General features: G+C 32.2%; 6 protein-coding genes across 8 annotated transcripts; 3 read left to right on the top strand and 3 right to left on the bottom strand.

Moving 5' to 3' along the window:
* The first annotated feature begins 17668 nt into the window (after positions 1-17668).
* LOC124848143 (uncharacterized) lies at positions 17669-19694 on the top strand. Its single transcript, XM_047325787.2, has 3 exons — positions 17669-17875; positions 17994-18123; positions 18512-19694. The coding sequence occupies exons 1-3, from the start codon at positions 17743-17745 to the stop codon at positions 19440-19442; spliced, it is 1194 nt and encodes a 397-aa protein (XP_047181743.1). The 5' UTR covers positions 17669-17742; the 3' UTR covers positions 19443-19694.
* Positions 19695-33119: 13425 nt separating this feature from the next.
* LOC148206138 (uncharacterized) lies at positions 33120-33710 on the top strand. Its single transcript, XM_088103468.1, has 2 exons — positions 33120-33479; positions 33663-33710. Exons 1-2 carry the CDS (start codon positions 33120-33122, stop codon positions 33708-33710), a joined length of 408 nt encoding a protein of 135 aa, XP_087959594.1.
* Positions 33711-35543: 1833 nt separating this feature from the next.
* On the bottom strand, positions 35544-36322 carry LOC148206137 (uncharacterized). Its single transcript, XM_088102920.1, has 3 exons — positions 36053-36322; positions 35784-35975; positions 35544-35708 (listed from the first exon to the last, which is right to left on the bottom strand). Exons 1-3 carry the CDS (start codon positions 36320-36322, stop codon positions 35544-35546), a joined length of 627 nt encoding a protein of 208 aa, XP_087959046.1.
* Positions 36323-47781: 11459 nt separating this feature from the next.
* Positions 47782-50429, top strand: LOC124828746 (uncharacterized). Of its 3 annotated transcripts, XM_047302115.2 has the most exons (3): positions 47785-48260; positions 49773-49880; positions 50192-50429. In XM_047302115.2, exons 1-3 carry the CDS (start codon positions 47887-47889, stop codon positions 50286-50288), a joined length of 579 nt encoding a protein of 192 aa, XP_047158071.1. In that variant the 5' UTR covers positions 47785-47886; the 3' UTR covers positions 50289-50429. The 3 variants fall into 3 exon arrangements, with proteins under 3 accessions (XP_047158073.1, XP_087960233.1, XP_047158071.1); XM_047302117.2 differs by lacking the exon at positions 49773-49880 and having other exon boundaries at positions 47782-48260; XM_088104107.1 differs by lacking the exon at positions 50192-50429 and having other exon boundaries at positions 47784-48260; positions 49773-49884.
* A 932-nt stretch (positions 50430-51361) lies between these two features.
* On the bottom strand, positions 51362-57311 carry LOC124828745 (phosphate transporter PHO1 homolog 3-like). Its single transcript, XM_047302114.2, has 13 exons — positions 56205-57311; positions 54810-55161; positions 54679-54727; positions 54507-54578; positions 54152-54281; positions 53925-54045; positions 53488-53746; positions 53281-53385; positions 53157-53201; positions 52920-53069; positions 52359-52637; positions 52111-52247; positions 51362-51939 (listed from the first exon to the last, which is right to left on the bottom strand). Exons 1-13 carry the CDS (start codon positions 56782-56784, stop codon positions 51840-51842), a joined length of 2379 nt encoding a protein of 792 aa, XP_047158070.1. The 5' UTR covers positions 56785-57311; the 3' UTR covers positions 51362-51839.
* Positions 57312-60423: 3112 nt separating this feature from the next.
* LOC124828744 (phosphate transporter PHO1 homolog 3-like) lies at positions 60424-68607 on the bottom strand. The gene is made up of 13 exons (XM_047302113.2): positions 67688-68607; positions 63840-64197; positions 63714-63762; positions 63560-63631; positions 63333-63462; positions 63020-63140; positions 62643-62901; positions 62452-62556; positions 62317-62361; positions 62045-62194; positions 61403-61681; positions 60937-61073; positions 60424-60816 (listed from the first exon to the last, which is right to left on the bottom strand). Exons 1-13 carry the CDS (start codon positions 68268-68270, stop codon positions 60705-60707), a joined length of 2400 nt encoding a protein of 799 aa, XP_047158069.1. The 5' UTR covers positions 68271-68607; the 3' UTR covers positions 60424-60704.
* Between the last annotated feature and the right edge of the window lie 3482 nt (positions 68608-72089).

Raw genomic sequence — 72089 nt, 5'->3', positions numbered from 1 at the left:
ACGTTGGTATGTTTGCATGATACATTGTTTGATTAATTGATGAGTATGAAATATGCATGTACGGCTTGTTTGGATGCGTGGATGGATGGCTGATACATGTTGTGAACTGAGTTGAGATAGGGCTTGATCTTCAAACTGTAGTATTCTGAGTAAAGGTGATAGTATGGTCGAGCGTCATTAGCGAGCGTTCGGTTCTTCTTGGAAGTGCATGGTCTTAACTGATTTCTCATGCTTTAGGGATATTGTCTAAGAGTCTTTTTGTAATACTCTATAGGATTAGGTAAACTGTGACCGAGAGTTAGTATTAACCGTTCAGTTTTTCTTTGAGCGTCCGTCTATACTAAGTTCTTCTTCTAGAAAGGATTTCGTTAATGAAGATAGTTTTATAATATTAGATATATGTAAATGAGTGTTCGGCCTAAGTGTAGTCCTTCTTTAGGTTTACTAAATAGTTTAGTTAACGTATTTTATAATACTTAAAGTCGTAGACGTTACCGTTATTTTTCATTAAAAATAAGTGTGGCGCAATTGTGTGTGTGCGTGTGTGTGTGTGTGTGTGTATATATATATATATATATATATATATATATATATATATATATATATATTCATTCGTTCTACGTGAGTTTATTAGTGCTCGGTCTTGGACCAAGCGGTCGATCTCAGTAGCGCTCGTTCCTGATAAGTACTTAGTCTTGGACCAGCGCTCGTTCAATAGTGTTCGGTTTCTACAGGGCTCGGTCTTAAACCAAGCGTTGGGTCTCGCTTCAGTAATCTATTATTACCGTTTTTAGAATAAGAGTCTTCAGCAAAATTCAATAGCGTTCGTTACTCATAGTTTCTCTTCAGTGTTAGTATTGGATGTCAAACCGTGTTGGTTTTTAAAAGGTGTTCAGCCTAGAGTCTTAGTACTCGGCCTAGGCTTCGTGGTGTCCGGTTTGAACTCTTAGGGGTCTGTTTATTGAAGTGGATAAGTAACGCTCAGTCATGTTAATTTCTAAGAAGTGTTATTCCAGTAGGACTTGTGTTATGATGAATAAGTGTGATCTTATTTCAGTTTAATATATGGATGATAAAGTATGAGAGAATTTGAAATGTGATGTGAAATAAATAGTTTGATTATGAACGAGTATTCCAGGGAGGAATATCTCAGAAAGTGGTTATTGAATTGTAAAGTATGAATGTGGGCAAAGCTTAGCGGGTGTTTATCCTGATATTCCATGATTACTCATTCTCAAGTAGAGAGGAGTAAGTCATGTGTGGGAATAGCAGGAGGTCCTAGTCCATAAGGTTAACTTGGACAGAACAGATTAACCTCGGGTGGCAGTTGTTGAGGATATCCTAGTTACTACATCACCCGGGTGCACGAACGTCGTAGCTACACAGAATTCATACAGTCCAGACAGTCAGAGTTAAGTGGTCGTTCTTTGCATGTTTTGATGTCTGAATGATGATTTGGGTGTTGTTGATTTAATTATGAACGTTGTATGTTGTTATTGAATTAATTAAATTACATAAGCTTACCCTGTTTATCATTGTTGTCTGTGTTGTGTGTTCGGTTGGTTGTCCTGTTGCAATGATCATCCGTGTGGATGTGAGTAGAAGGAGAAGAGCTGTTGGAAGAAGCATTGGAAGAGGCGAAAGTGAAGGCCGAACCTTAGGAACATTCGGGTTGTTGTTGTTTTCATCTTTTGTAAGGTCGTTCGGTCATAATAGTATCTCGTTATGTGTAGAACTGATCTGTAATATTATTAATATGTGATTATTCTCGTATATGGTTTTATACTGTATTTTTGGGATGTTACAGTATTTAAACTTGAACTTAATGTAATTCTTTTTATCTAAGTTTATCATATTAAACAGATAGGTACAAAAAAAAATATTTTTTATTTAAAATATGTTATTTCCAAAATTACTGCTTAATTTTAAAACTGCTGTCTCTGTAATTTAGTTTTGTCAAATAAAATAGAATCCTAATTGCTTTAAAAGTTTATGTTTACTTTATAATTATTAAGTCTGACATTAATAATTCACACATCGTAAAAGGGTTTCGCATATTTTTATTTTTTATAAAAGTACACACATCATACATAAAAAAATTGCTAATTGGGCTTTAATTTAAGTCTAAATTATTTTGTTGATAAGATTACAAAGTAACGAGAGTTTGCTATCTTTCTAAAACTAAAATTGACAAAAATCTATTATGAATAGTTGATATATAAAAATATTTATTATTCGCGAATATAGATAAAAGATATTTTAATACTCGTTTTTAAACCAATCGGATATCAATATATTATATTATTCAATTGAGAGTTCTAAAAATATAAAAATATTATTTAATTTATATTAAATTTAATTAAAATTAAATTTTAGTTTATATTTTATTTTATTTATATTAAATTTTATATGTTTTGTAATTTTATTTAAATTTTGTTTTAAAAATGTATAAATATATATTTTTTAGTATTTATAGATATCCACATTTTTTTTAAACGGGGGGATTGCGGATTAATTGAGTGAAATTTTTGTTTTACAAGTCGGTTTACGATAGGCAGTGCATCACTAATTAAAAGAAATCACATGTTCACTTTTATCTTCTTCGTAAGTGTTCACGGTGATTAGTTTTCTTCATTCAATCATTCGAAAGATAACTTTTCACAACTTTAATCAATAAATTTCTTTTTATTTACAAAGGTTAGAGTCAAATTAGTTTTGGGATACTTTTGGTTGCATTAAATCAGTTTTTGGTAGTTTCAAATTTTGAATCGTACTTAATTTGATACTTCTAAATTTATTTTAATATTTTTCATATTTAATATTTGATAATATATTAATTTAGTCTTAATTATTTAATATTTGATTAATAGTACTAGTATAGTTATTTGATATACAATATAAAATATATAATTATTTTTGTCAAACATACTCGTGTGTGATATTGTCAAATATATATTTATTCTTTATTTTACTTAGATTTTTTTTTCTAAAACTTGTTCTTTTGACTTATTTATAAGTTTAGAGAATAATTAGAACTCTCTAGAATGGTCAAATTGCAATGAGACAGAGCAATATAGGTGATCAAAGTTGTGTTCTTGATTAGTGGTTCAATTTTTTTTAAATAGATTTTATTTCTTTTTCTTCTCTTTTTAGTGATTTGTAAAAGGAGAATCACTAACACAAAAATGGGGAGTTTTATTGGATTTTGGGGAGTATCAAATGAATCTTTATCTAATACGCAGGTCACCTAGTTAATGTTTGCATCTAATAAAGGATTTGGTTAACTTTCATTTTGAATTTGAAATGAGATGGAGTATACATGATACTAGTCATTCACAATAAATTATTTTTTTAATAATAGTTTGGATAATTTTAAAATATTGGCATTTCTTCATGATTATGATTCGACATTTTTTACAATATAACTCAATGAAGTCAATCTACTCGATTGTCAATTTGTTTATAATGGACTAGTAAACTTATATGTTTTTCAATCTGATTTAAAGTGTGTGAACGTTTGTGTCCATTGGTAAGATGAATTCAACGAACAACTAACTTATAAGAATCAAATTCACAAATATCTTTTAAATTACCAAATCCTCTCTTAATATGATTTCAATCAATAGTTTTGTGCATTTCTTTACCGAATAATATTATTGGAATTTTTTATTTTTTAGCAAGTGAGATGACAAATGAACCAAAAAGATAAAATGAAAAATGATAAAAAAAAACAAATTATCAATGGTAAAACAAGAACTAGTAAAGTAAATCAATAAAAGTAGTGACCTAAACTACTACTTGATTAACCATTTTTTCTATTTGTGGCGTTATCAATTTGTTTGAAATTGTATTCACAATGTGTCACCCCATGTTTACATTTGAACTATCTATTTTCACCTTTTTTTTCTCTTATTTTGATAGTTACTTGATAACTATAATAAAAGAAACATATATAAATTGAAGTAACGGCCCACATAGTATCAAATGTTATTATTGATTCCATGTTCTGCAAGAGTTATTACATATAACTTTTCTCTTTATTGCCCTTCTCTCGATGTCTCCCAGTCTCAATCAGGTTTATCTCTTTCATCTCGATCTAACTTCTTTTGACATCTTAACATTACCTTCTATAAGATTGTCCTTCTCAGTTCTATTTGTCTTGACACATCTCTTTTCCACCCTTTGCATGTCAATATGCTTATTTATTTCTTTGATTCGATTTACTCTTTGATGCCTTTAATAGTTGGTTTTGTTTTCCATTGTTGATCTTACCACAAGTTTCAAAATGGTGCTCTTAGGTTGAAGAATGGTCAAAGAATATTTAAGTCATGTGTAGTGATTAATTTCACTGCATCCTATTATTTTAGTGTCAAAACATTTAGCTTAAATGAGAGAATGTAGATTGAGTGTGAGAAAGGTTGATCCAACTTTCTCTCCTATGAAAATGATGATGTTTAAGTGGTGTGTTGGTCACTTAAGCAAAAAGTATGAAAATGTTCCATAAGTTATGAAATCCTGAAGATCATGCAACTCTATTAGGGTGTTGAAATAAGGGTAGATAATCAAGTGTTAGTGAAGTGATGAAATTCATGTTTCTAGAACGTGTTGAGAGTTCTCTAATAAACATATCACTTAAGCATGAAAATAAATATTTGAGAGAGAAAGAGACGAAACATAATTATGATGTATCTTACTCAAATTGTGTGAGAAAACTTAATAAATGAAATGTTTCCTAAGAATGTAAGGTGAGGTTGGTCAAATTAAAAAAGCTCGCTCAAGCAATAATTGGCTATATTGATAGAGATGAAATCATGTAATGTATTAATAGAGTTTTTTTGAACTAATTTTTTATATACATTGTTGTACAACCATGTACATGAGTTGAAGCTTCATTATATTTATAAAATAATTTTTGTATGATGTATGTATAATTATTTTGTTAAATGTATGAAATATGCATGAAATGTATAAGGATAAGAATGATTATAAATCATGTATGTGATTGCTAGTTATGTGTGTTGTGTGTGTGAGATAGAGGGAGAGAAATGAGGTCCTTACGAGTATTTGATGTGTTGAGAGTATGCTAAGAGGAATATTTGGAGTGATATTAGACCTTAAAGTTGAGGTATTACACCCAAAAACTAATAATTAAAAAAGATATCATGATTTTAATGATGATATGATAATGTAGATTAAGGCAAGGTAATTAAAAAATAAAAAAACATTTTACATTTAACTTAGTATGCGAGTGTATAAATCATTTTGACATAAGGAACTAAGTGTTTATAGTGATATTTCTAATAAGTCATGTTACTCTTTACTGACACGTGTTTATTACATATAAATCTTTTAAGAAAATTATCAAATGACAAATTACACTTAACATTGACATTAAATGTGATTAGGACTATTTACATCTAATATCTTATTGATAAAGGTTCACTTTATATTCTTAGTTGGTGATTTTTTTATTTTTAAGAATTTGTTCACCTTGGTAAGAATATATCAATCACTAGTACAATATTTTCTTTTAAACTCACACAATATACCTCATTTTACACAAAATCGTTGTCTATCACAATGCGGTGGCAGATTTGTAATTAAGGCGACCTTATAGGCCTCGGTTGCATGTAGAACCGAAGTAGAATCGAGATACGACCTCGGTTTCGTGAAGAATCGGTGCCTAAAACCTACCTACCCGCCAGACTTTTTGGCTGACAAGTTTATGAAAAGGTGATACTACCTCAGTTTCGTGCAGAACCGAGGCATAAAGCCTGAGCTACCACCTCGGTTTCCTGAGACCCGGTGTCAAAACATTTTTCGGCTTCAATTCCTTCCTAACTGAAGCATATAGGCTTCAGATTTTTTTCATTTTAAGAAACATACCTGATTTTTTTAAAAAAACGGGGGGAATATGCCTCGGTTGAGACCATAACCGAGGCAAAAAAACACCCTATGACATCGGTTAAGGTTACAACCAAAGCAGAGAGGTTGGCGGATGAAAAAAAACGAAAAAGGACTCTACTGCCTCGGTTAATGTCCCAACCGAGACAGTAGAGAAGGACATACTGCCTCGGTTCCCTCTGAACCGAGGCATAAAGTTCTGCGAAAAAAAATTAAAAAATTAAAAAATCTACTGCTTCGGTTAACTTTGAACCGAGGCAGTATCCTACTCTTTTATGCCTCGGTTCAGAACCGAGACTTTTTGCTTCGTCTGGATATGCATCGGTTCAGAAATCGTTGTCTATTGACGAAAATAACCGTTGTCGTTTTTCTTTAATGCACTAGTGAATGTAATATGTAATAAGATGTTATATATGTATATATAGCAACATGATTTTAAGATTGATTTTGAAACAGTAGTTCGTAGGAGATATTGTCATTTAATATTTTGTTGGTGTATTTTTAATATATTAGGAGAGTTAAGTATTATAATATGTTCCCTGAAAAAAGTACGATATAGTTATGTTAGAGAAAAGTTGACGTATTTGTTGGGTTTGGAGAAAATTGAAAAAGTGAGGACCAATCTCTTAGTGAAGATGAATATCTTTGGGGTGTCAGTAAGGCTTTAAGACGATATACGTTTATGTATTTACTAGCTTCTATAACTTTCTATCTGTATCATTTTTTTATTAGTTCCTGACAACTTCTTATCTCCACCGGCTTCTACACATTTTTTCACTATACATTTTTCAAGAAAGATTAACAGGGGCTTTAGGCTTCTAAAGTACACACAACAAACTTAGAGTGTCGTTAGATACAATACTAGCTCGAAGCTTCTGTGGTGCTACTTTGCATTCACTCCTGCATTAATCTTAATATCTGTAAACTGGAGAAGAAATGAAATTTGGTCACACTGTAGTAAATAATTATTTATTTCTTCCAGTAAGAATTTATTTCAACACTTATGATTTCGTATTATTGTGTCCAGACATAGCTAATCAATAAATAGATAAATAATACAGGAATGTACTAATATTATTAATATTTCCTTCCATTTCATACCACTTCCAACTGTGACCTTAATTGTTGGTTTCTCTTCTTCTTCTTTTATCTGGGGAATAACCCTTTGTTTATATTAGATTATCTAATATATACATGGCATGAGATGTCAAATACAACGAAAGCTCTTGTTTCCTAAAATTGTAATATCCAATTAAATGTTTAAAAAGTATGGAAAAATCTCATAAAATAAAAATAAAAAATTGGCTTATAAAATACTAATATGTAAATTTCATGTATCAATAGTTTGTATTAATATATCAATCGATTGTTATACAAGGCATGTACATGTGCTAGCTATCTTTAATCTTTTCAATTTTCAATGTAACTAATATTTATTACTTTTTTTTTGGAAGTTCTACGTAAATAAATAAGACTAATTTAAAATATATAAATAGATGTGTATTTACAAATCAATTTTGAAAATTAAATTTGTTTCGGATGTGTAGGGCTGTGCTATTCCTGATCTCCCAATTCTCCTGCGCTCTTGTCTCGGTTGCTGATCTTCCTTCCAAGTCTTAGCTCTCCCTTTAATCCTGGGGGGCGGAGACCTGCAAAAGACTCTCCGATGCCAAAGTCAGTTTCGGAACAATGGCTTTTCTTAAGGACAGCAATAAATGTGCATTTAATGTAACCTATCTACCACTCACCATGGACCTGTATTTATAGTTTTCGCTATGGGCTTGGGATTAGTGAAAAGTTAATCACAGCCCAAAGTAGCCCAATAGCTTTTAATCCCCACTTACCTCTAAGCCAGGTTAATTTACCTAAGCCACGATGATTAGTGATTTGGGCGGTCAATGGCGTGTGGGCGTCTGCCCATGTGATATGGGCGTCCGCCTCCAATGTCACGGAAGGCGGACGGTGGTTGGTCCTTCGGCATTAAAATGGGCGGACGGTCATTCCTGGTACAAAATTAAATTTAAAATTTATTTTTAATGGTATGAAATAAAATTTTCATAGTTATTGAACTTTTGGGGATATAACATAATTAGGATCTGATAGTGTTTTAATTTAGATAGATTTTGTATATAAAATAAAATATGTATCGACAACATTTTTAATATATATATATATATATATATATATATATATATATATATATATATATATATATATATATATATGTGTGTGTGTTTGTGTGTGAGAAACTTGGGAATAATAAATGATTAAAAAAACTGTATAAAACATTAAAATATTTCTATTGAATATGATAACTTATTAAATTTAAAAATAATGCTAATCAATAAATCTACTTACTTTATTAATTACATTTCAAGAAACTTTTTATAAAATATTTTTTTTTAATTTTTAAAATGCTATACAGTATTCTTCTTATTTTTAAGTTACATGAAAAATCATCAAAGAAATAATTAAAAATTGTTTAAGAGTAGAGATGCAACATCCAAAAAACTTTTATGTAATGACAACATGGTAATTGTCAGAACCTAATAAAATATATCCAACTCCACTTCTGAGTATCATTAAATGCACCCACGACACTTGCTCAGATGCATTAAAAATGCACTCAAACTCTGACGCACAAATTGTCAAGTGTCAAAATGGAACATTCGGAAGTCAGTAAGTGGAGTGTAGGTGTCAGCAGAAGAGTGCACGACCGTTTGACGTGGGTAAAACAAAAATGATTTCTGAAAAACCTGCCACACTCTTCTGCACGCACCATCTTCCTCCCAAACTCTGAATATCCATTTTCTCCTCCTTCTCTCTAGAAAACTCTTCCTTCTCTCTACTGAAACTCATCCTTTCTCTTCTCCGTTCATCATTCAGAAACCATAGAAGTACTCCCGGCGTCGTGAGCTTCTTGCTGGACCGAACAGTTTCAGAGTCTGAAGCTGGTAAGTTCTCGACCTTAGCCGTTCGTTTTTGGGTTACATGCAAAACCAAGATTTGGTTGTATGCAGGGGTATAATCTAAATTCTTCCTTATTTTTATGGTTAGACTTAGTCTGAGGAATTAAGAAAATCGTTGAGGGTAGAAAGCTGTAGAGGGACGAAACAAAATCATACTCTTAGGACGTTCACCACTGATCCAGGTAAGGAAAGCTTATTCAATTTAATTCGTATGTTTTATTGTGCTGTATGGACGTTTTTGTGTTGCATGAAGCATGAGCTATGTTATTGAATTTTGATATCTGATCATAAGTATGAACTGAAGTATGTTGAATATGAGATGTACTATGATATGATTATTTGAAAGTATGAAATGTATATGCTGAAAAATGAGTAAATGGAATTGAAATCTTTAAATATGAACTTCCCTATGATAACGTACGTTCGTCATTGAATGGTCCTTGACCGTTCGGTGTTGTTAGTAAACTTCTTTGAATTGGAATTCTTTCATTTGGAAAGAATTCTAGTTGAGGACGAACGCCCTCTTGTATTAGTGCTACGTTTGAGCGTTCGGCCAAACGTAGATGCCCTGAGTGTTAAGTGAGGAGTTGAGAAGCTTGAAAATATATATTCGGTCACTTAGTCATTCTTAAAAACCTAACTTTATCATCTCGTCTTATATAAATTTCTATTTCTATTATCAGTTCGAAAAAGTGATGGGTCTCGACCCAAAGCGTTCGTTATGAGTGGCGCTCGGTCTTATACCGAACGCTCGTCCTTGTCTTTAATTACCAAACGGGTGGAAATAGCGTTCGTCCAAAAATTTCAGTAAATACGTATTACCGCGTTAGGTCATTGACTGGCAGTCGGTATTTATAATTGAATTGATCTCGGTATAGTTCTTTATTCGTCTTGTGGTGTCTATATCCATTTGGATTCGGCCTAGAGCCTTTGTACTTAACCTCGGGTGGCAGCTGATGATAAATTCCAGTTACTACACCACCTGGGTGCACGAACGTCGTAGCTACACAGAATTCATACAGTCCGGACAGTCAGTCTAGTATCAGGAATTGATTGAGTTAAAGGATTGAGTGAATTATATGTTGTGAATTATTCGATATGTTTGATGTGTTATGAAATGCATGTTATTACTTGAATTAAGTTCAATAAGCTTACCCTTCGTTTTTCCTTGTGTTGTCTCGTCCTTGTACGTCCGTCCTTGTCAATTGCAATGATCATCCATGTGGATGTGAGCAGATGGAGAGGCGTTGCTTGAGGAGACGCTTGAAGAAGGAATCTTGGAGGAAGAAAATCTCGTCGATCTTGAAGTGAAGGCCGAACAGTAGTACGTTCGGTTATCTGTTTAGTTTAGTTAGATTAAGAATGCTGGATTAGAACGACCCCTCCCCTTTTTGATTAATTTGACCGTTCGGTATTTCTATTTTGTAAACCGTTCGGTCAGGTACGCTTAGATTGAACATCTTTATTTGTATTAGCTTATGTAAGGTCGTTCGGTCAAGAGCGTACTTTATTCTCTTTAAGTGTAAGACTGAATTGATATATTAATATATGTGAATATTCTATTTGTATGGTTTATGACTGTATTTATGGGATGTTACAGTAATCTTCATATTTTCAAAATATAAATTGGATTGTTTACTTTCGTATTTTCCAAAAAAAATTAAATTAAAATTAATCAAGTTCAAAAAGTTTTCTAAAAGTTTATATTTAATTTATCATGGCAGTGAAGGATACTAAAGAGAAATGAACACTTTTGGCATGTTAAGACGATCATAGCTTTTTTCATATTTAAAATAATATTAGACTATGAAGTTTCTTGACTAATTAATTAGAGAATTTGAAAATTTGAAAATTTGAAAAAAAAAGATAAATAACTCAATTGAGCCATTAATATAAAAGGACACTTTTTGAAAAATACTTATATCGAAGTGTTCTGCAAACGTCCCAACATTCTTTACTACTTCATATAATTAACTATTATATTATTTTTTGTATTTATTAGACTATTTTATTATGATTCAAACTAAAAGAATTTGCTATTACAAATTAAAGTAGTTAATTTCTTTATATTATTTATACAAATTACACACAATAAAATTGTAGAAAAATAAATATAATAATAGTTAAACTTGATGAATATATAAATATTTTATAAAAAATTGTTTTGATTGATATTTATTCAATTAAATAAATTTAGATTCAATAACTTATTCAAATAAAAAATATACACCTTTTACTATAATTTTAATAAGAAATTATTTTTTTTAAATATAAAATTATAATCACATGATAATATATTTTTGTTTAGAAAATAGTGTTTTTATAATAAAATTTTCTTAGCACAATTGTTTTGTGTAATTTAATTTTATCAAAATGTCTAACCTAAGTTAGTTTATCCATGATAAGGAGCTAGGACTGGAATGAGTTTTATCTATCTATAAAGAAAAAACCCATCCATATCTCTTTGTATCCAAATATAACAAGTATAATTTTTTTATCTTATTTTTATTCCATCAAATAAAGGATATACACTTGTATTTGTCCTTGTACTAGTAACAGTTTTAATATGAATTAATTAAGTTTTATAAAATAATAAAAAATTTATGAAAGGACATACTATTCCCAAATATCAATATAAAAAAATTACTCTCATTTCTTAAATAACAAATATTTAAAACAAAATATATATATATATATATATATATATATACTAAAATATTTATTAAATTTATAAAATTAATGATATAAAATTGATAAAATCTAAAAATAATTTTAAAATATTAGAAAAAGTAAAAAAGATAATCAAAATTTAAAATATTTTAAATATTTATCTACTCTATTTTTTAAATTATAATGAAATCTCTTTTTTATATACTAATATAAACTATAATCCATCACTTGAATGAAATTACATCAGGAATAAATATTAAAATAATAATAATTAAAATTTTGCATAAATTTTTCATCTTTTAAACTTGAATATATGTTAGATGGTAAGAAATAAGATTCATAACAATGATATTAAATTATTATATTATATTAAGAAAATATACTAGTAAAATTATATTTATAATAATAAGTTAGAAAATAAAAATAATTATATAAAAATATCAAAACAATATTCTACATAATAAAAATAAACAACAAATAAAAATATTAAAAAGAAGGCAAATGTGTTTCCTAGAAATAAAGTAAAACAATATTTTGAAGATCTAAGAAAACTTTTCAAATATTAAAATAGTCAAAATTCTTGAAAAATAATTAAAATTGTTTTATTAAAACAAAAAAGGTTCTTAGAATAAAAGATAAAGAAGATACATTTTTTATATGACATAATTTATACTATTGAACACTTAACTATTCTTGTATGAAAAAGTAAATAGTAAATAAAAATATTAAAAATAATTAAAAATATTTAAAATAAGACATAAAAACATTTAATTTATAAACATAATTCGGTTCTTATAAAAGAGAAAGTATTTTGAAAATAAATTAATTTCATGATAAGTCAAACAATTAAAAAAACATAAATAAAAAGATTAAGAAAAATTTATAATACTAAATACTACTAAAATAATTTATATATATATATATATATATATATATATATATATATATATATATATATATATAATTATAAGTATTTTAATAATTTAAATAGTAGTAGTACGGATATAAAGATAAGGATGAATTATATTTGATCGAGCATTATCTATATTTATATCCATACTTATTTAATACGATAATTTTTTGAAAAAAAAAACGATTGGGAATATATAAAGAACAAGTTTATTTATTATCCATAATTAAAACTTATTATAAGTTAGGAGTTTATCAATTTGTAATTAATTTATTAACTAAGAGACTTTATAAAAAAAATTTAACGATTCTTTTAGTTAACAAACTCCCTGAACCAATGCAATATTAGTTAAATGTCTGTTTATAAATTTCCATATATAGTTTTCTGCAAACGTCCCAACATCCTTAACTACTTCATATAATAGTTCAAGCATGCAAAATTCTTTTAAATTAGGTTATATCGAAGTTTAAATGATGTAAAATAGTTATGAGAAAACATGGTCAATAGTGGAATTTGAAGATCGAAAAACATGGACTTGCTAACTTAGCAAACGACACAGAGGAAGTGAAAAATACCTGGCAAAGTAGAATATATGATTATAAAATTAAACAACTCTTCTAAAAAGAAGCCTGAAAATTATTGTTAACACGTAATACTTAATTAAGAGGATTCCATTAAGTTGAAAGTCTTAAATTAAATAAAAATAAGAACAGGAAAAATAAATAAAAATCATGTAAAAATTTTGAATTGAAAATGATTATATGAGATTGTGCAGCAGCTCAAAGAATTTACATATGCAAACATATTGAGCTGGTTATTTACTGACAATGAATAAAGATTTCTCAAGTGTGAAATGCGATTTTTTCCTTTTAGAAGGAAACCTAATATGGATCTATTTGACTAAGAAAGTTAAGATAAGATGAAAAATCTTTTTCTCGTGCTACATATGTGAGTCTTGTAATAAAAGTTATGTCAGTTTATATAAATATATATAACACAGAAGCACGTTTGCTGTAGAAAGCTTACATTCATGGGCTCTACCAAACAGTAGTAAATGAATGGAAAAAGCAATGTGTGTTGAACCCCACCCTATTAAATTCAACGTCTAATGTATATGTATACGTTCTGTGCTAAATTCTGCCATGCAAGGCAACGACAGAACTTGATTAGTAGATACAAATTCTTTTCCTCTCGTATGGTCCACATATTGCTTGCTTCTTGGTGGATGCTATTATGAAACATCAGAACCATTATACAATATTGAGGTATCTTGTCTTCAAAGGTTATGCAATATTTCTTATACATATATATGTTATAGGTAGCAGGCAAATCTTATGTCCATTACCATACCAATTAAACAAAATCATTTAGTACTGTGTCGGATCACCTTGTCTTCTGCTTCATTATTCTTTCTATCTGCATCTCTTTTCATTCTTTTTTTTTCCTATCATTCACTTTTATTTATAAAGTTTCTTTCAGTTCAAACATATATCATTTCCAATTTCTTAAATATCCTACATCATACATCAGATCATATACTCCAAAATTACCATTTTAATCAATCCATTCTTCAAATTAATTCTTTTATTAAATAGATCAAGTCTGAAAAAGTTTATAAAGTTTCAAAACTATTTTATACTTTTATATTAACTCTAACTTAACGTTTATAATACCATTTTTTTAAATATTAATTATTTTTTTACTTAATACTACTAAATTTCAATGATAGAAAGTTTACCAAAATGCATTGTATCGATAAAATTAGCATTAATATAAAATTGGATAGACTATCATATCTTAATAAAAAAAAGTGTTTACTATATTGCACAATTTTTTATTTAAATTTAACATGATAGACTAGGTTAGTTATAATTTATTGATAAAGTAGCCAGGCTTTCCACAAGATGTTTTGTATTATTTGCAGTATATGGTATAAACGTCGGCATGATATTGAAAGGTCTTCATGAGTTATCTATCATAGATTGAAAATCTATATTATCATGAATTAATGATAAATACGTATAAAGGAATGGTTTTAAGTTTATGTTAATTAACATTTTGAATTACAAATTAGCATTGACTTATTAACGACAATCTTAAGATTATCATAATTAGTAACGACTACATCGTGAATCGATAGATTAATGAAAGTTAATAATTTGGAAAACACCATCTCTGTTCCATATAATCACACTATAATTTAACTTTTTTACACAAAATAACATGAATAGTAAATATTTAATTTATTAAAACATATCACCGTCTCGATCAGTACTTTATTTCAAACCATTGTACATATGAACTGAGAAAATAATTTACATTTCATTGCAAACTGGGAAAATGAATTTGAGCACTTTTTTTTTTTCTTAAATGTGCAGTCATTTTGAATTTGAAGAAACATATGCAAACTAAGTTACATTCCAAAGTAAATTTGTGGATTGGTGGTCAATACTATAATTACACAGTTGCACTTGAAATGTAAGCAAGAATTAAACTATAGCATTAAAGTTATGACTATTAAGTGATAGTAGGTGATCACTTGTAAAGCCTATTTTATTGTTAGTGATATTCTCCTTCCAACCCTGTTTTATTATCTTCCTCTTCCCATTCCCTTCATTAGTTGACACTAGTAACATAGTGGTAATGATGCAAAAAAAGGCATTTGTCGTGATCTTATTGTGACAGTTGTTGGTTAAACTATGGTGGATTATGTGTTTGATGCTCATTTCCTTTTCTTTAATGCTGGTTTTGGAGGTGGTCAAGGTTTATGACATTCTTGCTTGGAGGTTTATAACTTCTTTTTTCTCTTGCTTTCCATAATCACAACCATTGGTGATAGTGATTTTGAGTTTATACTGTATACCTTTCGATTCCATTCTTTGGTTATTTTTAAGAATGTGTTTGATCTCCTTATATAAAAGTTTATGCATATGATTTTAGTTTTTAAACTTTGATATGATTTGATCTTTAAACTTCAAAAATAAATATATAGTCCTCTTAACTTAAGTACATTAAATTCTTTTAACGCGTCAAACACATTTCGAAATAATGTTTAAGTTGTTTATTTCGTTTTGATATTTAGCTCAAATGTCATTCTAGAATCCATTTATTTTTAATGTTTGGAGACTAAAATGTATCAAAATTTAAGAGATGGACGAACCAAATTTTCATTGACTAAAATATATTCAGCTGTGGATTAGAACTTTGTTAAAAAAAAAGTATTTTTAGAATATGATATTCCATTAAATTTGGTTAATTAGTTTTTTATAATAAAAAAATTAAACAAAAATATATTTGAATCTAAATGGACAATTCATCGGCTCTATTTGACTGGTCAATAACATTTGTTTATAGCAGGTTGGTTTCTTTAATTCATGAAAAATTATTTCGGGAAAATGTTTTCTTACAATGTTATTTGATCAAGTTAAAAAAGAGCTCTCTTTTATGTTACATAGTTTGTGATGATTGTCGAATTTAAACTACTTTTTAAGGATTGAATTTTCTAAATGGAAGAATTTTTTTTTTCAATGTTTCGTAAAATAAACTCTTCAATCTTATATTAGTACAATCAAACCCATCTCATATAAGTTATTATACATTTTTTTTTGTCGATAGAATAGATAAATTCTTCACCAATACCAAAAAGTAAAACTTTTTTAAAAAAATAATATTTTTACTACTTTATATAATATATTATTTTACAATTTTATTATAATAAAATAAATATTGGAATTAACAAAGAAAATGAATGATATTTACAAATAATAAATCTTTTATACCAAACTTTGAATTGATACGAAAAATTCCTTTTAACATTTATTATAAATTACAATTCATGTAAAAATTGCATGCAGGAAAGAAGAATGTGAGCCCTCTTAAACATCTATGGATAAGCATTTCCTACATGTTTTTACACTTATTTTGCAACCCAAATTAATTGTCATTCATATTTTCAAAAGCTACATGCCATTCTTGGAAAGCAGCTTAGCATTGTTGATCACCATGCATTTAGAGGACATTCATTCATTGTTCTAATATCCTACCAAACTTTGTTTGGACAACATGATGCTCAACTTCCATGTAAGTGATGGTAACAAACATCTTAAACAAGATGCGAAAATTATTTCTTTGACAAAGATCTTTCTCAATAAAGAGTGAGTGAGAAAACATGGGTACAATAGATTCATGCATTGTCTTCACAGCCGTCAAAGGCATCATAAGAACTGACAACAACAATGTTGTGATAATATACCCAACAACTGCGAAACGATAAGGGTGGTTGACAACAACAAAGGTTTTATAAGAGTGTTTTGGTGATCATAACGACAACAAAATATGTAATGCTACACATTTACGTTTACATTAAGTTGTTCACACATTATTTGACAAATATAGCTTTCACTGCTGTTTGGTAATTGTTGATTCCACTTCTCTTCTTTCTACACATAAATTTCAATTATGCTACCCCAAGTGTTTGCACCTATGACCACATATCATTTATCTCACTTGCATCAGAGTTAGAAAAATTAGAACATGGAATATTAAAGACATTTAGATGGGTTTATCTGGCATGAATAAACTGATTTGAAAAGTTAATAAAAGTATGTGGTTGCTCAAATAAAATTAAAACAAAAAGGTTATTCCAATTTATCTTGACTTGGTTGTGTCTGACCAAATTATTGTGTACTTACAAAGTACAGTACAAGTTTGAAAATGGTTCTAGAGGTAAAACAGTGTACAACTTAAAGTTATCACTGCTAAACGAAATAATATGTAGATTACTTTTTCCTAACTATCACTTAATTGTAATAATGTTCATCTTATAATATTAGTTTAAAAGATTTAAGAGTCCTACCTTAGGCATTAGTTTTGAAGAATAAAGTGATATCAGTAACAGATTACGTCCACGTGATATGTTGTGTCTGTAAATGTTTTGAATATATTAAAGAAAAGATGATGTAAATATAAAAAAAAAAAAAAGAGAGAAAAAGAGAGTAAAAGAAAAAGAAAATGAGAAAATATATTAGGCCTCGTTACTCTGACTATCCCTTTCCCACGCAGGTGTCTAAAATTAAGATACGGAACCTCACTCACAAATACACGTACTGCATCATAACTACTTGCACAGTGATTTGTGATGTTTATCCCTCTATATATAACGTTCTTTTCTTACCCTTCTCCTTGAACTTGCTTACTTTGCTTGTGGTCTTTTCTCTCTTTCTCTTGTTCTCTGCACCAAACCTTCCAAAACCGCTAACTCAAACGTTTCAGTATTGGTCCACAGCACCAATGGGTAGGTCACCATGCTGTGAAAAAGTGGGCTTGAAGAAAGGCCCTTGGACTCCTGAGGAGGACAAAAAGCTCATGGCTTACATAGAAGAGTTCGGCCACGGAAGCTGGCGTGCCTTGCCTTCAAAAGCTGGTACTTACTGCCACACAACACAACACAACACAATACACAACCTTTCTTTTTCTCTCTTGTTCTTTTCTTTATGGGGTGTGTGTTAATAGCTTCTTGCTTTTCACGTACTAAACTCTAGGCCTTCAAAGATGTGGGAAGAGCTGCAGACTGAGGTGGACTAACTACCTTCGACCCGACATTAAAAGAGGAAAGTTCAGCTTGCAGGAAGAGCAAACAATCATTCAACTCCATGCCCTTCTTGGGAACAGGTGAGCAAACCAAATCACTGGTAGAGAAGTGGTAGATGTGATAGACCCATAAACCAAAAATAACAAACCAAAGGACCCTTCCTATTCCCACTTTATTATTCATTATAAATGACCCCCATAGCTAGGAATGTTAACTTGCATACAATCATTTTTAGTATCCCCTTATATTTTACTAACAACATCATCCCATTTCCATTTATAAACCAACAACAAACTTACATTTTTTTATTGATGTTTTTCACATTTTTCTCATAAGAATTCAAGATTTCCATTCCATGCTGTCCCAGATTACTATTGGAGAACAGTATTTGTAACTGTATGTATAGACTATTATATAATGTCCATTGCTAATGGCTGTTTTTGTGCTGAATATTTTTGGAGCATATAGATGGTCAGCTATAGCGGCTCAACTTCCGAAGAGAACCGACAATGAGATAAAGAACTACTGGAACACACACCTGAAGAAAAGGTTAACAAGAATGGGGATAGACCCCACCACCCACAAGCCCAAAACCGATGCGCTTGGTGGCTCCGGTGGTTGCCAATCCAAGGACGCAGCGAACCTCAGCCACATGGCGCAGTGGGAGAGTGCTCGTCTCGAAGCGGAAGCAAGACTGGTGAGAGAGTCAAGGTTGCAAGTCCAGAGCAACCTGGGACCCGGCTCCAACACACAACCCGCGAGGCTGGTCCTCAACAAAATTACTACGCAACAACCCTCTCTACCACCCTGCCTCGACATCCTCAAAGCATGGCAAAGCTCATGGTCGAAGCCACAACCACCAACAAAAGAAAGTAACCCCAAAATGATGCATAGCATGTACGCCATGATGCTATCCACCGAAGACACTCTAGAGTCACCAACCTCCACGTTGTGCTTTCCAGGAACGACACCAACCATGCTTCCTGTATCCAACAATAACAACATTGGAGTACTGTTCAACGAAAACAACGACATGTTTCCTCTCCCAAGCACAAACATGGATGGTGGGTTGATGAAAGAGAACACGGTGTTACATTTGCAAGACGATGATATTATGGCGGCTGTGGAAGCATTTAGAGCCACTACTACAATGTACGACAGCAACAATAATGTTGTTCCTCCCACACTCCACAACGGTGTTGTCCTCGAAGGACTCAACAATGATGAAGGGTTGGTTTATGACTCCAACGATAACTTGGGAGCGGAGGAAGAGAACATGGCAATGATGAACGGGGATGGAAGCCTCTGCAACGTGAACCTGGAAGAGAATAACAAGCATTACTGGAATAACATATTTAATTTGGTGAATGATCCCTTGTCTGGTCCCTCTGTCTTCTGATCATCTCATCGATAGACGGTTGTGTGGTGTCGTATGTTAAACTAGTTAGATAGAGTAGCCGTTAGCTATTGGACTTTATTAGGTTAAAATGCTACTAATAGTAATAATGTCTCACAAAATAATCATGTAATCATCATATTCTTGTCCAAAATAGTAGATTAATTAGGTGTTAACCGTTGAGTTCATCAGTGTGTACAAGTAGTAACCATCCCTCTTCATTCTCTTCAGCTTTAGCAGCGTAATATTCTAGGATTTCCGAAGACAATATCAAATATTTATTTAATTAAATAATGTACTATGTGCTCCCCCTTTCCGTGGCAATCATTAGCATTAACGTTAATAATATTCTCATTAACCTTTTAAACTCTAGGTGAATAGGGAAAAATTAGAGGTACGCAGCTAGGTGAAATTTATATGTGGAACTTATGAAGTTTGGTAGAATCTTTTAGTGACCTGCGTATTGCTCTTCCATTATCAGCATGTACGTAACTCTTCATTTATGAACTTGAATTAATGATGTTAGCTGGCGGAGCAAGCATCTATTTTGATTTAGAACATGACCCCACCAATCTGCTCCTTCCTGTCAACAAAATCAGATTATTACTTTCAAACAAATTTTCAAAATCTGCATTATCACCATTTTACAGACCACACTTGCATTCTCTGATATTAAAGATTAAACAATACCTAAGACATAATGCATGCTGCACATTACAACAAATGTCTCCACCTATTATTCAATACCACTACAGATACACGCTTGCATGTATTGTTTAATTATTATACTCAATCTACTTTTCCAATATACCAAGTTGCCGTTTAAGGTTTAATGGTTTTTCCAGAAAACTAAAAAAAAATTCTTACTATATAAATATATACTTAAATAGCAAAAAAACAAAATGATAAAGAATAATTAACGTTGTTTTGAATTTCAAAATGTAATACTTAAAAAGAAAGAGATATATGGGGTAGTGTTTTGTAGGCAACCCTCCTTTATTGAATTCTACTCTTTTGATAGGTAGGTATAAGAGGATGTCTTTCAAACATTTTCTAGTTTTAGATATTATGTGAGGTGTGAATTTATATAAAAGGAACTAAGCATCACGTGCATTTTACTTAATGAGTTCAGTAATGGTCCACCATATAAAAATGTAGTTAATGACGTCAAGATTCCTGATCTCAGGGAGGAGTGTGAAGTTGGGTTTGGGATAGATGCTACAAATTGGGTCAATTCCTAGCAGGCCCATTTCATATTAAGTACATAGTTTATGGTATTAAATCAATATGGTCCTCTCAACTTCAATATCTGCAACTTATTCAATGCAAGTTGCTCTACTTGCTTCACATTATTCATTTACTTATTTACTTTGCTTTCCCGCAATATTAGCATATAGATTTTTTAAACTGAATTTAGTATTAATATATAATTAGCATAAATTTCTATAAACTGAATTTGGTTGTAATAGTTACATATTTGTAGTTGACTTTGTTATGTTCTGTTTTTCTAATTTGTTTCTCTTTTACAATGTTATTTATATACCTACTTGTAATACACTTAATTTAGTTTTTCAATATGATAGGATGAATTTTACTTATATAATTGATTATTAGGATGATATAAGATGTTATTTTTTTTTTATCTTTTCTTCTTTTATTATGATGTCAGAATTATATACCGACTTTCACAGTAATCCTTTAAATCATTTTTTTCCTCCAATGAAAATCTTACTCTTCTCCACCTTGTTCAATGACATGAATTATCATACTTGGACTTATGCCGTGAAGTTTGCGCTCAAATCCAAGAACAAACTTAAATTCGTCAAGCCACTATCTTTGTCATTGAATTTTACACATAGTTGTGTATTCTTTAGGAAGAAATTGATAGTTTTTGTTCCTTTGTTAACTATAGGTGTGTTATCAATTGTTCTTGTGGTGCTCTTGATTTTGTCCGATACTATAAGCAACACCATTATATCATTCGATTTTTTAAAGGCCTCAATGATCAATATGTCTTGTGCGCACTCACATTATGTTAATCAATCCTCTTCCTGATATTACCAAAGTCTTTAACATGATTATTTAGTAAGAATATCAACTATATTTTGTTCTTGGTTCTCTTGAAACTGTTATTGATACTCAAGCTCTCGCTATTATTACTATTATGAATTTGCCGTCCAAGAAAGATGGTGCTTCAAATTCGCATATTTTCTATGGAGGTCGCCACATAGGTCATTATGTTGCACGAGGAAGTGACATAAATAATGGAGGAAGAGGTTTCCATGGTAATAAATTTTGCACTTATTGTGAATGCATTAATCACACGGTGGATACATGTTATTTTAAACATGGTTTTCCACTAGGATACCAAAACAAGTCTGCTCGCATGGCTAACAATGTTGGATCTGGTGATATTCCTTATAACTCTTTTACAACTAATGTCTCCAACCTTTATGAGATCTCACGGCCAATGACTACGTTTTTTGAAAAACAGTATCATGACATTATATCCCTTTTTCAACAATCCAAATCTCCTAATCATACAACAAATTCAGTTTTCACTACTTCGATTAATTCTTCTTCAACGTCCCCTTTTTACGTTATTTTAGATAAATTATCTTGTTAATGGCTTCTGGATATAGGTGTCACTAGTCATATCCCTTTTTTTTTATTTTCACAGCTTTGTTACTCATAAAACTATTTCATCTATTTTCATTAACATGCTAAATGTTGTCAAAGTTTCTACTTTTATATTTGGGACTATTATGTTAACGAATTCCTTGATTTTTCATGATGTTCTTTATGTACCTAATTTTCATGTTAACATGGTTTATGTTCAAAAATTGATCAAAACCTTGCACTCTCATATTTTATTTAAGTCTAATTCTTGTGTTACTTTGCAGCAAACCTCCCAGAGGATGATTCTCTTTGACATCTCAGATTAGACCATGTTTTTTATTCTATCTTTTGTATCATTTCTCAATAATATCCTTTCATTCCTTATTATGTTACTACTTTTCCTTGTGACATTTTCCCTTTTGCTAAACAACGTAAATTGCAACGTAAATTGCCTCATCATAGTAGTGCAACCCAATAAAATAAAAATTTTATTATTCTTCACTGCAACATATGGGGATCATTTTTTGTTCCTTCTAAGTGTGGTTATGAATATTTTTTTACTTTAGTTGATGACTATGTATGCTTTACTTATGTTGAGTTCATGAAATCTAAATTTGAAACTTGCACGCCTTTAATTCATTTCATTTCATATCATTAAATGAAACTTAATCCATACTAAACTCAAATGTTTTCAAAGTGATAATGGAGTATATTTTTTATTAACTGCTCTATTTTATCCTAAGGTATTCTTTATCAGATAACATGTGTTGAAACACCTCAACAACATGGTGTTTTTTAGCGTAAATGTTGCTCGAGCCTTGTTTTACCAAGCTAAACTACCTCAAATAGTTTAGCCTTGTGTTGTTCAATAAGTTGTTCATATCATTAATCGCCTGCCTACTCCATTATTTCATTTCAAACGCCCTTATGCATTCTTATATGATAAACCACCTAACATGAGAGTTTTTGGCTACCATGCTTATGAAACTACTCTTCAAAATCACATAACTAAATTCTAGTCCTCTGCAATCCAAATTGTTTTCTTGGGATATAGGGAAGGTACTAAAGGATATATTTTATATGATCTCCATACTCATCAACTTTTTCTTTTAGGAAATATTACTTTTTATGAATATGTGTTTCCATTTTATACATCCACCCGTCCTTCATCAAATAGACACTTTATCTACTACAACCTCTTATTAGAACTTTAGTTCTCTTGCCCCTCCTTTTCCACATATTAGACAGTCCACCCATTCTCGTAGATCACCCTCTTACCTCACAAAATTTTATAGTCATTCTACAATTGCTTTTAGCAGTTCCACACTACTAAAGGTAGTATGCATCCATTGTCAACAATTCTAGATTATTCCCAATGCAATACATCTTATAAAAAATTTGTTTTATTGTTACTAACATTTATGAACCTACAACTTTCTCCCAAGCATTTAAATTGAATTGTTGTTAAAACGTTATAGATAATGAGTTCCTGGCTTTATAGGAAAATAAAACCTAGTCTATTATTGATCTCCCACAAGGAAAGAGTTTCATTGGTTGTAAATTGATTTACAAGGTAAATTATCATGCAAATGACAATGTTGAAAGATACAAAGTATGATAAGTGGCAAAGGGCTACACTCAGTTATAATAAGTGAGTTATTTTGACACATTTTCCTCAATTGCCAAGATCGCCCTTGTCCATGTTCTTCTAGCCATAACAACAATTAAAGAATGGTTTATGCACCAACTCAATATGAATAATGTTTTTTTTCCACAAAGAGCCTCATGAGGAGGTTTTTATATGGTTCCTTCTCCTGGGTTGTGTTCGCCTAGTTCTTCCCGTGTATGCAAACTTCACAGGTTGCTATATGGTCTCAAACAAGCCAGCAAGCACTGACACCATATTTCTCTCTACTAATCTTTTATCTCTTAATTAATATTATAAACACTCTTCCGCTAATCAATCTTTGTTTATCAAAGCTACTTCCACCTCTTTCCCAACCTTATTAATTTACGTGGATGACATTGTCCTAGTTGGTGTTTAGGATACTAAATTCAAGATTAAAGATCTTGGTGCTATTCATTATTTTTTGGGATTATAAATTGTACGGTCCAAGTGTAGCATTCATATGAACCAATGCAAATACACTTAAATTTTTTGATGATATTGGTTTACTTTCCAAACCTACTCTTACTCATTCTTATCCTTCTACTAAACTCTAGAATGACCATGGAGAACCTTATTCAAATATTATTATTTATCACAAATTAGTTGGTAAATTATTATATCTCAATATTACGCAACCCGACATTGCCTTTTCTGTCCAGCAACTTAATCAATTCACGGTTCACCCTCTTGACGTTGATTATAAAGTTGCAATTCGAATTCTAGGTACTTAAAAGTTTCACTTGTCTAGGGGTTTTTTGTCTACATCTACTGACATTTGTCTTTCTACTTTTGTTGATTCTGATTGGGTTTCTTTTTTGGACACTCGTTGCACAATCACTTGATTTTTTGGTTTTCTTAATTTTTCATTAATTTCCTGAAAAATCCAAGAAGCAATCTATTATCTCTCGTTCATTCTCCGAAGTAGAATATTGAGCATTAGCCAACCTTACTTGTGAGATTCAAAGATTATATTATTTTTTATGTAATTTTCATGTTTCATTAGGACCTACTACGATTTATTGTGACAACCAATATGCTATTTATTTAGCTTAATTATAATCATTTGTTTCATGACCACACTAAACACATGGAGATTATTCTCATATGGTTTCTGAGAAAATTCAATGATCCATCTTCTTATTTTGTTTTTAAGTTAAATTGCATATGCATTACTAAACATCTTCATCATACATATGTTATAATTTTTATATCTAAGTTGACTCTTTGTAACATTAATCACCCAATTTAAGGGGTATTATTAATATAGATTTTCTGAAAACTGAATTTGATATTAACACATTGTTAGCTCAAAGTTTTTGGAAACTATATTTGGTTTTAACAACTACGTATTTGTAATTGATTTGGTTATGATACGTTTTTCTAGTTTTTCCTCTTTTAAAAGTTATTTATATACCTCCTTCTCCTTGTAATAATTAAGTTTTTTCTTAATAAGAATAAAATTATTATAAACGTATGAACATTTTATATGATTTCATTATAATGATCCATATGATGTAAATTAGATTTGGTTATTATATCAGGCAATACATAGAGTATTTCTGACTCATTTTGATTCACTGTGAACATTAGATATTTTTACTTTTTTGCCTTTGTCGGACGCGTATGTAAAAATAATAAATGATATTTGGTGCATATATTAACGTGGAGGTAAATGTTGGAAGTACAATAATAAAAGTGTAGGTGTGTTAAAAACATGGGAGGTGCAGAAGCAATATATAGTACTAAATAGCTAGATGGTGAAAATGATCATAGCTTGAGAATAAGCAGAAACCTTCACTGAGTCTCCAATTTATTGGGCATAAATAAAAAGTATTCTACAAATTGCAAAAATCAAACGGTGAAATTATCATGTAACGTGTGATTAACTGCTGATGAAACAGAAACAAAAACTATTGAAACACTATTATGAGCGAAATACGCATAACAGTTAGTATGATGAAGTTCATTAGCGTAACCGTGTTTTTATTTGACTATATTGATGTCGGAGTTGTTTGGATATCATTAATATGTTATGTTTCACTTTGATATATCTGCCTATGAAGTAAACATCATAAATAATGTTTGGTATATATTATTGTGGATATAAATGTTTGAGGTACAGTAATTATATATAAAAGTAAAAAACATAGCACAAGGGTGAAATCCCCTACACCGGCGGTTTCGATCCTAAGAACATGAAAGATGTCATGAATTATCTTCTAACGCAATTTTTTTTAACATTTTTTTATAGATTTTTTTAGAAACTATAAAAAAGTTGAAAGTTTTATGTTTTATTTTTTTTTGTAGTTTTACAAAATAACTCTTCCTCGTAGAACGGAAATGTTAATTTTGGTTTCCATTTTTCTTTTTTGGTCTTTCGAAGAAATAATTCTGGTCTTTGGGGTAATTCCCCTCTATTCTATTTAAAGTGATCGATGATCATCTGTGTCAAGTTGTCGAACTAGAAAATATTGATGTCGACAAAAGAATTATATTAACAAAGGACATCATCATATACTAGAATTTAAACTGATATATTAGTGAATAATTATCACTACTTTTCAATTTTACTTTCTTAATTTTTAATTTCAAAATTTAAATAAAAATTCATAATAAAAAATATTTTCAGTTTTATTATTTTAGTAATTACTTTTTTTTAATTCAAATAATTACTCATTATAAAATAATTATTTACACCTTTATAATTTTAGTAATTAATTTTTAAAATTTAAGTAATTATTTTCATAATAAAAAAATTATTTATAATATTTTTTATTTCAATAATTAAAATATATTTTATCTATAGCTATATTCAATTGTATCCTTTTAATTAATAATTTTCAAATTTAAATAATTATCCATAATAATACATAAATTATAGGTAAATATAACTTAAGAAATATAAATTTACTTTATATATTAACTTAATAACACTATAATATCGACACCTACTAATATAATATTATAGATATTTAAAAATTCATACTCTCAAAAACACGATAAGATAGTGCCTATGATTACATTTATATATATATATATATATATATATATATATATATATATATATATATATATATAGAAAAGCATATTTGCATAAATTAAAATTAAACACTAAAGTGTAAGCTATCAATATTATCATCACCATTATCTATATTGTTTAAATAATTTTTTAGTCACTTTTTAAAGGAAGAATCTTTAGCACTTTAGAAAGCATAATTGGTGAATTTTTTTCATTCAAATGTTCAACCAACATTTAAGCACCCATCAATTAAGCATCGCTAAATGTTTAAGTAATGCACTTATTATATAATCACAAGTTTCAGAATTATTTAACTCAACACTTTCTCAAAGCTTGAGCAACCACAATGTCACTTGAGTATTAACATGTTGCATGTCTCTCTAATTTTAAAAACTCATCCATCACCGCTAATTATAAATACTTTATAAGTCACTACGTTGACGCTTGAGTGTAAAGAGAAAGATTTGTTTTGTCTTGCTCAAGCCTTAAGTCATCCCTTGAATTATAATATGGAGTAGTTTGGAGATTGGAAGAATTTTCCAAACCAGTATAGTAAGTCGTAAATAAGTGATAAATTAAACTAGTATAAGTCGAGTGAGTATGTACTAGAGAAAATAAAACGACTACAAAATCAAGTCTAGTAAGGTTGCAAAAGAATCAACATACATAATATAAAGTAAGATGTTGGATTTTTGGTTTAATTTTTAGACAAGTACTCAAGAACTATCAAGGTCAAAATTAAGCTGAAAGAAACACAACAACATTGGAAAAATTGTAGAGACAAAATAAAATGAAGAGATTGTTGGGTACAAACAAAATCCTACATCGGATAAAATATGAAATAGACATGAGGCTTATATACACATAAGATATCTCCCTTAGGAAGAGACATTTTGGAGTGGTACCAAAAGCAAAATTGTGAGAGTTTAGCTCAAAGCGGACAATATCTTATTAGTGTGGAGATCTATTGAACCTACACAACATCTGGTATCAGAGTTCATGGTTCAGGTCTAGTGACCGGAAAAAAAAAACAAAAAACTTCCCAATAGGGGAGGTAGAAGAACCATAACCCTTTGTTTGAGGGGAGGATGTTGGCTACAAACAAAGTCTCACATCGGATAAAATATGAAATAGACATGAGGTTTATATACACATAAGATATCTCCCTTAGGAAGAGGCCTTTTGGAGTGGTACCAAAAGCAAATCCGGGAGGGCTTAGCTCAAAGCGGACAATATCTTACTAGTGTGGAGATCTATGGATATGTGTGTATATTAAACCCACACAACAGAGATTATGAGCCCAAGGAATAGTATGTTGAAAATTAGATACGGAAAAACATGCTTCATATAGTATTGGCCAGGAAAGCATAGTATACCCCATAAACATACCATCATGTATATAATACATATCTGCATGGTAGGGCTTGCCAATGTTTGTGAAAGCATAGGAACTTATGCAAGCATTCAACAATTAACCAATTTTTTAAGGGCTCATAGTAGTTTTATTTTTTCATGTTCCTTAATTAATAACCATGGGAGATCTTGAATACAAGATATAGCAAGTATCATATTACTAGTCTTTTGATAAGAATGTTAAATTGTGATGTAGATGAGAAACAATGTAGGTATATATACCTTGTGAATGGGTTAAAGCACTTTAAAAAGTGCTCTAGTATAATTATATAATTCTTTACTAACAAAAACAATCCCTTGAATTGTACACTTTAACACTTAACATTCATGTTGATGCATTACATGTAATCATGATTTATTGTCTGGGTGTCACTTGAGTTGTGTCTCACCACTTGAGTGATATCAGTCATAAACAAATATTTTCAATGGTCTATTTTCAATAGATAATCTATAATAATCAAAATCCATATTGTTTTAAGTCCATTTAAATGGATTCAATCCAAATCTAAATCCATATATTTTTTTTTATTTTAAATCCAATCCACTTAACTAGATTTGGATTGAATATCTTTAGATTTTGGAAATTTAAACTTAAATCCACTTAATTTGATTTCTATTGGATTTTGGTTAGATCATGTTTTGGATTTTGAAAATCCAAAATCAAGTTGCATCTAAGTTGAATCAAGGCAGTTGAGGATCAAGACGAAGGTCAACACAAGTTCTCCTCGACCTAAGGTTAGCTAAGTCACGCAATCCATTCGGTTAGGCTTCATGATATAAGGTCGAATTGAGTCAACCTAAAGGATCAAGCCAACTCAAGTCGAAGGGTCGAGTTAAATAATCCCAACGCATATCTGATTAACCTAATAGTCAGATATATTAGATCAATAGGAGTGTATTTAATCTCATTATCAAAGTGGACTCAATCTAATTTTATCCAATTTAAATTGAATTAAATAAAATCTAAATATAGTATATCTAATTAAAATGTATTTGAAATTTAATCCAAATTTAGTTTAACTAGATTGACTAAATTTAAATTATATATCCAATCTATTTTATTAGATATAGATTGAATCTAGATTAGATATTGAAAATTTCAATCCATATCCACCATTATATAATTTACCTTCAAATCATCTTAAGTCTATCAATATCATCACCTACTATGACAATATATCCTTCTTATAATTAAAAAAGGATACATAATTTGAACAACTTACAATTATACACATGTATAATCACTTCTTAGTATGAATGTTTTTGCAATGATCATGCATCCCAAACTTATATCATTCAACCATCTAACAACATCTTATTGTTTAAATGCAACAATTAACAGCCCTTACCTATGCGTAATGTGTTTACCTAGTAGATATTTCTTTGCATATTTCCAAAAATTCAACTATATAGTAAGTCTCAAACATCAAGCCCACACCAACAACATCTATCATTTTAAATAAATAAATAAATTTGAATCCTTAGTAGGAAATGAACTACTTTCCTAAATCAAGAATATGATAAACTAAATTTGATCATCACCTAGCTGCCTTGTCAGGGAAATCTTGCAACACAATCATATTTAGATTATTTTCTATGCTTAAAAGAGAGTTAAGAGAATTTGAAGTTGAGAGGGACGAAGTTCTAACAAATAAAGAATAAACTCCTAAACTTTATTTATAAAATTTTTATTTTGTATGTATTTAAAATTTATTTGTACTAAACCCTCTAGTCTTACTTTCTACCCAAAAACAAAAAATGTTATCATCAAAAATTCACTTATAGGGAAAAAGATATGGATAGAGCTCTCTCGTATTGTCTTTCAATACTCTAGAATATGTTTGAATTTTTTTTTTATATAAAATTTAAAATAAAAATAAATTAAAAATGTAAAGACAGTATATAGAAAAGAAGTATATTGTGTTCCTTCTAAAATCCTTAGTATAAATATAAACATTGGAAAAGAGGAGTTTTTTCGAGGAAATAAAAAAACACTAAATGAGTATAAATTGTGAAACCTTCCGTAACTCAAATCTTAATATCTTATATCGTGTTTTGACTCAGTAAAATATTCCACTACTTAAAACACGTAAAAATAAGTTTTTAGACTATAGGAAATAACTATCATCTTATATTAGAGAAGAGTTGAAAAATAAATCAAACTTTCCTTTCTTGCATGGAATATTTGGTCCTTGACCAAATCAAGAAATGGACCCAACCTCAGGCCATGGGCTCATTTCCCTTTTTCAAACTTAGTGTACTTCCTACACCTCCATATTTTCTCCATATACCTCCACAGCCAAGGCGAAAAGATATTTTTACCCTTATCTTCTTCTTCCACCCTTCAAACACACCCCCTTTTCCCTTCTTCTTCCTCATTGTTGATGCAAAAACCTTGCAGCATTCCTCCTTATTCCCTGTCCCCAGCGACACTTCCTTCTCCTTCTTCCTTGTACCAATCGCATTTGTGGTGTCAAATTAAATGCAGAAAGTGGAAATGGGAGCTAAGTGGTGCGAAAGTGGTGGGGTTATATTTGATTGATGACCAAGGGAAAAATGGTGCTGTAAGGCGTTCATGACCTTCAATGGATAAATTTTTTTAAAATAATTCGAGTATAAATCAAAGTCTTAGATTGTGTAAAAAAAAAATTAAATACTATATATGAGAGGAAAATATAAATTCATAAAAAAGGATCCGAATGTGAGTGATGAAAATGGGGATTCGAAGTGGATAGAAAAATATGAGAAGGTGAAAACGTTTCTTGTATAGTCTAAAATGTAATTTGTATTTTGGATTACCTTCCAAATTTTTATTATAATTATCGGAAATGTAAATTTTTTCATTGCACCTCCGGTTTCTTCAATGATTTTTTTTTTTTTTGCCGTTTAGAGTCAAATTATGCCCATCAAAAGTAAAAATTAGAAATTGTAAGTTGTCATTCAGTTTTATTCAGTTTGGTGGTGCCCAAAATATTATTCAGTTTTATGATTTGAAAAATGGTTGTCACCTACATTTAAATTATGTGGGGAAAAATATATTTCTATTTAGGATGTTTTCAATGGAAAGTATGGAAATAAGTTATAAGGTAGAATTGGTTAGTTCTTCTCAGAATGTCAATAATCATATAAACAGTTCTGACCATAACTCATGATAGTGGCCATTCAATGGTGAAATCATTAAGTGCTTATAATGTTAAGACATCCTTATTGGTATATGTTAGTCTTAGTTTGTATTACTTATATATTGTTATTTTTTTTGTCATGTTTGGTTAGTTAATAAAATTATATTTTAATTCAGTACCTGGAATCAAGTTTTGCTGCTAAAGCTTTGGTGAAGACACATAAGCACTATATGTTGTCAAATGGTGATGTGGTATATACTAACATTAAGGAAATCTGAATGTTATCTGACGTCTGGTTGGAAACTATTCTACAAGAACAATAAGTTAGTTGCTGGAGATGTGATTTGATTGAAAGTTGACAATGAACAAAATCGTCAAACTTTAGAATTTTTTTTAATTTGTAAATTGTTTGGAACAGTGTTCTTTTTTTGTCGGGGATTTATTATTTTGATGCCTCTATATTTCCCCCTCAAACTTATAACAATTATTGGTAGTGTTATGTTTGATGATGTTAATATATGGTTTATGATTTTGTATGACCGCAATATACTTATAGTAGATTTAAAAGAAGTAACATATTAATTGTATGACCGCAATATACTTGTAGTAGATTTAAATGAAGTAACATTATAAAGTACGATTTGTTGTGTATCAAACCTTACAAAAAAACCAGATTTCAAGATTTGCCTCTGTTAGTTGTTCTTCGTAATTGTATTTAATGAATGATTAACATTTTAGAGATATGACTATTGAGCTATTATTGGAGCTGTCAAATGAGTCCGGGGTGTTGCTCCCTCCACCACCACGCCTTTCTTCCTTCACCTCCCCAATTTTCTTTAATTCCAATTATGTCCTCAAATTAAAATTTTTTACTTTTACTATTTTAATATTTTAATTTATTTAAATCTAGTTTTCCTATTTACTCCCTGCACCTATCATTCCATCTTCCATTTCCGTTTAACAATCTCTCTTCCATCTGCAACCTCTCTCTCTTCCGTCTGCAACCTCTCCGTTTCAGTTCTCTTCCTCCATTTCTTTCTTTTTCATTTTCCTAGACGAACGTTTGGTGTGGAGCAGCAGTTGGTGCGAAGGAAGCCGTTCATCTGGCGTGGAGGAGCGTGGATCTGCGGCGTCCAAGTTGGTTCTCCGTTCACCATTCTCGGTGCTTTCTGTTTCTCTGCTTGACTGGTTATTGCGTCTGAACAGTGTCCACGAAAGGCCAAAATGGATGTGGAACATCCGTTTGTCTTCGACGGATGTCCGACTTCCGTCGACGGATGTGGGATATCCGTTGAAGGCCAATCGGATATCCCATATCCGTTTTGGCTCACGGATGCTGTATTTTTTTTTCTTTAATATTTTAATATTTTAATTGTTTTTAGAATTATTATAACTGGAATATATATTTATATATTTGATATATTTTTTGTTAATTTTTTTTAGATTTTCTTTGACTTAGATTATTATTTGAATATTTTATAAATTTTTTTATTTGTAGTTTCTAAATGAATTGACTAAGAATTAGATACGAAAACTTTTATATATTTAAATTATTTTTATTTCTTGAAATAAATATTATTAATTTAATTGTATTTAATATTAGTAAATTTGTATTTGTAATAATAATTAATTTAATAATAATTAAATGGAAATGTATTTAAATATATGTTTTTAATTAATTAGTTAATTGTTTCTTTTATTTAATTTTTGTTGTAGTTAATAAATTAATTATTATTAGTTTAATTTATTTTGAATTGCATTTTTTATAGTTTATTAATGATATTTAAAACAATAATTTTCTTAATTTTTGAAATTAAACAAACAAATTATTGTTAGAAATGGCAAGAACACGTGGTGCATCTTTTAATTCTCGAGGTGAGAGTTCTCGAGGAAAGAGTTCGTCGCAGGGCGAAGCTCGGAGAAGACCTACCGTTTCTACTCGTAGAAGTCGGGCAGCTCCTATCCAGGATGACCCCATAGTTGAGGAGCGAGCCGTTGAGGAACAAACATATGAGGCGTATGAGACTCATGGTGAGGAGAATGCATTTGAGGCCCCTAACGACGATGACGATGAGGAGGAGCATGCGGATGTTCATGACATACAAGAGGATGTTGATGGATTTCTTGGAGGTCCACACGATCATTCATTGCTGACGCACTATGTTCAGCATGTAGCTTATGCTATTTCCAAAGGCCAGGTGAGTGCAAAAATAAAATTTATTTTATTATTTTTTTAATAGAAATTTTATTAAATATTGATGTGTAGGATCTAGGGGACACACTGAAGTTGATCTCCCACGGAAAAAAAGTAAATAAGTTAGGATCATGCCACGAGGGAATTCAAGACATTGTGTTGAATTCCAGTTTGATGCCTCTTACAGGGATTTGTTATGATTATGTTGATAAGGGGTTACTCCTTGGATTCATAGAGAGGTGGCATTTTGAGACCAGTAGTTTCCATCTCCCTATAGGAGAGATGTCGATTACTCTTGATGACGTCTCGACATTACTTCACCTGTCCGTGATGGGACAAATGTGTGATTTGGAGGAGTTGGAGTTTGAGGAGGCTCGTACAGCCCTTGTGCAATTGGTCGGCGTTGATGGTGGCACAGCAAGTGCTGAGATGGAGGACGTACGTGGTCCGAAAGTCAGACTCAGCTGGCTTAGAGAGATATATGTTCAAAGGTGTGAGTCGCAGCATTGGGACTATGCTGCTAGAGCATATTTGTTGCATCTAGTAGGATGCACGATTTTTGCAAATAAGAGTGCCAGTTCTATACGCGTGTCTTACTTATTGTTATTTAGAGACGTACACGCGTGTGGCAGATATGCCTGGGTGTTGCTGCACTCGCCTATTTGTACGAGCAGCTCGGGGATGCGAGTCTCGCCTCCACAAAGCAGATGGCTGGATATTTGACTCTATTTCAGGTACAGTTATAACTTTGACATTTATTTCATGTATTTATTTCCTTGTTCGAACATGGATGTAATTTAATTGAATAATTATTTTTTTAGAGTTGGATATACAAACATTTCCCTGGCATGGGGAGGAGGCAGTTGGTGACTTCTTACGATGATACCACACCACGTGCCATGAGGTGGCAGAGCCCTAGGCAGAGTTCCACTCTCGCAGAGATTCGGTCACAGTTGGATGTGCTGACATACAGTGGAGTTGTATGGCATCCGTATGAGGGGCATCGGGGCATTCGACCATTCTTCGACATCTGTATGTATTCTGGATGGATTCGGATTGGTGACACCCTTTGTCATCATTTGCCTGAGCGTGTGCTGAGGCAATTTGGGTTTCAGCAAGACATTCCACGATCGCCGACTACGGTTCCAGATGCAGATGTAGTGGCCATTGATCATGTTTGGTTGCACTTCAGAGCTCATGTTGTGAGTAATGTCAGACATGCAGCATCCCCTTTTGACTGTGTCGATGGGTACATTCAGTGGTTCATGAGGGTTTCACATCCTTATATTATTGCTGTTGCAGATGACGCGCGATCGGCTCTTGCGCCTAGACAGCGCCCCGATGTTCCACAGGAGGCACGACCCCATCGTAGATCGTCTCCACCTTCACCATCTGGCGCCCTGGTATGTTATTTTTCATTGCTTATATTATTAAATTTTGATCACCTTGTTTATTTAATTGTTTGATATAATTATAATGCAGGCTAGATTTAGGCGAATGGCGAGAATGTTACAGTCCTTGATATCGTGTCGTCATGTGACCGATGGTACTGTTGCACATCAGGTGTCAGTGGACCTGCTTCAGATTGCTAATGAGGGCATCGACGAATATTCCCCGACTAGGAGAGGGCAAAGGCATGTGCGTGGTAGACGGTCGACGTCTAATTGATACGACTTTGTATTTCATTTTTTCATTATGTATTACAGGATTTTGTATTTCCTTTTTCTCATTATGTATTATTTGACATCATATTTTCTTTGTATTTGTAATAGACATTTATAATTTCTTATAATTTCAATGTTTTCATTTTGAGTTACATGTTCTTTTATATTGGTTATATAGATGATCAAATATTTATATGTTTAAGTGGAAAAAAATAAGAACTTAATTAACAACAACTAATATAAATATCACGAATACTGATAATATAAATATGTTCATACATAAATAAATACTACATAAATATCACGAATAATAATAATATAAATATCACGAATACTGACAATAAGTACTTAAATAACAAAATATAATAGTGTATTTTTACATATCTTCATACATAATATAAATATCACGAATCACCTAAGTCAACATAAGATGTTGTTATGTCCATCAACTGTTCAAATGCGTGCATCCTACTAGTATAAATAGATGACCACGCTCGTGCCTCAAGATAACAGTGGGTTGAGGACATGATATTCACCATGGGCAACGGACAACCTTCTTGTAGCTTAACCTGCATTATACAAATTACAATAATTAATTGAGTGATAAGTAATTTTAAAATGAAATCATAAAAAAATGCACTTACCTGCACAAAATGACATCCATGAACATGTCCTATACAAATTAAGCGATGTTGAGTTATATCAGAAGGTGGTGTGGCACGTATTGGGAAGATAGTAGAATTTTGAGAGTATGACAAACAAACTAAGATAACGTTATATCGGTTAGCAATTGCATAACCAATGTCTGGTAATGTCATCCACTTGTTCATGTTAGCCTGTTATGAATAAAAGAAGTTGTTAGAAAAAAAAAACAAATGTAATAAATAAACTACATAAAACGGGAAACACTTACCGCCGACAGTGATTGCACCAACAAAGAGTTCCTCAGTTCTTCTAGTTTATCATAGCCTCCTACTAGGCTTGCATATTCATCACGCCGTGCACTGAGTTCTTTGTACAACTCATTCCTGATAACGGGCCATGAATCTTCTCCGAGTCCCAACAACGCAGCAATGCATCTATACCCATAGTGACCATCAGCCATAACATCAACAACGTCCACAATGAAGGGGTGAGTAGTAGAATGAAACTGGTCTATCATTGGAACTCTCCTTTTCTTCATTGGTTTTGGCTTTGATTGTAATTTACTTCTCATAGATGAAGATTCTATGGTTGAATGAAAGGCGTCCACATACTCAAAATATGATGGATCCTGCGTAGTAGACCTTTCATTTCGTTTAACTTTACTTTTTTGTGCACCCTTTATCTTGACTTTATGTAATGGAGGGACCATTGATGTCAATGTAGGACAAACAATCTCAAGTAACTTCTGCTTGATCGTGACTTTACCGCCAACGTCAACCTCATTGAATCTTTCTTCTACTTGTTTCAACTCATCTTTAATGGATAACTGAGGCTCAGTTTCATTTAATTCAACATTTGAGAAATGCAATCTTCGCCACATGATATGAAATTCACCTGTAGGGATCATCCTAGGATCATATCGTGCTAATTCACATGCACATGGGACACCAAATGTACGTCTCAATACGCATCCACACTTTGAGGAGTTCAATCCTATCTGCTGCACTATTTTCAATTCCTTAGCAATGAGATCCAATGCATATCGAGACACACGTCCAATAAGTTCTCTATATATGTAGCCTTTAAAATGGTCACTCGTGAGCAACAAACTACTTTCAAATGACGCCTTAATCTTGTTGTGTTGTAGGATAATGACGTTATGAATATTATCCCAACAAGAACACAAATCACCCATACTATTGCCCAGAACTTTCTTCAGGCTCCAATGAGCAGATTCAGCCTTGAAACAAAAAAAAACCTTCAACAAGTGCAAATAAATATTTATCTACAAAACAAATAAATAAAATAACATTACAACATACCTATTTGTGGTTGTGTTCCCTAAATGCATTACTTTGTTCGTCCAGAACTTTACAAAGTATGTGCTGTACGGAATAATCCAAGTCTGATTGACATATTCAAAAAACAAAGGCCATGAACTGCTTGCGTATTGAAACTCATTCACATACTCAGCAAACAAGCTTTCATCAGCACAATCCATCACATTTTCCCATGCATCCATCAACACTTCCCAAACCTCAGTAGAATGAACTAACATTTTGCATTTAGCTTTAACATTTTTAAGGATGTGGAACCGACATAACATCTTATATGACTCAGGGAATACATTTGCAATGGCATTCATCAAAGCCAAGTCTCGGTCAGTGACAATGACTTTAACCCTCAGATGTTAAAAATAAACCTTTTAGCTTTTCCAAAGCCCATGTGAAATTACTCTGTCTTTCGATAGACAAGAAAGCAAATGTTGCTGAGAAGGTTAACCCTATAGACGTCATACCCACAATCTCAAGCAACGGAAGTCTATATCTATTTGTTTTATATGTGGAATCCATCAAAAATACAACATTAAATGAGTTTAACAATTTGACCGCATCAGGATGTGTCCAAAACAAGTCAATAACAACCTCTGAATCATTAGCACACCTACTCCAGTGAATGTACTTATCCCGATCCAACAACATCATAAGTTGTTGTAGTTCAGTTCTGGACCCTCTTAATGATCGTTTATACACATGCCTTGCGTTGTAGATTTGTTTAATCGTTGTAACATTTCGATCATTATTTTGTTTGAGTGTTAGTAAAATATTTGCAGGTGTAACTTTACTATTTGTCATATCAACCAGTAATGACTTCTCACTCGTATTTAACCTGCCAGCATAAGGGTGACCAACTAAAGTTTCAGCCAACTCATGGTTGTGATGTCCACACATCACCTTCAACACCCATCTGGCCCCATCTGAACATGGTTTACCCTTTAATCTAAACGGACATTCACATTTACGAGTGATGTATACACTAGTCACTACATCAGCTTTGTATTTCCTATATTTTCCCCCTCTTTCACATCCAAGTATGACGAACGTTTTTCTTCCCCGTACACCAGTAGCTATGTCAGATCTTACTATTACCACAACAAATCCTAAATCATAAGACATCCCTCTTACCCATTGAATTAAGTGCTCCCGTGAACAAAATATTTCATTTGTTGTAAATTTATTTGTTAAATCCCTTTCTACAACTTTGCTAATTGATGAAGACAAATCAGATTTCAAACTACAACCAATTTCAGAATCCATATGAAGATATTCATCCATTTTAAATAATAATCACCTACAAAATTATAATGAGCCTTATTAACATAATTAATAATTAATCAAACAAATATAAAAATATTAATATAATTAAATTATATATTTGATATAAATAAAAGGGTTAAATATGTTTTTAGTCCCTAAACTATTGGCCGTTTCTGGTTTTCGTCCCTCTTTCAAAGTAAGGTACAATTTGGTCCTCATTCTTTTCGAAACGTTCGTTTTAGTCCTCGGAATTTTGGTTTTAGTCCTCATTTGTTGCTAAATGAGGACCAAATTTTTAAACAGTGTTTAGTTTTCGAGGACTAAAACGAACGTTTCGAAAAGAATGAGGACCAAATTGTACCTTACTTTGAAAGAGGGACGAAAACCAGAAACGACCAATAGTTTAGAGACTAAAAACATATTTAACCCTAAATAAAATAATAAGTAATTTTTTATATAATTATAAAATTGTTAAATAATTAAAGATACAAAAATAATATATAAAAAATATATATTTTACAAAATTATTACATTTAAAAACTAATTATATATAACATCCAAAATTAAAAATTTAAATATAAACTAACATAAATATACGTTATTAAAATATATTAAAAATATATTCAAAAATAATAAATCAAAATATTTAAATTAAATTATTAAAATATCTAATAAAATAATAAAAAAACCCAAAATAAAAACGAAACCTTTATGGAAGACATCCTTCAACGGATGTCAACATCCGTTTAAGGGAAAACGGATGACGACATCCGTTTTACCTTAAACGGATGTTGACATCCGTTGAAGGATGTCTTCCGTTAAAGGTTTCGTTTTTAGTTTAAGGTTTTATGCGAAGGGTTTATTCTACTACGCACCTGGAGGAAGCACCACAAACGCACTGCACCACTTCACGTATTGCACCACTTCACGCACTGTACTATAAGAGCAACAAGAGGAAGATTGCTTGATAATTCTTTCTACCACCATCAACCTTTGCAACTTGTAGTATCTCACACGAGAGAGAGGAATAAGTATAATGTTAAAATGAAAGAAAGTATTTTACTCATGCAAGGGACTAGATAGGTTATTAGTGAAATAGGCTATGAATAAGTAAAATTAAAAATAATAATCCTAAAAATAAAATTTTACTGAGGGGCAAAATAGTAAAGGGGAGGTGGAGGGAGAAAGGCGTGGTGGTGGAGGGAGCAACACCCTTTAATAAGATTTGGCTCTAACCTATGTAGGTTGGGACCAAAAAAGTCCACAGGGCTAAAAAAAGTCTTCATTAAAAAAACCCACAGGGCTAAAAACCCCTAAAGCCCTATAGGCCAGGGCCAGCCCATGGCTTTCCTTTTTACAAAATTTAACGTCCAGAAACATAATATCATCATACAAGTAATCACAAATAATGTGTATTTTACAAAATCTTGTGCATTAAAGAGACTCTGACGAGCTTGAAGTCTTGTTCATATTACAACCTACAAATTTCATGCTCTAATATCAATAACAAGATCCATAACACTTCAAGCTTCAAGGGAATATATATGAGGTTACAAATGAAGTTTAATGCCAAAATATATGAGGTGATATCACTAAACTGGGAAGTGGCAACAGACCTTCTTACATTCATCCTGCCACACCAAAAGAAGATCGAACAATGACAGAAAATAGAAAAAAAAGATTTCATAATCCCTGAATGGACAACTGAAACATGTAGCTAAAATTGTATGAAAGATCAAAAGTTACATTGACATACCTAAAGTGAAATCCTTGAGGTTCTTCATTTGTATTCACTTCTTCAATTTCCTGGAATAGGATTGTGAAACCATCACTATTAGCTTTAATTCTGAAATCTAGTGTTGATTTTAGACAGAGTCTGTCTGTGCATATTCACATGACTTGCCATGTTTTCATTCCTATCTGATGTTACTGTCTTTAAACAATTTGTTCATATGTTAAGATAAATATGGTACTGACTTCTATAACCATTATGGCTTACGCAAATTGGTGAATCTACTAATAACTAAACAGAAAAAATTATTTAAAATGATATGCATTACTTTAGCCAATAGGAGTAGGAAAGGACATAACCAGCAACAAAAGAAAAGGAAAAATAAAAAATGAGCATAGAATATCAGATGTTATAATGAGAATTAATCAAATTCAGCCACCTGAACAATATCATCTCCCTTGATGACTCGGCCAAACACAATAAGCTTTTCACTTAAATCGGGTATTCATACTAGTTAATCATCACAACATTTAGTAACTAGAAAAAATTATTCAGCTCGCAGGTATATTATCAATGGTCTCATGATATCATATACATCAAATTGCAATTAAACAAAAAAAAATAAACCTTGCATATTTCTTTCCTAACAAGTTCCAATCTTCAGTAGCTTCGGGCCCTTTGTTATGACAAGCCTGAATTACATAGTGCTTAATTACTTGGTGAAAAAGCATTCCCTTAATGAAATTTGACATTACAAATCATATTGAAATCTAAAGGACTAGCATTCTACAAAAATTATAAACAATAATTAAGAAAATTAATAATTAGAAAGTAAATTAAAGCTATGGTGTCACCGAGTCTACCTGTGATCACTTTCACTGCCCACAATGTTGAAGACTTTCAACATCTTCTAAAAGTTTAGACTCATCAATTCCCTCATGACCAAAAATATCTTCAACAATTTCATCTATCACAAGCAATTGAAATACAATCAAACAACTAGTTTAGAATCAATAATTTAATGTAAAGTAATTTTAAAAATAATAGCATATACACTTACCACTAGGATTTTTAGAAAATCCATATAGCCAAATTTGAGTACAAATCAACATTTGCACATGCTTAGGAAGAATGGAGCTTCTATATTTCGAAAGTACACGTCCACCTTTACTAAAAGCTGACTATGATGCCACTGTAGTAATGGGAATACTAAACACATCTCGATCCATTATAGACAATATGGAAAATTTTTTCTCATTATAGTCTTCCAATATTTGAGCACATCAATATCTTCACTGTCTTCATCATCATCTATTATTGGTTCATCTAAATAAACATCTATCTCGTTCTTTCCAATGATAGATTTTGACTCATTCTGATACATTTTAAAATCCTACAATGATTACATATTAATTATCAAAACAAAACTAGAAAAACTAGAAAAAAAAAATTGAACACTAGATATAAAATGCTTACCGAAATAATTCTTGATCTCTTAAACTTTTTCCCTTTAGTATTGGACTGAGACATCAAGATGGATTCAGTAGGTGATTGGGAAAGAGAAACACTAGAGGTAGAAAAGTTCTTTACATATTCTTTAAATAACCTCTTGAACTTCTCTAACACTTTCTTTGTTTTCTCTGCATAGGTTAGAGGATCCAATTTTTTATAACAATGTGTTATAAAATCAACCTTTAGTCGTGGAGCAAGAATAGATCCAAAAGCTAACCCAATACTATACTCCTTCCAATACTTTTGAAACTTTTCTTTCATATTACAAGCCATGTCCTTTAAGGTGACATCTTCATTCAACAAATTTTCTTCAATGATGAGCTGAATTTTCCAAATTTGCATAAAATACTAGTTTGAAGTGAGATAAGATAATCCAGACATCATGTTTGTAATCTCATAAAATGGTTCTAAGAATTGACATATTTTTTCTCCCCTTTTCCATTCCTCAGATGATGGACAATTTTTATAATTTCTATCAACCACTTTGAGAATTTCAAAAGCTTCCTTATAATTGATTGCACTTTCAAGCATTAAATAGGTTGAATTCCATCTTGTAGTCACATCTAATCTCAACAAAAAAGAGACCCTAAAAGAAACGAAGAATGATCAACTGAATTTTTTAGTACTAATGCACAAGGACAGATCATGAGCTTAAATCCTCTGCATAGAAAGTGTAAAGTTACACATTTTGAAAAGTGCAGACTACTCAACTCGAGATGTACAAGTTGTAAACAATGGGCTACACAAAAAAAAAATCCAAAACTAAGAATGAGACCAAAGTGTAAGAAGAAAGTGAATAAGGAACACAAATAATAGTTTTCCAGGTAATTTTGAAAGTACATTTATTCCACAAGGAAAATAATATTTCCAGATAAATAAACTCATTTCATTTCTAAACCATTCAACACGAATTCAGGATAAACATGATTAAAGAGAATGGTCCTTTTAAACAACGCTATGATCAACAAATCTATCACAAACAATTGAAATACAATAAAAAAACTAGTTTAGAATTAATAATTTAATGTAAAGTAATTTTAAAAATAATAACATATACACTTACCAATGTTGTTAAATAATAGATCCAAATCTTGTTATTAAATATGAACCAAATTTCCACTGTTACCTGCCATGCCTTGTAAAGAACTTATTCATTATATAACAATGAACCACAAATCAACAATAAAGTCAATAAACGAAATATAAAAATAACAATGAAAAGACCAAATATCTGTTAGGAATCCAAGTGTGAGTCTAAGTCTCACATTGGATAGAAATGAGAAAGTAGAGCACTATATAAAGATAAAAGACCCATTAACTCATTGTCTTAAGGTTTTGGGTAGAGACTGGTGTCAATCCCTTATATGGTTGGGCTCATATCTCATTTGGTATTGTTTCTCCCTGGTGAACCTTCTCTTTGATAGACCCAACAATATAGGTGCACTCAAACAGTACACGAACACTGACGATGACAAATGCTAGATTGGGCGGCGAAATCATATATTTTAGTGAAGCAAGAACACTAACAAAGCAAAAGCGACAAATGTTGGGTTGGGTAAAATGATGGCTTTTAATGGACCAACCAAAGTGAAAAAGTAACGAAGAAGCTAGAAGAAGAATGTTGGGTTGGGCTACGTCTCAAAGTGGAAGAAGCAAGAAGAACACAACAAAGAAGAAGAAAGCTAGGTCTTAAGGTAGAACAAGCAAGAAGTATGTGACAACCAAGAACAAAGAAAGCTAGGTTTCAATTTCTCAAATTTCAAAACACTAGCAACTTGAAAACAAAAACAAAATTCTTTTACATAATGACATGTAGGATGTATCATAATTGTGTAAAACCAACACAAGGTGTGTGATATAGGTGTAAAAGGGTAAAAGACAAAAAAATAATTTCTCAAATTTCAAAACACTAGCAACTTGAAAACAAAAACAAAATTCTTTTACATAATGACATGTAGGATGTATCATAATTGTGTAAAACCAACACAAGGTATGTGATATAGGTGTAAAAGGGTAAAAGACAAAAAAACCAACAGCAAGTTGTGTGATGTAGGTGTAAAAAGGTAAGACATAATGAACAATTCGTAAATGAAAAATTGGAACATTTATAATAATAAGGAGGATCAACATTGTAGTTTATTTCTTAAATATATTTTATAAAAAATTATGGACCTTTGTTGAACTAGGGCTTTTGTGCACGTTTTACTAAAAATAGTTGTTGATTTTTAGTTTTGCAAATTAAAAACACCTTTTTAAATTAATTTATTCTATATAGTTGTTTAATTTTTTTAAAGTATTAAAAAAAGTAACAATATAATAACATATGATTAAATAAAGTAAGTTGTAATAAGAAATTTTTTTATTCCAGTAAATAAATGTATGAATATTAAAGCTATAATTTGAGATCCTAGTCCACAAGTTAACCTTCAAAGCCTCACATAAAGTGGGTTGAGATAGAGTTAGGATAAAGTTGACCTTCCAAAACTAAATTAGTTCAGTTTTTAGGCATTTTCAATTGTTTCTTTTATTTGCTTTGCAATATCAATCCAGCAATTTTCACATGATATTTTATTAATATTTTCTTCTTCACTCTAAACATCTTTATGCAATGTTGAATATCCAAGAAAAATTATAGTTTAAGAATTTTGTTACATAAAGGTAGTTTTTTATTATCTATTAAAAATGAAGTAGCTTTAATAAAAATTAGTGTAATGATTGTGACATCCCAAAATATCATATACACATATAATATAATAGGATTCAACTATTATAATATGTAAAAGCAGTTGAGAGATAGAGATAATAGTATTTAAATATGTATACAGTCATGCAAAAGATAGAGGGAATTAAAACGAAATCAAACTTGAGTACAAGTTTCCAAAGTTCTCCAAAATACAAGGCTATTGAAATTTTAAAGAGACCTAAAAAGTTTTCCAAAAGTGTCGAACTATATAAAATAAAAGCTAAGAGTTTTTCAAAATAACAAGCTAATCAACTAAGAGCTAGTAGAAGGCCTAAGTACTAGGGACTGGGTTTTCTTCAACCTCCAAAGTTTGCTCCAATGGTACATCATCACCTACTGCTCACATCCAAAGGATTGGATGATCATCGGAAGGGAGAAGACAAACACATGCAACACATACAATGCAAGGGTGAGCTAGGTCTCAAACAAACATACAGATAATTTCAATTCAATCTAGCATTTCCAAGAACGTCCATACACACATAAACATGTACGTCATCATAAACATAAATATTTATTTCACAAAACTCATTAAAGCAAGCATCCTATCATGTTAAGACTCCTAGACACGTCCGGACATAGAATGTATGTAGAGTTGGGGCGGGTTGTGCACTTGTGATGGCCCCTACTGCTTTGCAAAGCCCTTGCCGAGGGGTTCCACCCGACCATACACAAGGCTAGTCCGTTACCGCGGAATAGACCTTCAGTGATAGCGCCTACCCTAGGACCTCCCACTACTCCCACCACACGCGTCAATCCTCTCTAAGTGAGAATGAAAGACCGTTGGAGTGTTAGGGATAACCCCCCATATGGAAGCCTCTCAAATTCATTCAATACACTAACTGATCCCACCGATATCTTAATTTCATATTCAATCCGACCACTTTAAATCACATGATATTCCTCTTGGATCAATAATGTACCTCATAAACCACTTTGATTCATCAAACATGAAATTTCATAGTCATTCAAGTGCATTCTTACTATATTGTCTCATACCAAACCCATACACCATCATACAACATCAACCATGTCATAAAACAACTCATACATTACATACTTTCACAAAACCATCACTTATTAACACGAATTTCTTTAGTACTTTTAATTATCAATACTTAAGTAATTCAAACAGCTTGGAGACCCTCACCAATGGCTCCGGAAGGGTCAAAAACCCCCAGAACGAACTAAAGAACGTCCAAAACGGACGTCTGGAACTCCCAAAACATCAAAAACACCGAAAACACTCAATCTGCCATACATAATTCGCTCAGTGCACCCCCCTGTGCGCTATGCGAATTTTGTCTGCTGAGAAAGCTAAATTCTGCAGATTTTTCTGCATAATTGAGCAACTCTAACTCCCTTTTACCAATTCTAATCATTTTGGTGAACTTATACCACTCATAAATCAACTTTCATGCTAAATTAAACTTACCTAAACAGTTCTAATCCTTTCTAACATTATTATAAAGTGTTTATGCATTGATTTAGGTTCTACAACTTCAATTTTATCAACCTAGAGGTCTAAATTCAATTCTACAACTTGGAGTTGGTTTTTAACCATTTAAACATGCCTACTAAGTCACACATGACCTACCTAAGTTACCTAAACTGACTAGGATCACCAAGAATGCCTAACTCTAAATTTGACCACCACACTTCCTTTCTAACTCTAAAACACCAATTTTTCCCAACTTAGAGACCCAAAACCCGATCTTACCTCTTTTCACTAATTTTGACCAATTTAGTGACTCAAACAAGTCACAATACAGTGGATAAAACTGTCCCAACAGTCCAATAACGCTGCAGACCTCATTTGCTCAAAATCACTATCTCACTTCCTCTAAAATGGCCTAAAATTGACCCTAAAGACACTTGATTTCCTTTCTAACAGCACTACCACAAAATTTTCATGCCAAAACAGTTTCAACATACACAATTTCATCATTCTAAGTCATTCCAAACAGTTTATAGTCATCAATCACCAAATTCACATAACACACACTTCCATACATGCATTTCATGTTTAACTAGAACCAAGTTCATGTTTCCACAACATACCACTACAAATTTTATCATGCATTCACTCCACACAGTAAAATCAAGAATAGAACTAGCTCCCCTTACCTTGGTGGTTATAAGCACAACAATTTAGAAGAAGCCCCAAAACAGTAACCCTCGCACAGAAACAAGTTCAACAGGACCTACAAACCACCAAATTGGGTAGAGTACAACTCTTAGAGCTAGAATGAACAAGGAACTAAAGGGAAAAGCTACCAGCTGCATGCAACCAGTAAAGTGGCATGCCCTAGATTCAAAGACAGTGGAGGAGAAGGGGGAAAACGACTTACCAGTAGGAATGAAGAAAACGTTCGACTCAAAACGGAGCTCCCGACTCTGGGAACGCGGGGACGACACCTAAATGACAATGCAATGGCTGGTGCAGTGTGGAAATTAGAGAGAAGATAGAGGAAGAAGAAGAAGCTTTCTATAGAGAGGAACACTTTTAAGAAAATGAGTTCAGCTTCTTTTTCTAAAAGTTTAGCAGAAACTATAAAACTGTTTTCTTTTTAATAAAAAACCACTCCCCTTTTTCTTAATAATGTTTTCATCTCATCCTCATTTAATATATACATATATATTTTTAGGTTCTTAATGATTATTTTATACAAATTTAAAATTAATTTATTTGTGCTCTTAATCCATTATTCTTAAAGAATATGTATAAATATTAGTTTTATAAAAGACTATTCAAGATAAATTTTGAATTGTAATCATATTTTAAATATATAATTTTATTATTTTGAAAAGTTAAAAATATAACATGTTGAATTTATTTAAACTTAAAAATAAAGTAATTTGGAAAAAAATTGTTAAAAGAAATTATTAGTAAAAACACATTTTCTTTTAATTCTTTGATGTTTTTAAAATTTTTATGAATTTATTTTGATAAACTATTTAAAAAAATATTTATAAATAACTTTTTAACTTATTTTAAGTTTTGACATCTAAAATATAATAAATATATTTAAGTTTAAAAAAATATTTATTTTTGAAAAGAATCATTCATTACAAAAATTAAATAAATTATTTATTTTTATAAAACATGCTATATAACATAAACATTTTTTATATTAAAATTGAATAAAATTACACACCATTTTATAAAATTAAAAAAGTATAAGAAATTAGATATTAATACAATTATGATTAAATTATACTTAAACTAATATATTAAGTTAATCAGAATATTTTAAATATTATTAAAAATAAAATAATTAACAGTTTAAACCTGGAACTAACCAAACTTTTTTAATAAAATAGTTTTTTAATCCTATGGGTTTTCTTTTGATCCTAATCGGATCATATGAGAAGGGTTAATTTGACCATCAAATGGAAATATATGTAAGTATATGCGGACGGTGGGTGAAGAAGCATAGGCAAGGGTTTTAGGGGTTTTTGGAGGTTTTAAGCACAGCATAACATAACATCTGTTCTCCCTTTGCGACTCAACCACCATGTCCACGCCTGCGAAGGAAGCTCCGAAGGACCAATCCGATGCGGAAGCGCGGGATCTGCCTCCCGATCCGGCAGGTTCTGAGTCCCCCGAAGCAGAGGAAGAGGAAGAAGAAGGAGAGTGCGGGTTCTGCCTCTTCATGAAAGGGGGCGGCTGCCGCGACGCCTTCACCGAATGGGAGAAGTGCGTCCAAGAAGCCGAGACCAACAACGAGGACCTCCTCGAGAAGTGCGCCTCCATCACCGCCGCCTTGAAGCAGTGTATGGATGCTCACTCCAGCTACTACGAGCCCATCCTCCGCGCCGAGAAGCTCGCGGAGGAACAGGCCATCGTTGAATTGGAAAAGGAAAACTTAGTTTCCCGGGAAGACCAAAAGTGAGACTCACCCCACCCTCGTTTATTTACTTTCTCACAATAATTGGAATGCCTAATGTTCTCTTACATTGGTCTTAGTTTATGTTTCCTTCACCACAAAAGTCTGTGTGCTCTATGCCCGTTTAGCTCTAGGCTACCCAATATTTCAGTTACTGAATGTCGCGTTAGGTTTCCTTCTGTTGGTTAAGATCACTTCCTTATTCTCAATTAAGATCACTTCTGTTATTAAGAAGTGAGAATAAGTAACTTCACTTTCTTATTCTCAGTTAAGAGCTGTTGGTTAAGATCATTTTTCCGACTTATAGTTGCGCTTAAGAGAAGAAAATAAAGAGGTAAACGTGGCTGCAATTGTATCACAGTGCCTCACTTGTCTGAAATTGCTGTCACAAACGGTTATTTAGAACTTTATATCTTTGCTTTTTTGGGAAGTAAGATGAGAGAACTTTTGAAACGGTTGAGATGGGTAAATTAATTTTGACTTAAAGAAAGTGGATGTATTTTTTCTTGTTGGCTTTTCTTCTCCTTATATAAGTACTTCTTGGAAGTTTGTCTGCTCAACTCATTTAACTTTAATAGAGGTAAAAATCTAATGTTGATTTTAGATTATGAAAGAGGTTTGATTCATTTTACTTTTTACGCAGATTATTCAAATTGAAATTCTCATTCTTTTCCTTGCTTTAACTCTGTAGTTCTGTTGTAATTTCATTTCCATATTTAAATAAATAAATAGTTTGGCTTTGATTAAATGTTAATGCACGTAACTTGTAGCCGGTTTGTTTTCACCAAATATCTTGGTGTATACAGTGCTGGTGAAAAAAATTCAAGTTTCTAACCTCAATTCTGAGGTTAGTAGAGTTAGTTTGAAGGAAAGTAAATCTTTTTAGCCTTTGTTGATTGTATGTAGCTCTTAAAATGTGCCTACATTTTCACTTTAAAGTTGATTAACTTTATCCTCCAAACAAAATCATTTTAAATTCAACTTTTAACGTACCATTCTCAAATGCAGATCACAGAATCTAACGTCAGTTTGAAATCAATTATATCAATGTTAATAATAATGCCTCTAAGATCTTAACAAAATGAACTTTTAGTTTACGTGAGACTTCCAACACACCCTCCTCACGTCGAGATATATCTTGAGCGCGAGACTAGACATTAATGGATAGTCCGATAGTGGTCCGATAGCAGGTGTAACAATATGTTTAACAAATAGCACTAGAATAAGTTCTAACCTAGTTTTGATACTATATTAAGAAGTGAACTTTAAGCCTAACTCAACCCCACAAAACTGACTTGTAAGGTGAGGATTGCACTCACTTATATACTATTAATTGACCTTATCAAGATGTGGGACTTCCAGTTGGGGATAAAAATATAACGTTTGAGTTACTGACCTTAGAAGTAGATGAAGTTTGAAGCTTTGGATATTTGAATTACAGATCTTCTATAGTGAAATTTAAAATATTAGAGCTGTATATGATGCTCACATGATTACTACAAATTCATTCTCAGGATTGATCATGTTGTTGAGGAAGTGGTCACCATTGAGTTGTTGAAGGAAAACCAAAATTTGTCGCCTAATGAATCCCAAGCTCCTCCTCCTTCTAGTCAAGATCCGAAGTGAGACATCATTTTATTCCCCTTTTTTGGTTCTCTTAACCTGCTGTCATACCTGTACTGCCAATGCAAATAGATTACAGACATTTGTAACTCATTCATTTTTGTCACAATAATTAGCATGACAAATATTTTCTTGGATTCAAAGCTGTATCAATTTCCAATTTTAAACTTGCGATATGGTTCTGGTACTGACCTGAGAAGTAGATGAAGTTTGAACCTTTGGATATTTGAATTACAGATCATCTATAGTGAAATTTAAAATATTAGAGCTGTGTATGATGCTCACATGAAAACTACAAATTCATTCTCAGGACCGATCATGTTGTTGAGGAAATGGCCACCATTGAGTTGAAGAAGAACCAAAATTTGTCCCAAGCTCCTCCTCCTTCTAGTCAAGATCCAAAGTGAGACATCATTTCATTGCCCGTTTTTTGTTTCTCCTAACCTGCTGTCATACCTGTACTGCCAATGCAAATAGATTACAGTCATTTATAACTCATTCATTTTTGTCACAATAATTAAAATGAAAAATATTTTATTGGATTCAAAGCTGTATCAATTTCCAATTTTAAACATGCGATATGGTTGTGTTGTATCGGATTTTATTTTACTGTCTGGTCAGTGATTCATCATGCCATAGTAACGAAAGCGTGTGATGTGTCTAGTTCTATTTAGTTTGATCCACTCTAGGATAACAAATATTCAGTGACCGCATGTGACATTGGGATTCTTGCTTAATGTTTGTGTTATAACTTTATATTGGTGGGAATGTTTTTGCCGTTGATTTGCAGAATTAAAATGTGCTAGAGCTAGTAGTGAAAAAGAAATGAGAAACTTCTTGACTTCCAGATTCTTAATCAAGAGCTACTTTGGATGATTTGATTATAGTTAGTCATAGAATGAATAAATTTTTTCAGAAATTATAAATAGCTTATGTATGTTAGTAAGGTTGTGAATTGTGATCGCAGTTTTCCTGCGGTCATTGTTGTGGGGAATTGTGGTTGTATTGACGCCAAAAATCTTAATGACGTAGTTGAAATTGCAGTTGCGAACTTGTTTTTGAAATCTTGTATCTGAGCTTCTTGAGAAGAAAGAAAGATAAGGGGAGCTTTTAAAAAGGTTGAGATGGAAAATTTTCTTTTTAAGTTCAAGAAGAAAATGATTTATTTTACTCAGGAAGAAGTTTATTTAATCGCAACTCTTAACTAGGAAATTTTGTAACGTCGATTCTTTGAATGTTAATTTTTCTGAAAATCAATATTACTAAAATGTAAGCCAACGGAACTCTTAGCTATCATAGCGTACGTAAGTCGTAAAGGTATTTTTGGGTGTTCTATTTTGGAGAATCGGTCTATAAGAAAATGAACTAAGTGTTCTACCATTACTGATTTTATAGTGAAATTTCCCATACTTTTGTTTATCCTCCCTGTAATGCCGAGAGGCGAAATAACAATTGAATTTTGAAATCACAAAAAACGTGGATTGATGCCATATGCTCCAACTTCTATTTTTTTTTTCAACTTTTATCATTAGGTCAACTGATTGAATACTTGTACTTAATAACTTTATTTTTGTACAAGTATAATATTAAATTATTTTATTTTTCTTGTTCTTCTCTTCCAAGTTACTCCTCTTTCGTACGTAATTCAGTTTAAACATTTTATTGTCATCACAACCAATTTTTGTGTTTTGAAGACTATCTCGATCAAACGAACGACGTGCATCTATTGAATTGTAATACATTTCCTCATTTGTATTATGGACAGAAATGTGAGGGGGTGTTACATACTCTTCCCCTTGCAATATTTTCAGCTACCCTTCAAATATTGCTTTAATCAAAAGAAAATATTTACTCTTGAACTAGTGCATATGAAGAAAGATAGAAGAAAAGAATGAGAAAAAAGATGATTTGGAAAAGGAAAAGAGGGAAATAAAATCCATGTCCTAGCCAAGTACTCATCACTCGTCTTTATCTTCATCTTCGTCGTAATTGAAGGGTAGAGGCACAGACTTGAAAGCACGGTACTTGCCAACATTGTTCAAATGCTCATTCTCCAATCTGGAAGTTAGAAATGTAGCAATCAATTATCAGATAAATTAAACGTACTCTGGAAGTTATCCTCGTTTTCCCAAATGGTGCATTGAGTTGGAATACTAATTTCTAATGCACAAATTAAAGAAAATTTATCAGGCTAAGAGCTTAATGGTGCATTGATTTCATTATGTTTACCTGAAGAAGTTCCATATACCACGACGAATGATCTCTAGGCATGCAACAATGGTAGTCATGGCTTGTTTATGCAAGAAGCTGACGTTGAATCTCAAGACTGTCTGCAACCAGGCAAATCTCAACAAGACGTTAAGGACCTGCGCGGGTTCAATTTGTTAGCAATTTTCCAATTTAAAAAGCATAGAGAAACAACAACATCAATCATACATGCAAAAAAGGTTTGATAATTTCAAGCATAATTGTTATACCATGGCTATAAAATATACACTTTTATGAGGGATTGCGAGTTTGTCCCTCAACCAGCGGTTCTTGGAACGTCTTTGCAGAAGGCCCCAGTCTATTACAAGGTCCCAATATGTAGAAGCAACTGCTGCAAATATTGAGAAAACCCAGGCCAACACTTTCCACACCATTGAATTGTTCTGATTATGCGCTATCCTCAGGCAAACAGCAATAATTGTAAGGAAGTATTTCAATCCATTATATCCTTGCATTGGATCTTTCTCTTCGAACAGCCTCCTAAGACACTGCAACATATTCAACAACATTTAATTCAAAACTTCAAATTTTGTTCATCCCAGTTTCACCCCAGTATTTATGATGCCTAAATAAGGATAACAAGCAAATGAAGAAAGTAAAAAGCAATTTGGGGTGTCTAAATTTTAGGTTTTCGGTAAGATGACATTAGTCGCTAGTCACTTGAAAGAAAGTTAAAAGAAAGGGTGTTTCAGCTCTGCTTATATCTGTTTTACCTCCAACAAAACACTGTTCTAAAAGTTGAAAAAATTAAAAAGAAAATATGTAGTCACCTGCAGGAAACGGGACCAGTAGGGGATAACAGCCACGATGAATGAAAAGGTGAGGAATACGCTGCTAGAGTTGCAGGTGTTTTCTCTCTGTTTGAAATTACCCCACCCGTAGTAGCAAATGTAAAACTCAAAACTTCTCAAGGCTTGCACCTGAGTAATCAAAAGGGTATAATTGTTAGACATGGCAAAGAGCGTAAGAAAAGAATATTAATCCATGGTTTAAAGTTGGAAACAAACCTGGCTAGTAAATTGATCTGCCAAGAAAAAATCCGGGAGTGTGACCTGAAATACATGGAAAACAACAAGTGTTAGACTAGTTAGGAAATGCAATGACCTTGTGTTTGCAAGGATTTTCCTATACCTTGTAAAGAGGTGCACATATACAGTGAAATAGGCATATGAGGAGGAAAACCCTGCTTGAGCGATAAAAGATGTTTATGGGGCACAATAAAATAGCAATCAGAACCTGCAGAGTAACAACGAAATGAATGAGTGAATGAATTCATTATGTACTTGAGTACTCGTTAAAATATTGAATGGCAAAATCTTTCAAACATCAGCTCCTTACAAGAAGTAAGATGAGTGGAATGAGTTCGGTCAATGTTTGGTAATCTTTTGTCTGTGGATCTATCTGCATGTCTAGGTTTGCAAGCACACCACCCAGTGCCAACACTGCCAGACCAAAACCGATCAGAAGGACCTGGTTGTAGCCTAAGTCAGTTCCTGGCTTGAAGCCAAATATGAATGAGTGGTTCACTCTGTACCGCCTCCAGAAGTATATATCAGCAGCATACATCAGCAAGTGTAGAACTACGAATCCATACAGACTGCAAAAAACAAAGTTCAACAAGGTAGTAGTTTTAGTAAGATAGTTGTTTATTTTTCCCTATGCAGATGACTTACCTCCTGTATGTTTATTCTGGTGGGGGCTCTTGTACCAAAGCTACTAATTTTTCAAATGGGCTATTGTTAATCACGATGAGCTAGGGAATTTGGAAAAACTACCTATGCAGTGGGAACAAGGATTCCATGTACGTTGTACTCCCTGAATGATCCAATATTTTTCTGGTACGAACGATTAGAATAAGGGCTAACACCAGAGCTGCTGCGCATCCTGCTAAGAAACCTGAGAATAGGTTGACAGTGTCAACAGAAAGAAGAAACGAGAATCAAAATCTGTTTTCTTTTCACCCCCCAAATAATAAGATTTTAAATTATACATCAGTGCTTACCCATGGAAAACGTAACTCTGTGTCTTTCCCTCTTTGCTTTTGGTCTTAAGATATTCATGGCTTTATTACGATTTGAGTTGTAGAAGTGCTTAGTGAATGTTTTCTCAACCCTATCCATGAGTTTAGTCACCTGTCACGGGAATGTCAAGTAAAAACATCGAAAAACTCAAATAACAGTGTAAAAGGTTTTGCAATGTGTTCATCCCAACTTGATATGTGTATGTTAATTTTTACTATAGTTACATTAAAAATCATATTTTTTAATAATTTCTGATTAATTAATATCATACAAATTTTACACTGATTGGTGTATTGAAATGAAATTCATAAGAATATACTCTTTTAGCACTCTCACCTCATCAGAGTTTCCAAATTGGGTGTTGTCCACCGTTTTCATATACGCTTTAGCTGCATCTCTTGTTGTGATCTGCATAATGAATTTGCTATATGAAGTGGCAGCGGAGACAAGGTTGTCTGTTAAAAAACTAGACAGAGAAAAACGAAGAGAAGAGTGATCGAATTTCAACCTTATCGTATTTCTTCATTATCTTTGAAAATGCCAAAGTATTTAGAAAGCTGTTAATTTGATGAAAACAGTTAGATAATAATGACCGAGGAGTAACATGAAGCAGCTGAATTGAGTGGCTTCTTTCATTACCTAAAGCTCTTGAGAAGGCGAAGCTTGCGGTAGAATTCAATGAACGAGCGTTGAAGTTGTTCCTCAACTTTGTTAAGATTTTTTCTGCTGAAATGTAGTTCTGTCTGGCCTGGGAAATTGAGAACACCTTTTATAGTTGAACGTGGAGTTTCAAAGGTGTGGTTCAGTTGCACACGATCAAGTACTTCCAAAGGAGCTGGTCTAGTAACCCTCAGATTCTTTGGCTTCTTTTCCTCAACTTTTGGTTTAACAGTTTCTTTTACTTGTTCTTGATCATCCTCATTAGAATCATCTGATTGTTCATGATGAGTGCTACCCTCTTCAATAACTTCCATAATCATCGAAGCTTTTCCTGCAATCAGGATGATGCAAACACTTTCAATGACATTATTCTTCTTAAAGTCATTTTGTTTAAGCAAAAGTTTTTAATTTATAATCTTACATTATTGTCTGTATAAATTTTAAGATAGTTGCTACAAAAATTAATAATTTTATTATACATAACTGTTTATAATTAAATGACAATATAAAACTGTTTTACATTGTTAGTACACATTTTTTTTTTAATGTTTGAACTAAACATTCATTTCTTTATTCAAATAGTTAAGAAAACATAACTGAGAGGTTTTGATCAGTACTCTTTAAGATCACAAATATTATATTGATATATTTTATACCAGAAACAAAACCTTTAATCATTCAAGATTTCTTCAAATAAATCACGTATTAAAATACTTTATCCCATTAAAATAAAATAAAATAAATCACTATCGTTGATATAAACACGTGCAATCTTGCTGATAATTTCTGTTTCCACAACATAACCGCGTTGACCAAAAATATAAAAGCAAGCAGCGTATCGAACTAAAATTGCAAAAAGATAAGCAAGGATTAATTTAATAACAATGAATTCAGAACATTAAAAGGCTTTTATAACACAATTTAATATACTGATTACGTGTGATAAAATTGTCAACATTTATCACAATTATTCAACATAATTTTTAATCAGTTAATAATATATTTTTTATATTATATTTTGAAAAGGCTAAATCGATTAAAAAATTTCTGTAATAACTAAGCTAAGATAATTTTCAATTATTTTATTATGTAATATTAGTCATAAATTAAAATGCTAAATAAACATGAACTATTTATTCTGTAAGTTATTGTTATGAAAATATTATCTGAATAAAATTTTGTAAGTATGTTAAAACATAATAAAACCAATTCATACTTCTTTTTTTTATTGAGTTTTATCCGATATGGGACTTAAAGGAACTGCAGTGTAAGTTTAGTTCAATGTTTGGTGGGAAAGTTGAGGAGCAGATGAGGGGGGTGGATTGTTTAGTTTAGAAAGAAAGCAAGGAAGTTGAAGGGATGAAAAGAAATTACTGTTGAGTTTGGCCCCTCTGGGTGTGGAAGAAGAGAGAACGGCGGTAGAAGAAGCAACGTCGGAGGCAAGGCGAGTCATCTCGAGGGAGCGATGAAAGGAGGCAGTGGGGTTCTCAACTTTGATCCTGAAGGCGATCAAAGCGTCCATTTGCTTGTTCAGCATTGCAGCTTCCTTCATCACCTCCTCCACTTTCCCTCTGTAGAACTTCTCCACCTTGTTCAACTCGTCGTCCAGTCTCTTGAAGTACACCAACTCGTACTCCCCTCCTTCGTCCGAGCTCATCAGGAACGTCGTTTCGTACCTCTCCGATCCTCCCCGCTTCACCGTCTGCACCGCGATGTGCTGGCTCTCTATGTCAACGGAGGGACTCAGAGGGTGGTACTGTCTGTTTGTCAGACCACTGAAGGCTCTGTACAGCGTTAGCTTTCGCCTCAGTCCTCTCGGCGTCGCTGCAGGAGCTTTTCTGCTCTGTCTGAAACGCTGGACTTGCTTCAACTGGGATTTCAGAAAATTGTAATCCATGTATGCCTCTTGCCACTCCGGCACCATCTGTGCTTTGTATTCTTTTCCAAACTTCATTTTTGTGCTTCTGTTGCACCAGAAGCAAGTCAAATTTTTGGGATAGAAAACAGTTTAAAGCGAGAAAGCGAGAAAGCGAGAAAGGAAAGAATGGATAGAAAGCAAGAGAAGGAGCATAAAGATGACGATGGAAATGGTGAATGGTGGATGGTGTTATTTATACGATGAATAGGGTAAAAAAATGACGGTGTGTTTGTTTGAAAGAGTTGGTAGAATAGGCTGACTGATTCAACGCATGTTTGTGTAGTTGAACGACAGAACAGAAGAAAATGCAAAAAGGGACACAACACCTTTTGAGACCAAAGTGGAAAGTGAGTGCCTTCTCACTTGTCTTTAAGGTGCCCTACAAAGACAAATTGTTTCGGGTTTTCTAGGAAGAAGGGAAGAAAATACTTGCTTTTTGGTTCGGTCTTGCGCTCGTCAATTTTGGCTCACCATCGCTACTAAACTCTGTGAGTGTCTCTGTAACACTACGAGAGATCACCAGACATTATTGAAAGATAAGACCATGCGACACATCATTTTGTTACTTGATTCCTATATTTTAATTGGTATTATTTGTGACAACTACTATCGTAAATAAAATAATCTGAATATATAAAATAAGAATGGTTGACCGTGATCATTGGGCGATGGATGTGAAAATAAAAAAAATGATTTCTTCTCTAATTCAAATCTCAGTGCAGAAGATACTTGTGTACGATCAGACCAACACATGTACGTCTGAGTTTTCTTTAGCACTTCGTTATACTTTCTACTTTACTTTTTCTTTTATCTTATTTATATATATAATATAGAACGCCACTCTATTTAATGTTGTTATTTAATAACAAAGACTGAATGGTTAACATAAGAAACACACAAAAATGTTAAAGAACTAAAGAATTGGAAAAAATTTGTGACATGATAAAAAGTATACTCAGAAAGAACGGAAAGGTATTTGTTAATCAGTATTTTGTTATTAGCTGAGCTTAATGATTTTTTAAACTCATCTTTTATACATAGAAGAATGAAAATGAAAAGTTGAATGCAGTGTTTGGCGGATAAGATTTAATACAGTGCTTAAATAGTTTTAAAAGTGGATAGGGTTGTTGCACCGAATAGACGCTCCAACGTTAGCCTCTGGTCTTGTTGTTCCACTTTCTGGTAATGGTTTTTCTCTACATAGCAGGCTTAGGTATTAATGACCCTATGATGTATTATGCAGATCCCTTGTATACTTTTTTTTTTTTAAAAATATGACGATAAAAAAATTAATATTGATTATTGGTACGAGCAAAAATTTCAAAAATTTATTTAAGTTCATAGTTGTATAAAATTTTTAAAAATGCACCACCTTTTGAGTTTTTTTAAATCATTAAACAATTTTAAAAACTTTTTATAATAGTGTTCATACAATAAAGTGTGTCGCTCATTTTCTTAAAACAAAAACTGATCCAATATAAATAATTACAACCCACATGTTTAAATTAAAGTTAAAATAACAACAAATCATGTATTAAACATGTAGGTTTTTATTAAAAATTATAAAAATCTTCATAACTTCAAACCAAACACTATTCTTCTACGATCATAATTTAGTTTGGAACGGGTTTGAAATAATTTGACATCCTTTTCTTGTAGTTTTATCTAAAAACATATTTACCAAACAAATGTTTTATCCAAAAATTGATTGAAACTTCTAAAAAAAAAACACATTGCTGACTTTTACAGTTTTCTGAATCATCCTTGACTGATACTTCTATTTTTGTGAAAGCAGAGTTAATTATGTATAATCATACACTTAATCTAACGTGTTAATGGCCTGATGCATACTTAAAAACAATTATATCTTGATTTCAAGATTATGGTTCAAAATTAGCGTACAGTGATCATATTATCAGATCCGATATTGTAAATCTAATTTAATCCAAACCCTACGTATTGATTTATATATATTTTCAAATCTAATCATTTTACTCTCTTTTTTCTCATTAATCCTATTTTTGTGAATTTTTAAGAAGTGAAATATATTACATGAAGTTTTATTATTTTTATAAATCTTGTATAAATACTAGTATTTTAGTCTGTGTACAGGATGACTACTTATTTTACATAACTAAAATTACTATTTAAACATATAAATTATATAATAAATAAACATTTTCAACCAAATAAATTTTATTTTAAATTTGTGATAAATATATCATATCATACAAAGTTAGTTTCATCACTGATAACCTTTTGTTTTTTAATTTATTTTAAAAAAATTATTGAAGAAAATAAAAAGTCAAGAAAATATTTGAAAAGGTTTGACAAAACCCAACTCGAACGAGTACAAGTAATAAGCCTAATTTTGTTGTGAATTATTCAAAAAGTTTGACAAAGTAACAGTGTTTGATGAATATCAAAGTTGGAGAAAAGTTCTTACACGACGAGGAAGGAATTTGGGTGTTGAATGAAATTTTCATTTAAATAGGTTCTTGAATTGTAACTCTATTATCACATTTGTATCCGAAAGGTTGTTGGTAAAAATTAAAGGTTTGTTAGTAGCAATTAAAGAGATAGTTGGATTCTTTCAATTGGTAAAAGTTTCTAATTCAGTTTAGCAAAAAAGTTAAGGTGTGTTCAAAATTGTCAACTAATTAAAACTCCTTAATTCTTATGAAACAATTTCAAAGCTTTTTGAGAGAAAAAGGGTAATATCAGAATTAAACAGATTGAATCAAAATCAGGGCACCATTAAATTCAAATTGTCCAATTTAATTAAACGATGAAATTTGAAGCAATGTTAGCTCAGAAATTAAACACACTGCTTGATCGAAATAAAATAAAACACACTGATTAAAAAATAAAAATAATTAGATACAACATCCTTTTTCAAATGTAAAAGAAAAACAGTCAATGAATTAGTTCAAATTTTATTTTATTCAACTCCATCCAAATCCAAACAACGGTTTAATTAATTAATTAATTATATTGCTTTGTTCATCTATGACGTATTACTGAAAAAAAAAACAATTAAATTAAATAAATAAACAAGATAGTACATTTCAAAAGCTACAGAAATACGTGTATAAGCTATAAAATATGTTGCATGATTTTTCTTAATCAGGGCTGCTATCTTCACCATACAAAATAACCCATGAATATCAATCAATCATTGTATACAATGCATCTGCATTCTCATGCAAATAAATTTTAGTGATTTCATTTCATTTCTTAAATCACTATTAAAATTGTTTATATTTAGCAGAATTTTCCCTACTAATGTTCCGTGAGACTTCGTAAAACGGCAGAAAATTACTCCAAATTCATTTTTTACGAATTTGACTTCAAACAATTTTGATAGAGTCCTTATTGTAATTTTTAATATTTGTTCATATACTTCCAAAGAATGTATTTATTCCCTCACTCGTGAGATCAGATGGATACATTCTTGATTTATTCAGTCGCTATCACAATTATTATATTTATGAACAATACAAATTATAATTTTCTTCTCAACAGTATTTCTTACATACTCTCATTTCATTGACTATTTCTTTTAGTTTAAAATAATAATATTTAATGATCTTAAATTTCTTAATATTTAATAACTCAAATTCACACCTTAGAGTTTGAAGATTAATGATGTTTATCTCTATACTTCCTTCAAACTCCTCCAGTGGTATGTCCCGTACCTCAGATCCTTGTGACATTCATTATTCTAGAAAAAATTGTACAAATGTTTATTTTCTTTCAACTCATAAACTTTATTAAGGTTTTATTAACTTTCAGAGAATAAAAAATGCCTCCACATGTTATATTAAATCAGAATTTTCTGAAACTTATCTTTTCAGGTATGACACGACTGAAGAAACCTAATTTATGACTCAGAAGTTACATAGTTTGATAGAGATGAAAATCTAAATGAACCTGTGCTTGCTGTTCCTGAAAAATCACTCATCCTTATCTCCATCTTCATCATCATCATCGTCGTAGTTGAAGGGTAGAGGCACAGACTTGAATGCACGGTACTTGCCAACATTGTTCAAATGCTCATTCTCCACCCTGAACCACGTAAATGGAAGAATGAAAATGAAGCTTTGAAATAAAGTTCGAGTAAAATCTTTTTCCTTTGTGCCATGCGAAAACAGAACTACACCAAAATGTTCTTTTCCTTTTGGTTACCTAAAGAAGTTCCACATGCCACGACGAATGATCTCTAAGCTGGCAACAATGCTGATCATGGCTTGTCTATGCAAGAAGGAGAATTTTAAATTCAATATTGTTTGTAACCATGCAAACCTTAACAAGACATTCAGCACCTGTGTATGGTTTCAACAAATCATTAACTTACACAAATAAAACACTAAAAATGTAATTCATATTGTCTAATGAAAATGATATATTGTTGGAAATATAAGTATGAGTCTAATAGTCCTGTATTGAATAAAAATAAGAAAGTTTAGTAACATATATAAAAATAATTTATTGTCTTGAAGTTTTGGATTGGAGTTGGTGGTAATTTCTTATGTGAGTTAGACTCATGTCTTATACTAGCAGCAGTTCTCAGAAGAAAAGCGGAAATTCAAGATTAAAATCTTAGAAAATGTCCAAGTAGAATAAATTTTTGTTCCCGTTGTTAATTTCATACCATAGCTGCGAAATATACACTTTTCTGAGGGACCAGGAGTTTGTCTCTGAGCCATCGGTTCCTGGAATGTCTTTGGAGGAGGCCCCAATCTATGACTATGTCCCAATATGTGGAAAAAATGGCTGTGGATATTGAGAATATCCAGGCCATCACTTTCCAACGCGTTCCTCCATCAAGAGTATCAGCTGTTCTGAGGCAAACGGCTGCAATAGTGAGGAAATACTTCAACCCGTTATATCCTTGCATCATATCTTTCTCCTCGAACAGGCGCCTTAGGCACTGACATGAGAAAGAAGAAGATCATTTGACAGTCTCAATCATTTCTTAATCAAAAGCATGCACATTTACTTTCAAAATCAAGGGCATGTTTCAATAAACAGCTTAAGTTAACTCTTATTTCATTTTAGGATAAACTTTTCCATGAGCACTCACACAGGAAAACGTATCTATGAATCTTGTCGGAATCAGCGAAAAAGAACCTATAAGAGGGTCGTAGTTGTCAAAAACATAACCCAACACTTTTAATTAATTCCCAACACAGTTGCTTATGTGATAGAAACCCTTCCAAATGCTCCATGTGTACCTTGTTTCTATGACTGAAAGCTACAATGTGTGCGGAGGAAAATGGAATGAAGTGAGTACCTGAAGAAAGCGAGACCAATATGGAATCACAGCGACAATGAATGAGAAAGCTATGAATACCCTTCTTGACTTGCAATCTGTTTCTCTATGTTTGAAGTCACCCCAACCATAGTAGCATATGTAGAACTCAAAACTTCTCAGGGCTTGAACCTGAGTAGGTAGAGAAATCATTTTATCTCAGTGACATTGATCATGGAAGGGACAATGGGACTACAAGCTGTAACATTGGAGGCAGAAAAGTAAAGTATATCCCATTTTGGCTTTTCGCTGACCTGGCTTGTAAATTGATCGGCCATGAAGAAATCTGGCAGTGTGACCTGAACCAGTGTTAGAGATCCCAGAAAAATCATTTTCAAAATAAATGGGGATCTTTAACAAATTATCTTAGCTCCACAATTTTTCTTTACCTTGTATAGAGGAGCACAGATGCAGTGAAACACACATGTAAGGAAGAACACTCGGCTTGATCGATATACGATGTTTAATGGGCATAATAAAATGGCAATCACAATCTGCAGAGTAAAAATGAATTCACTACTTAACTTTAGAAAAAAAAAAATCTATAGACAAACTTAATGTGATAGAGTAATAGCCTTACTAGAACCAAGATAAGGGGCAAAAGTTCAGTGAATGGTTTGAAATCATTTGTCACAGGATCTATTTGCATGTCTAGATTTACAAGCACGCTGGTTAGTGCCAATGCTGCCAGAAAAAAGCTAAGGAGAAGGACCTGATTGTAGCCTAAGTCAGTGCCTTGCTTAAAACCAAATATGAATGAATGGTTCACTCTGTATCGCCTCCAGAAGTATATATTAGCAGCATACATCAGCATGTGTAAAACTACAAATCCAAATAAACTGCATAAAGTTTGAAAACGATGTTAGCCACATTTTTCTGCTTCTTTTTCTGATTGGAAAGGCTTAGGAGTTCAGAGACAAACAAGACGACTATTTCAAAATCAGAAAATAAATTTGCCTGTAAAGAGGAAACATGATTTCCATGTATTTGCTACTCCCTGAATGATCCATGATTTTACGCGTATGGACCATTAGAATAAGAGCCACTGTTAGAGCAGCACTGCATCCGGCAGAAAAACCTGAGGAGCAGTTACATGTCATGTGAAGATTTTTCAAGACCATGAATACGTGTGATATATATCTGATGAAGTTTGTGAATATACAAAGTCAGGGAAAAGTACACATTTACACACAAAAATTCCAAATTTTTTTTATGCATAGCTATGTAACATACACACACACACATCAACACACATCAAGTACTGGTTTACCCATGGAAAATGTAATCCTGTGCCTTTCTCTCTTTGGTTTAGGTCGCAGGATGCGCATTCCTTTATTTCGATTTGAGTTGGAAAAGTGCTTAATGAATACATTTTCCACCCTCTCCATAAGCCTGGTGAACTGCAGGGAAAAGTGATTCAGAAAACTAAGTAATAAGCATTTCACATGCATTCAAAATGATTATGTCAAGGCTTAGGTTCATATATGCAATTCTGACCTCATCAGAGCTCCCAAGACAGGAGCTATCAACCATTTTCATGTAAGCTTTTGCTGCACCTCTTGATGTGATCTAAAGCATGAAACAAATGGGAAGGAATAGGCAATTTTGTCTGGCTTTAAGAAGAGGCTTCAAGTTATTAAAAGTTGAGTACCTTGTCATATTTCTTCATTATCTTTGAAAAGGCCAACACATTCAGAAATCTGTTTACATACAAATCCATATGAAACGTAAAGGCAATACAACTACGGATGTAAAAGAGATTGTGATAGCATCTTACGTGTAGTTCTTTAGAAGTCGAAGCTTGTTATAAAACTCAATAAAAGCCCGTCTGAGTGCTTCTTCTACTTTGCTCAAATTTTCCTTGGTAAAATTCAACTCTGCTTGACCAGGGTATTTGATGATGCCTCTTATAGTTGAACGAGGAGTCTCATATGTGTTATTTAGCTGCACTCGATTAAGTATTTCCACAGAAACAGGTTTGATGGGTCTGATATTCTTCTTCTTGTTTTGTACTTCAACCCTTTTGTTGGTAGTTTCAATCACTCTACATTTGTCATCATTGTCAAACTTCTCGAAATGTCCATCATGGGAACTTCCTTCCTCTTTGATATCTTCAATTACCGTGGAAATCCTTCCTGTCCATGCACCGGAAAACGACTCAACGCATAAACTGAGAACTTTTCTACCATTCAGTTTAAACATTGGAATTGAGTATACTATAATGATGTTGAGATGAGGTTATAAACTGGATTCATCAAATGATACTACAAGATTATGTCATCAAATGGCAGGAAAAGAAAAAACAGTATGGGAAAAATAAAAATCAACACATACATAGTTTTACGAAATTCAATAACTGCATTCACAGACACCGGCACTCATGGACTGACGACACTCAATACAAGTTTTGCTTCCAATGTCTCTTTGTTTGCAGGAAACCGATCAAACTCACGGATTGATGGAATTGGTAAGGTTTTGCTTTTGCATTCCAATTTCATTCTGAAACTTGTGGGTTATCACATTTCAATTTCATTGAAGACAACATCTCTTCTGATAATACATTTCTTACATCCTGGCTCAAGACACCGCAAACAGTATTTCTTCACACCTTCTGGATACCCAAGAAACATGCATTTAGCAGCACGAGCATCCAATTTACCTAGTCTAATGTGAGCATAGGCCCACAATCAAAGATTCTTAGATTAACAAGGCAGGGAGAGTGTGCTAACCAGATTTCCTCAAGAATCTTCATAGCAATAGCAATAGCTTTAGTCTAAAAACATTTGGTATTCTGACACTTAATAATATGCACCTAACTTGTTCCATAATGGTCCTATTTAATCTCTCCACTAGGTCATTTTGTTGAGAATTTCTTGCAACCATCTGGTACCCTTGCTATGTCATGCTCTCTGCTAAAGTTGTTAAACATCTCTAAACAAACTCAAGACCATTACATTATCAGTTATAAACCGTTTCACCATCTTACCAATCTAGTTCTCCATTAGACGCTTCCAGCTTTTCAAATTTCCAAACTTTTCTCTTTTGTCTTCTAAAATGTAGACCCATAACTTCCTCGAATAATCATCATCAATTAACAGGAAGTATATAGCTTAAAGGTATGATGGAGTTGAAGACGATCCCCATAAGTCAATATGAACATAATCAAAGATTACCTTAATCCTTTGTTGTCCTGTGTTAAAATGGGTTTTACATGATTTTCCTTGGACAGAATGTACACAAAATTTCTATTGACCAATTTTGTCACTCGAAAATAAGTCTTGTGTATCCAACTCTAGTAAGCATTTTTCATTTACATGACCTAAACTTCTATACCATAGATTTGTTTTTGACAAGATAGTCTTTTCAGCAGTAGATGTTGACCCAAATACTATAGCACCTTCCAATGCATACAGATCATTCTTTCTCACACCCTTTATTACTAACATGGACCCCGTTAACACCTTCAACACTCCCCTTTCACCTTTGAACACATATTCTTCTTTTCAAGTTCACCATGAGATATCAAATTTTGTTTCAAGCTAGGCACATACCTAATTTCTTCAAGCAGCCTCTCAGTTCCATCATGCAGACGAAACTTAATTGTTTCAAGACCAGTTCTTTTACAGGACTTGTTATCACCAACGACTTGTTTTCTCCTTCGATACATACCTTAACACCTTATCCCCAAGACTAAGAAGAATCGTGCTATGAGCCTTCTCCAGAAACATTTTCCTGTTCTTTTCATCCACGACTACATCATGTTTGGATTCACCTTCCAAAACTTCAAGGAGACCCTCTTGAGACAGAAGAGCTCACATCTTCAACCGCCAACCTTCAAAATCATTCAAACCAGTTGCGAAATTCATGATGATTGAGTTTCCTTGTTACACGTTCACCACACCAATTTGTAAGGAAATAATTCACAAATTCACTAGGTCGTCTACCACACAAACGAGTAATAAGAGCAATTACACAATTTAAACGGAAAGAGTAAATGAAGAATCACAGAGAGATATTTAATGTGGTTCAACCGAAGTGTTTACTAACTTCAATCTGCGGTCAGAAATTCACTAAGAACAGGGATTACAACTCTTGGTTTTCCAACAGTCAACTCTCAACTCTTGATTAGTTACAACAGTTCATTCAAGGTCCTATTTAACTCAGAATGTCAACTCAGGCGGACTCTGGTAACACACCGGTGCTCTCAAGATAAACACATGAAGAAAAAGACAGATAATCTGATCAAGACAAACAATTTTATACTATTCAGACACTCTTAAAACTATCACACTCTACTCCATCATACTGTCTAGAATTTTTTGATGTGTAGGTTTAATATACACATATCCATAGATCTAGTAAAAATATTGTTTGCTTTGAGTCAAGTTCATGTATATATAAACTCACGTATATGTAAACTCACGTGTATTTGGTATTTTATCGGACGTGAAACTTTTGTCTGTTAACCCACATTTTTCACATGAATTTATCAAGATTATCGAAAAAAAAAAAACTCATAACTTATTTCTGACTATAAATAAATATAAAAATATTCATCCTTGCTATAAGCCTCTATTTCCCCCTTTTGTACAGTTTGCTTTATCATATTTTATTTTATCTATGATAATATAGAATAAGATTTTATATTTGACATACATAATTCTTTTTATTTTATTTTTAATCATATTTTGAAGTCATAATACGAACTTTATAATGAAAATATAAAAATAAAAGTACAGTCCAAAAAAGAAAACAGAAATTTACAAGTATTCCACTAAATTAAAAGAAAAAGTGTTCTTATTCTTATAATTCAAGTGTTTAGAATGTTTGATTGATCAAACTTTTCTTATTATTATAGTATAATGTGTTATAAATAATTATTACATGTATATAACAAAAAATCATATAAAATAAAAATTATATATATATATATATATATATATATATATAACAGTTAATAAAAAGGAAAATGACACTTGAACAACCATTTTTGACAACATTTAGACACGCGCACACGTGTCAAAATCTGAGTGGTCCAGTTGGAAAAATTAAATGAAAATGGACCACTCAGATTTTGACACGTGTGCGCGTGTCAAAATGTTGTCAAAAATGGTTGTTCAAGTATCATTTTCCTAATAAAAAATTGCAATCTCTTGAAAATCCCGAAGCCCGATAAACGTGTCCCAACAAGATTTTTCTTTAAACATAGTCCCCACACAATAATTTACACATACAAATCACTGATTTTTCTGGAAATGACTGTGACCATATCTGCAAATAGCATTTATTAACACATTTCAATGGGTTTGAAAATGGTCTGCTAGAAATGTGCAAATGCAGAAATGGCTGAAACAAATTTAAGAGATTTGATAATTTGTCTGCTCTAAAGTAAGGAAAAACAGTTTTGGTAACCAAGATTACTCTCTAAAGTGCAAGTTGGATCCCATTTAAATTAAAGAATTTAACCCCTGTGAAGCCAAAATAGGTTTAAAAGAATTGAGCAAACAGTAAGTGAGCAGTCACTGAGATTAACTGGAACACAGTCACTAAGGTTGAAATTCAGCAATGTACAAGACTGAAAACTAAACAGCCATGCAGCAAGAGCAGATAAAGATGGAAACTTACTGTTGAGATGGACCCCCCTGGGTGTATTAGCATGCAAAACTGTGGTTGAAGCAGACACATCAGAAGCAAGACGAGTCATCTCAACTGAGCAATCAAATGACTGAGTTGGATTCTCAACTTTCACCCTGAATGCTACCAAAGCATCCATTTGCTTATTCAGCTCAGCTGCTTCCTTCATTACTTCTTCAACTTTGGACCTATAGAAGCTCACCACTTTGTTGAACTCATCATCAAGCCTCCTAAAGTACACCAACTCGTACTCTCCACCTTCTTCTGAAGCCATGAGAAAGGTAGTTTCGTAGTTTTCATTACCATCTCGCAGCACTGAGTGCACCAAAATGGGTTGGCTCTCAATGTCCTGCTCGGGGCTCAAGGGTTGGTAGTGCCTCTGTGTGAGGCCACTGAAAGTTCTGTGGAGTGATAACTTTCGCTTTAGACCTGATGGGCTGGCACTGGAATGAGTCTTGTTTTGCTGCTTGTGAAGTATGATATCTTTCAAGAGGGATTTCAGGTAGCCATAATTCATGTATGCTTGCTGCCATTCTGGTACCATTTGTGCAGCAAATTCCTTCCCAAACTTCATTTTCTTTTCTTTTTGGCTTTTTTGTGCAACCTTGATTCTAGCTTTTATGAAGAGTGATGATGCAGAAGTAATGGATTACACTATCTGGCAAGCGAGAACAAAAAAGTGCTTCCTTCCGATAGTCTTTTGCAAGACGAAGTTTTTATTGCAGAAGGTGGAGTCCACGCTGTCCCATACGGGCATTAATAATTTGTTAGGCTCTGTTTTTTTTCACTTTGATTTGGTAACTTATGTATATTATATAATACTCGATATAACAAAAATAAGTTAAAATTGTATAAATATCTTAAAACTTACTCAGTCCTATCAATTTAAATAATTGGGGACTTCGACTACACCAAATTTGTTGTGATTCGTGGCTGTTTTTAACGTATGCAATTTCAGTTTGAATAATAAGTACAGTTGATTTAAAGGAATTAATGAGCTTTAATGTTAAACAGTTAACCTATTATTTCGATTACTTTGAATTTTGGAAAAAATAAATCAAATTAAATGTTAGGCTACACATATGCAAATTATTTAGTTGATACCCCAGCAAATTTAGTTTTTGTTTATACACAATACTCAAGTTTGAAATAATTAATTTAAATTACAAATTTTAGATATTTTAATTATTGGGTTAAATATGTTTTTAGTCCCTAAACTATTGGTCGTTTCTGGTTTTCGTCCCTCTTCCAAAGTAAGGTACAATTTGGTCCTCAATCTTTAAAAAACGTTCGTTTTAGTCGAAAAAACGAACGTTTTGAGGACTAAAACGAGGACCAAAAACAAAATTTTGAGGACTAAAACGAACGTTTTTTTAAAGAATGAGGACCAAATTGTACCTTACTTTGGAAGAGGGACGAAAACCAGAAACGACCAATAGTTTAGGGACTAAAAACATATTTAACCCTTAATTATTTTAGTGCAAATATAGAAATTATTAGAATGTGTAGATTTGAAAATTTTCTGAATTATCAAGAAGAATTTCATATAATGAAAGTTGTTTTTGTAGTATCAACTTAATACCACAAAGAATTAGTATAGATAAAATACAATATAAAATTTTAAATCCTAAACAGAGATCATGAATAAAGAAATATAAATCTTAAATCCTAAACCTAAACAGAAATCATGAACAGAGAAAATGACTTATAATTTTCTTCTAAAAATGAGGTCTTGTAAAATGAGGTTGTAAAGAGATATGACTTCAAGACAAAAACTATCATGTATGAGTGTAACAACTGTAGATTATAAATATATTTAGAACTTTTTCTTTTTAAGTCCTTAATAATAAAAAGGTTTAATGTCCCTATTTTTATCCAGAATTTCAAATAGGTCCCTTTCTTTTTCGGCATCTCAATTGAGTCCTTATTTTTGTAAAATTGAATCAAATAGGACCTTTCCGTCAAATTGAAATGACGCCGTTAAGAAGAATATGCTTTATTTCTGGGTGAAAATAATGACGGCGTCATTTCAATTTGACAGAAAGGTCCTATTTGATTCAATTTTACAAAAATAAGGACTCAATTGAGATGCCGAAAAAGAAAGGGACCTATTTGAAATTCTAGGTGAAAATAGGGACCTATTGAGACATTAAACCTAATAAAAATTACTTCATAAAAAGATTTGAGTAGTGTAACGTCCCAAAAATATAGCGATGAACCATATAATTGAATAATTACTATTAACAATAACTCAGATCAGTCTTAACAGTAAAAAGAGCGTACGTTTATGGCCGAACGGTCTTACATAGAACTACAACTTAACAGTACAAGATAAGTAATATTTGACCGAACGGTTTACAAAACCAACACCGAATGGTCATACAAAATGAAAGGATAAGGTGACCGAACGACCACCTTACCCAATAACCAAACTACTAGCCGAACGTTCCTACTGCTCGGTCTTCACTTCCACTTCTATCAAATTTTCTTCTTCCAGCATATTCCAACAGCGCGTCACCTTCTGCTCACATCCACACGGATGATCATTGCAACGACAAGACGAACGTACAAAACGAGACAACACAATAAAACACAGGGTAAGCTTATGTAATTTAATTCAAGTATAAACATACACTTCAAACAATCAAACGCATAAGGCCAATTCATCATACGTAACATACAATTCCTAATACTAGACTGACTGTCCGGACGGTATGAATCATGTGTAGCTACGACATTCGTGCACCTGGGTGATGTAGTAACTGGAATACTCTCATCAGCTGCCACCCGAGATTAGTCCGTTCCGTCCAAAGTACCCCTAAGGACTAGGACCTCCTACCGTTCCCACACATGACCTACCCTCCTCTACGTGAGGACGAGTACTCACGAAACATCAGGATGAACCGCCAGCTAAGCATTACCACATTCATACTTTACAATTTCAATAGTCATCCATGAGTCGTTCCTCCCCGGAACGCTCGTTCAAAAATCACATTATTTCCTCCATCTCATATACTCTTCATCATTTATTATCCATCATTTTACTTTCATTTTATCATCAATATTAAGACCATCAAATACCGAACGTTCAGTCCTCACTAAGAACGAGGATGAACACTGTGGACGAGACCAAGAAGTCATTCGTTCCAGATCAGAATAAGACCGAGAGAGTTACGATTAGGTTTAGGAATAAACCGAGTACTATCATATTCTATATGACGAACGTTATTCACTACGTAAATCAGTTGAATGAACTGACTCTCGTGAGTTCAAACCAATACTCAAAGAATAAATTGAGGATGGAGGCTCTAGGCCGAATTCAATGAATGTAGACACGTCAAGACGTTAACGAACCATATTTAGAGTAATTCACATACAGAAATCCAATGCCAGTAAATGACCGAACATGGTAAAGGAAAATTCTACTGAAGTTGGACGAACACTATTTCACCAAGATTGATTATACAAGAAATGAGTACGAGCGCTTGGTATAAGACCGAGCACTACTCAGTATGAACTCTAGGTGTAAGACCGAGCACTAATAAACTTCTAATAAAAGGTTTGATAGATATATTAAGATACTATTGAAGTGGTGTTTACGAACAACAATAATATACAATTACATAGATATATATATATATATATTTTGAGTTTATCACAGTAGACTCAGGCACAACTATGGTTGGTCGAACGCTCAATCATAGTATTACCACACGAGGGCGCTCGTCCTACACTAGGATTCTCTCCAAATGAAAGAATCTCATTTTAACTATGTTCACCAGAAAAACCGAATGGTCAATGACCATTCAGTAACGAACGTACTTTATCATTGTAAAAATTTCATATTCAGATCTCATTTATCTTCAACTCATGTCTTAATACATAATTTCATAACTTTATAAATTCATATCGAAATCAATTTGCATTCTTCGTACAATATATATCATTCTAATGAATCATACTCCACATAACACTCATATCAACATTCATACAATCCAACATATCAACCATCATGCATTATATTCATTTTAGTCCATTAATGATCGTTCATACAACACAATAAACATACAGATTAAATTAAATAAGCTTCCCTTACCTCTATTGTGAACGAACGTCCTTCAGACTAAAATTTAGTTCGCGGAAATACGATTTCTTCTACCCTCAACGCTCAACCAAACTCTTCAAACTAAAACAAGTTACAGAAAACCAAGATTGGCTCAAACAAGGTGACCGCATGCAACCAGAGCTTGGTTTGCATGTTCATAAGAATGAACACCTAGGGACGAGAAACTTACCAGTTTCAGAATCCGGAACTGTTCGGCTTAAATCGAAGCTTGGGTCGCCGGGAGTGTTCCTACGGTGCCTGAACGGTGATCGGAAAAAGGAAAGGGTG

The sequence above is a fragment of the Vigna umbellata genome, chromosome 1 (genome assembly GCF_029865625.1).
Source record: "Vigna umbellata cultivar VRB3 chromosome 1, Vumbellata_1.0, whole genome shotgun sequence".
In the NCBI taxonomy this organism is placed as follows: Eukaryota; Viridiplantae; Streptophyta; class Magnoliopsida; order Fabales; family Fabaceae; genus Vigna; species Vigna umbellata.
The sequence above is the reverse complement of the archived record's forward strand: the minus strand, read 5'-3'. Positions and strand labels throughout refer to the sequence as shown.

Bases quoted from the DNA above. Each gene is read 5' to 3' on its own strand.
- LOC124828744 (XM_047302113.2), bottom strand. From the start codon at position 68,270: ATGAAGTTTGGGAAGGAATTTGCTGCACAAATGGTACCAGAATGGCAG. The intron at 63,632-63,713 runs GTACTCAACTTT...TTCATGCTTTAG, and splicing joins TAATGAAGAAATATGACAAG to ATCACATCAAGAGGTGCAGC. The intron at 62,362-62,451 runs GTAAAGAAAAAT...ACACTGGTTCAG, and splicing joins TCTGTGCTCCTCTATACAAG to GTCACACTGCCAGATTTCTT.
- LOC124828745 (XM_047302114.2), bottom strand. From the start codon at position 56,784: ATGAAGTTTGGAAAAGAATACAAAGCACAGATGGTGCCGGAGTGGCAA. The intron at 55,162-56,204 runs GTAATTTCTTTT...TCCTGATTGCAG, and splicing joins CAGAGGGGCCAAACTCAACA to GAAAAGCTTCGATGATTATG. The intron at 52,638-52,919 runs GTGACTACATAT...AATATGTTGCAG, and splicing joins ACTGGTCCCGTTTCCTGCAG to TGTCTTAGGAGGCTGTTCGA.
- LOC148206137 (XM_088102920.1), bottom strand. From the start codon at position 36,322: ATGAAGAAAAGGAGAGTTCCAATGATAGACCAGTTTCATTCTACTACT. The intron at 35,976-36,052 runs GTAAGTGTTTCC...TATTCATAACAG, and splicing joins TGGTGCAATCACTGTCGGCG to GCTAACATGAACAAGTGGAT. The intron at 35,709-35,783 runs GTAAGTGCATTT...TGTATAATGCAG, and splicing joins ATGGATGTCATTTTGTGCAG to GTTAAGCTACAAGAAGGTTG.
- LOC148206138 (XM_088103468.1), top strand. From the start codon at position 33,120: ATGGCAAGAACACGTGGTGCATCTTTTAATTCTCGAGGTGAGAGTTCT. The intron at 33,480-33,662 runs GTGAGTGCAAAA...TGCCTCTTACAG, and splicing joins ATGCTATTTCCAAAGGCCAG to GGATTTGTTATGATTATGTT.
- LOC124848143 (XM_047325787.2), top strand. From the start codon at position 17,743: ATGGGTAGGTCACCATGCTGTGAAAAAGTGGGCTTGAAGAAAGGCCCT. The intron at 17,876-17,993 runs GTACTTACTGCC...ACTAAACTCTAG, and splicing joins TGCCTTGCCTTCAAAAGCTG to GCCTTCAAAGATGTGGGAAG. The intron at 18,124-18,511 runs GTGAGCAAACCA...TGGAGCATATAG, and splicing joins CATGCCCTTCTTGGGAACAG to ATGGTCAGCTATAGCGGCTC.
- LOC124828746 (XM_047302115.2), top strand. From the start codon at position 47,887: ATGTCCACGCCTGCGAAGGAAGCTCCGAAGGACCAATCCGATGCGGAA. The intron at 48,261-49,772 runs GTGAGACTCACC...ATTCATTCTCAG, and splicing joins GTTTCCCGGGAAGACCAAAA to GATTGATCATGTTGTTGAGG. The intron at 49,881-50,191 runs GTGAGACATCAT...ATTCATTCTCAG, and splicing joins CCTTCTAGTCAAGATCCGAA to GACCGATCATGTTGTTGAGG.